We start from the raw sequence: 71,008 nt of genomic DNA on the forward strand, positions 1-71,008 counted from the left end.
AACGCGATAATTCAAAAAGCAGTGACTTAATTATATGATATTGGTATGTGAATTTTTTGGCTACATATATAGCTCTGAGTAAATTTTTGTTCACTTTACATTGCCTATTGGCGAAACCCGTGATAGAAGTCTGCAGCTGCAACCATTAAATATATTTCAAAAATTATATGATATGAATGCTTATCTTTGCTAGACATGTCGCCAATGGTTTTCTACCCCTATCCTCCCCATTTCAAGAAATACTGAAAAATGAAAATTTGATAGAAATTTCAACTTTAACAATTGAACCAATTTTGCCAATTTTCGTTTAAAACTTACCAATTTTGCCAATTTTCGTTTAAAACTTAACAATTTCGCCATTTTGAAGCATAGCTAACCAATCAGAATACTTTATCGTTGTTGTGGAAACATAATCTTTTTCTCTCTATATAAAATTAAATGTTTGTTTGAGTCTTATACTATTCCATATCCCTTGACAGAATCAAACAAAATTTGACACACATGTTCCTTAGCATCTAGAAGGATCAACTACGTTATTGAAAAAATTTAAACGGTCATCTAAAGGGGATGAACTGAAAGTAGAATGATTTTACATTTCTCTTCCAGAACTTTGGAACATATCATTGCTCAAATATTGTTTTCATACATCTTAAAATTTAAGAATTACCGTTTCAGTGACATTGATACTGGCTGGGGAACTTGCTCTTTGGTATTGCCAGTTATTTAGAATATAAAGATTTGGTGCTAACAACTAGTCGCCAAAGGTGGCTCGTATAATAAGAAATTTGATGAATTATAAACCTTAACGCTGAAAAATATATCCATTAGGCGCTTTATAATATTTAATTTTTATTGTTCTAAAAATGTTTAGTAAAATAAATAAATGATAAAAAAAAGCTTTATACTTTTCAAAAAATTACAAATGTTGGTTATAACAAATGTAATGTTTTTTAATTAAAAACATATATTTAATGGGTAAATATTCCTCATCCTAAAATTATTATCATCTCCCAGTTTCCATACGAATTGAAACTGAAAGAATGGTTAAATAAAGTTTATACCATTTTTTTATGAATGAGCCTTGGTTAAAAAAATTTACGCCATTTTTTTATCATTATGAAAAATCTCTAATTAATGACGTAACTCCAGAAAATTAGCATCTCAGTGTAATTTTACATATCTCAAAATGAAAAATTTTAAAAATAATTCATCAAATAATTTGTTAAGAAATTCGCTTACTCAATTGAGTCTTAAAATAAATATTTCTAAAGCAAAAATTTGCATTACATCAAATCTTTTTTGTAAAAAAGGAAAGGGCAAAACCACAAGCATAAATAAAAAATGTAATATGATTGTAAACTGAATTTCCTTATTTTTTTCTCCTCAATCCCAAATATTTACAACACGAAGGTGTTGAATTTTCAAAACAGAAGTGGTAGACTCATTGATTTGATTCCTCCAAGATTTTTTATTTATTTCTCATATTTATGAAAACATGATTGTTCCAACGAATTAGATAACTTCCGCATCATGGGTATAACGAAAAATAACCACGTGACAAGAACTATTTTTTCTTTTCTCTCCTTTGAGATCGGCTCGAAAAAATATTGGAAGTTCTGGTACATTTAAGAAAAAGCGGCAGCGGTTGGAGGAGAAGGGAAATGATTTGGACTTTCAATTCAACTTCTTTGCTAAATAATTTGCATAAAGGAAAACAACAAGGTCACATGAACATAACAAGTTTACTTTCTTATTTAATTAATCTTTTTCCTTCATAACTACCAAATTTTGTGAGAAGGACTAGATTACAAATTCTCAAGATTTCATCAAAATTTCAAAATTCAAACGATTTTTTTGAGAATGGTTTCAATTCTCAAGGTTTAAACAATTTTATTTGACGTCCTTGAATGGCATAATTTCAAATAATTAGGAGATATGTCCGCCTAGACATCCTGTTATCTTGTTAAAAAATCTATTTATGTAGCGTCACAGGTTAACAAACAAAAGCTGTAATAGAAAATCTCATGTACACTGGCAGAGTGCTTAAGAAATGAAAAGAAATAATATTTGTTGTATCGATGCAATGAGGGAGAAGCATTTCAACAGCATGCGAGTACACACTTTAGTTTAGTTATATTAACGTCAAGTTTTAAAGCAACACTAGGGCTATTTCGAGAGGGAAATCGTAATTTTGAACCGTGGTCAGATGACGAGGATGACACCGGAACTGGCAGCCCATTGTCCAAACTTCCCCACTACAACAGTGGGAGGACGTTTGGCCTCGACGGATTTAACGTGCACCAGACCCGCTTACATGACGGCTCTTCGTGGGGATCGGTCTCGAACTTGAAACCTTCCGGTTCCGTAGCCAAGATCACCAGGTTACCGCGACCCATGCGAATACACACATAAGAATAATAAAAACTGCATTTTGTGTCACAGTAAAAAGTTTTGGAGGAGATTTCATTCAGAAAATGAGAATGTAATTGCCGTAGAATCGCATCAACTTTCCAGTGAAAAAAGAGAGATGTTTAAATTGTTACATCGCATCAATTATTATCATCCTAATAAGAAAATAGCTATACGCGTTACAAATTTACTTAACGATAATGCTGCGTCTCATCTTAGCCAAATTTTGAAGGAAATCAAAAACAAATGTATTTAGATAACCTTCTTGTAAAAAAAGCATATATTATAAATAATTAATTACATTAAAATAAATTTTTTAATTTTTTTTTTTCGAAATGGAGCATATTATCTTATTATTTTACATTTATACTATGGGAAAAATTGTTTCGCTTAAAAGGTGTTTTACATATGAGTAAAATTCGGGAACGAATTATGTTCGTTAAGTGAGGTTCCATTGAACTCTATTTAAGAATCATTAATCGTTATTCTTTTACGAACGAAGTAAGAACTAAGAACTGCTGTATTCCATTGATAATCCTGCCTCAATAAAACCTTTTAAGGGTATTAAAGCAATGCAAATCTCGTAGCTTCTACTCCCCCCCCCCCCTTTGGCCACCTGAACATACCAAACCAATTATTTTTATCGACTTTAATTTAATCTCTGTGCAGGTAATTTTTAAGTTGTAAATTTCAACAATCTGGAATAATAAAAAAATTTGATTGATGGGCATTTTCAAGAGAACTGGTTGCCAAAATCACGAATATAAAAAAATTCAGAATTTAAATAAAAAAGTAATTTTAAACAAACTAATAAAAAAAATTTCAAAACGTTTTAAACGCAAGCTAAATAATTTTTAGAATATTAAAACAATATAATATAAAACTAATAAAAAGCAATCTGGAATACCATTAAAATAATATTCTAATATGTGTACTAAGCTTGATTTTAATGTGAACAATTCTGAATACACGTCCCTAATAAAATATGTGGTTATACAAAATTAAATTACCTTCAGAATATTAATTAATTTATCCCCCCTCCAAAAAACCCTCCTTGACTGGCCCCCCAATGCTTTGGAGTTCCTAAGCACTTGCCTATCTTGTCTGCTTGATAATCCAATGTTGCCGGTAATGAGGTCATAAACAAAACATACCAAAAGAAATTGTTATTGCGCTCCCAAATCCTCCCCCCGAGAAAGAATCCAGGGGCCACAAAATCTAGCTACACCCCGAAGGCATATATTGCTTTTTATAGGAGACCAGTTTCTCCCCCTTAAAGGTCCTCCCTGGAATGTGCTCTTATCCCCATTTTATAATTAATTATCTTTGCTTCGACTTACATAGGGGCGTAAATGTAAGCGAGGAAAAAATATGACGCAATAGAACTTGGGCAACAAAGATGACAGAACCACAGTAACAATTCGATATATTCAAACAATTAATTTTAAAGATGAACAAAGCATGGAAAAAGAACAGTTTTCAAACCAAAAATGGCAGCATTTTTTTAAAAAAATAGGCGGCAGTTTTAATAGATATTAATTAAATAAATAGATTATTATTAAATGTTAATAACAGTCATTAATAATTCTTAATAATTTTTTTAAAAATAAGTTCAGTAAATAATAATCCTTCTCTGTGTGATAACCTTTAAAAAGTAGCAAACGATTTTTTATCTCTCTTAAAATTTAAAAAGGAAAAAAATTCAATTCAAAATTTTCTATCAATTATGTATATTAAAAATAATTCTTTTTAATATACATAATTTATATAATACTTTTTAATATACATTTTTCCTTATTTTTCATTTTTTTAAAAAAGTTGTGGTATATGCAGAATTTTATTTTATTTTATTATACTATATATTATTTTAAATAATATGTTCTTTAATATTTTTTAAAAAAATGTCTCATATAAATTTGCAATTTTTTTCATATAATTTATTTAAAAATGGAATTTGAATTCAATTAACCTGGCTTCAACTTGCGCTTTAACTTTTGGAGCACCGTTTTTCAACATAAATTGGCTGTTAAATTTAATTTGACAATAATTAATTTATTGAAGGATACGTTAGTAAGAAAAATATTCTTATTTTCCTTAAACGTAATAAAATTTATCTCTTATATAAAATTTAATTTTAGAATTTAAATCGTTTCTTGTATAATTTTTCTTATTCTTAATGAAATGATTAAGAGGCAAATTACCACAGATCCATCTGCCTCATTTGATCTTCATTAATTCCACAATTTTTGTAAATTATTCTACTAGAAGACACACGAGCATGCGGAAAATCCAAGTTCTGCTTTTCATTTGAGGAAAGTTCTAATTCTACTTTCATCTACGAATAAAGTGTCCATAAAAATTTTGAACTATGGTTCACTTCCTTGAAGGATGTGGTGAAGTAAAATTATAAGATGGTCAGTGTTTAGCAAAGAAATCGTATAAAATAAGAAATATGTCAATGGATTGGCGAAAAAAATATTTGCCCACATAAATTTTCCTTGTTTTTAAGGATTAGTAGTCGCAATGTAGGTTAAGTAGATGCATTTATGAAGAGGTTTTTGGAAGGATAAAATTGGAACATTTCAAAATTAATTACATTATATATCACTTGCAACTAATTTTAATTAGTTTATCTAGCTTAGTAATTGAAAATGTAAACATTACAGATAAGTTTTTATATAAGCTAGCTGTATGCTCGGTGTTGTTTGGGATGAAAATATTTTAAAATCAAATTTTAGCATGGCAATGCACTAAATTCTCTTATGTTGCAACTTTATTTTTATTTAAAATGAAAATATTTATTATAATAAACTGTTTTAAAATATTGTAGCTTCCAAATACAAAACAATTTTTAAAGACCATTGGAAATTAATTTCTTTTAGGAACTAATTTTTAAGAAAGGATGTAAGATTTAATTAAAAATTGAGAATGTAAATTCAGGGCGCAAATAAATACAATGATTTAAAGTATCTGTGATGCTTTCATTCAAAAGGAACGATAATAAAAATAAAATAACCGTTTTTGTTTAAAGAAAAATAGTATTTATTAACAAAAATTATTTAATTAGTTGTTTTAAAATTGTTATTAAAACCTTTCTTATGTTTTATTGTATTACACAGAAGAATTTGAAAAAATATATATTCAGTAATTTGCATCTCTAAGGTATACAAACCATTTATGAAAGTTTACTTTTTTATTTGTTTTTAAAATATTTGTTTTAAACTCTTTCAAATCTGAAACGTATTTCATATTTTATTCAAGTTTTATGGTTCTTTAAAATAAAGGAATTGAATGTTTTATTTTCTAAGCCTACGGGAGAAATTTTTCAAACTGATTATAGTTTTAAATCGTTTGCTTTCTTTAATGTCTGTTTCAATGTGCGTAAAATACTTCTTGAAATTGTTGACATTGTACCGAATATATCTTTAAAGAAATTAAAATAATACGAGTAGAAGTACAAGACGTGAATATGATTTCTTCTTTTCAGCTTTTGTAACTACTATAAAGTGTTTTGAAATTCTCAATTAATATTTACATGCAAGCCATCTTTTGCGACTGGCTTGTTCGTCTGGAATAATTGTTATGCTTCATTTCATTTAAATCTTTTATGCATAAATAGATGTTCCGATTCCATGAACAAAGTATTTTCAGGCATAAAATTCTGACAAACATCAAAACCATGTTAATTTAATTATATGGCGCATCTGTTCTGTCGAATATAAACGTTCCTAATGAAGTCGAATCTCATGGAATCAAAGTGCCATAACAGATATCTCAGTAATCTAATTCAAATTGTCCATTTTTGTTTGTGTTAATATAACTAATTTCAGTTTCGATGCTTCGATAGAAACAGTTTGAATTCCATAATAATAATGAAATCTGCAGTTAAAAATTACAATAAATAAATAAATGAAAATTGCAAAAATTCAAGGAAAAAAATTGCTTGACAACTATATTGGTATCGTTGAAAAGACAATTTTTAAAAATGAAAAAATATTAGTTTAGTGCAGTAATATTTATAGGTGTTATCATAGAAAAATATCGAAATTTCACTTCATTTTTAATTAACCAAACTTATTTTTTAAATCGCTCTTAAAATATGTGCATATTTCTATTCTCCAAAATATGTTATAAATTTGATAGCCCTAAGTCAAATATTCTGTCCTGTGGAAGACTAACACACACATTCTTTTTTATTATTAAAAGAGATAAATAACTTTAATAAATCTCAAATTCAGTTGTAGTGGTAGAACAAAAAATGTACATAAAGTAGCACTCTTTGCATATTGGTATAGTTTCCACTTTCATTAATATCTTCAATATTCTTAAATTGGCAATAATCTTTTATAGAATAGAAACTATATAATTAATATTGTTATAGAAACTGATTCAAATTTAATTATTTTAATCTTACACACGAGTTCTTTTTTGGTAAGAAAATGACTTCAGGGGACTGGAGGTAAAGCTAACACTCATAAACTGGAGTTTTCTAGACTCTAAATCCGACTCTGCCAAAGATCCGACGAGTATATGGATCGGGTGGAGATTAAATCTCCCATAGAAGGTCAAACGTTTTCTTGCTGCTGTGGAATAAAAATTTGGTAATTGAGTGCGGGTCCAGGTGTCAATCATCGTCTTCGAGTTACGGTTCAAACTTCAGTGGCCGGTCTCAAAATAGGTATCGAATTGCTTCCTACCAGTTTATTATTATAATCAAGCTTGGTAAGAAATTATTTTTTTTCTCATATATGAAGTATACAAAAAGAGATCATAGCTTTAGTTTAGTTTAATTATATTAACGTTGCGTTTTAAAGCAACGCTAGGGCTATTTCGAGACGGAAATCGTAATTTTGAACTATGGTCAGATGACGAGGACGACACCTGAGCTGACACCCCTCTTTCCACACCACACCTCACCAACTGGAGGACGTTTGGCCAAGACGTTTAACATGCATCAGACTCGCTTACACGATGGTTCTTCGGTGGAATCGGGTCTCGAACCTGAAATCCTCTGGCTCCGAAGCCAAGACCTTATCAAGACATCATCGCGGTCCAATAGATCATAGAAATCTTTAAAAAATTTCCATGTGTTAGACCTCCCTGGGCTCATAATTCCAAAATCGTTTTTGGAATTATGTCTGACGATTTGTACATCTACGTGTCAATACGATATCACAAAAATACAGTAAAATAGACGAATGAAATTAACTATATAATCATGAATATTAAAGACTTCTGTTCAGTTTTGGACGAAATAGTGAGTTTTATCCGTCGGTATGTGTGTGAACGCTAAAACACAAAAACGCTTGATGCAATCTAGGGCATGGTTTCATCATAAAATTTCAATAACGGGATACAATTTGCAAACGGGTTGACTATCTATCAATCGATGTAAACACGATGATTCAAAATCACAAAAGGCTACATAAATGAAATCCAGCACGTGGTTCTTGACACCTGAAGTGTAGATTTTGAATGTAGTCGGCCAAAGGGTCAAGACAAAGAAGAAGAAGGGAATCCGTCGACCTTGAAAACATTCTAAAACCTTTGAGTGAGTAGGTCGATGCGAGTTACAAAAAAAAAAAAAGAAGGTAAGAAAGAAGAGGGGGAGGGAAAGAAAAGAAAAAAATGGGGGAGGTAGTGTAAATGCCTGTTTTTTCTCTGCGCAACGAAATGTTGCCATATTGTATAACTACATAATAAAGTCAATGAGATAAACCTTACTCTAGTTAAAATTAAAATATAAATCTTTTATGTATTTAAAATCAAATCTCTACTAAAAATAAGTGTGTGTGTGTGTGTGTGTGTGTGTGTGTGTGTGTGTGCCATTTCTCCTAGAGCTAGCTATCAAATTTGGCACAGATATGCGTTGGAAAATAGAAATGTGTACCTAGAATTGTTTTAAAAATGTTTAATTTATTGCACATAAAGTAAAATATTTTGAAGTCTTGCCACCATAACTTCATAAAATATTTCAGCAAAAAATAATTTTTACGCCTTCTGAAAATAAAAAAAAAATGTTTTAATGATACCTATTTATTTCCTGTACAGTCTCTTCCTAAATTTCGACAATAACTTTAAAATATTTTTTTCATACTTTTCAAAAAACATCATTGTTGCAATGAATTCCAAATTGTTTTCATTGTTACACCATATATTTTTCTTTCATTTCTAAAAACTAAGGATGAAAGTTTCTGCTTATTTTCTGTTAAACTTATATGAGGAATTAGAAAATGAAACTTCAATATCGCAAAACAGTTCAATTTGACAAATTACAACACTTTTATTGGATATTATAAAATAAGGAATTTTACATGATGAGGAAGGTCCAATTACATAATAAACAGAATAATAGATTTAATGCAATTAAAATTACACGGTTTTAACGTCTAACACAATGTCAAATAATCAAACCAAAAATTTTTATCATGAGTATCATGAACAACAAACTATATAAAGGAAATTTAATTAAAAATTCTATCAATCATTCATTCCGGCTAACCAACTGGTTACCAAAGATGATAAGTAATAAAAAGTAAAGTTCCAAATGAAACCATGATGTTCCGACATAAGCAAGCTTAAAACGATCATAAAATCTTCACTGGCCATAAACAGTCCAATACAAAAATCCAACTCGTAATACGATGCACAATACTACATTAATAAGTTTAAGTGAAGTTTAGTTAGTTATATTAACGTCCCGTTTGAAGCAACACTAGGGCTATTTTGGGACGGACCTCGTCATTTTGTACCGCGGTCAGATGACGAGGACGACACCTGGGCTGTCACCCCCCTCTCCACACCACACCAGCGGGAGGACGTTAGGTCAGGACGGATTTAACATGCAACAGACCCCCTTACACGACGGTTCTTCGGTGGAATCGGGTCTCGAATCTGAAACCCTTCCGGTTCCGAAGTCGAGACCTTAGCACCAGGCCACCGCGGCCCCCAAGTTTAAGTGAAATAAGTGAATTTTATCTTTACAAAGAATAGATCTACCTCATAATCATTGATAAAATGGTTAAGGAAGTTAGAATACAGCGTAGCTGGTGGTCAGCAACGAAAATAGCTCGGATTTTCAGGAAGTATTCTAAAAAAAATATTTAGGTATTCGAAGAAAACACTCAGCTATAAAGTTTTGTGGCCAATAATTAAACATTTATTAAGGTTTATATCTCTAAAAGTGAAAATGCAATTAATTCAGATTCTTTTTTATGAGTAGGAGAGATATATGGCATTAATCCTTAAATGCTGAGTGTTGCCTTTAAGCAGCGTAAACAATTTTGTATTTCAAATATTACGAGAATGAAGTTGAAGCTCTAATGCTTATTGCATGTATATTATTTCATCTAACAATCGATTTTAAAGAAATCTAATTATTCTAGCAATTAAGTAGTAATATAATTATTATTTAAAATAATCTAACTGGATGAGCTAGAGACTTCAAACCAAACATTGGCCAGAATTGGATTAGTATACAATATTAATTTATGTTCGGTATGAATTTTATCATCGGGAAGTTAGTTTAAAATCTACTGCAAAATTTCACATTCACAAGATTCAAATGATTATGTAAATGAATTTTCTTTTAAAAAAGCTACACTTTTATACAAATTAAAAGGTATAAAATAATTTATCTTAGCCGCATAAAGGCACTATTGTAAATCTGTATGGGGATAGAAGAAATTATTTTATGCTTTTTAACAGTTTTTAAAATGTGTATATTAATTTTCCTTATTTAAATAATTATCTATTTCTTCAAATATTTCTTTGTTGCAAGAATTTAACTTCATTAGCTTATGAAAATTTCATACATTCTATCTCCAGCACACAAATATATAAAAGAAGGAAGGGGGTGATTTTATTGCTTATGTTGTTAGTAAATTACTTATGGTAAATTTATTTAAAAACAGATTAAGTTATATGATTTTTATAGACTAATTTTGTAAAGCTGAAAACAGAAAGTCTAGTGAAACTTCAAATCTGTAATGTCACAGTGTCCGAGACATTTTAATTGTTCTTTTAATTTAAATTTTAAACAAACTTTGTTTTTAATCGTAGTCTGAGTATTCTATGTAAAAAAGTAATAGATCCTATCCAATAGTACATCACTGTAGCATTTATATGCTGGTAGAATCTTTGGAATTTGCTCGCATGCTCTCGATTAAATGTACTAACCGTGCTATTGTCGAAATATAGTTACGAAATAGCTTGTTAGTCAGCGATCATTGGCGATGAATTGCTCGGACGTGGCTAGAAAGTAAATAACCAGAAAACACAATATGTATTCTACGGGCTCAATTCAAATCAAAATTTGAAAAAGAACTACAGTTGTTACCATAAAATTACATACCAAATTTCAATAATTTAAGTCACTGCATTTTTGAATTATTTGATTACGTATTTATAGTTTAGATATTAAATCTGTACCCGAATTTTATCCAACAAACTCTCTTCGCTTCATAGTAGGGGTGGGCATTCAGTCGATCGTGATAGCCCGGTGAACCGCCAAGACATTTTTGGAGTGACAGCCTTTACAAATACTTAAGACGCGCATACAAAAAAAAAAAAATATTTATAGAAAAATTTAAAAATATTTCTTATGAGTTGTTTAAAAACAGAGGTACATTATACAAAGAGAAATATTATGATGAATTAATAAAACTTTACTCTGAATTCGAGGGTTTGGTTTGGTTATATTAACGTCCCGTTTGAAGCAACACTAGGGCGATTTTGGGACGGACCTCGTCATTTTGAACCGCGGTCAGATGACGAGGACGACACCTGAGCTGGCACACCCCTCTCCACACCACACCACACCAGCGGGAGGACGTTTGGTCATGACGGATTTAACGTGCAACAGAGCCCCTGAAACGACGGTTCTTCGGTGGAATCGGGTCACGAACCTGAAACCCTCCGGTTCCGAGGCCGAGACCTTACCACCAGGCCACCGCGGCCTCTGAATTCGAGGGATATTTTCAAGAATTTAATATACAAGAATCAATTTTTAAATTCATCTGCTACCCATTTGGCAATATTGATGTGGCAGAAATTACTGAAAATATAAATTATGTATTCTCTTTATCTCTAGAGGAAAACGAAATTTTTTTCTTTCAAAATGATATAATTTTAAAAGCATATAGCTCAGGACCTAAGAATAACTTTTGGAATCAAATGGAAAAGTAAGTAATTTTAATAAAAATCTTTTAACGTCGTACTTTGGCTCTTCTTACTTTTGTGAATCTGCATACTTAACGATGAATATAATTAAGACAACATATCGTTTCCGTCTCACAGACGACTACTTAGACTCCAGTGCAAGATTAGCAGTTAATAATTATATACTGATATATTCATGATAGGAGACAGTATGCAGATTAAGTCTTTTACTAGCTATAATCACGAGAAGTATTGGGTTGGCGACTAAGTCATTGCGGATTTTATCAACAGATAGTTTTAGCCAGGGCCAGCCATCTGGGGGGGGGGATGCTATGCACCGGGCCCCAACATGATCAAGAATTAAAATATTCTGAACGGTATTAGCGGGATGAAACGAAGGCAGGACGAAATTAAACTGGAAAAATCGATGGGTTTTGAAATATACGAAGTTTACAGATATATTTCAGTTTAGTGCAAGTGTGCAACATATTATAAGCATAAAGTAAGGTCATTTACCTCATCTACTAAATTAAATTGCATACTTTAAAATGTTTATACTTTACATACTTTAAAATGTTTAATATTGTTAGAACTAGTCATGTCTATGCCAAGGAAGTATCCCTCTGGGTGTCAAGACTTGGTTTCACAAAAAAAAAAAAAAAAAGCGGAAAAGAAAAAAGAAGAAAAGATATATTTCAAAAATTTATGATTTCTTGTCAACGAAGTAATTCTGGCAATGAAATTGCTTCGTCTTCAGAAGTTACCATTCAAGCTTCAACTAGCAAAGAAAGCTCCGCTCTAACTACACAATCTTGCAATGAAAGTGTAGAAACTGTGAAAATTATTGAAGAACCATATTTTAATACAAATATGATTGAATCAGAAAGTAATGATAACAAATATGATTAAGTACATATAGGTGAGTCAAGTTATGACCAAGCATTATGAATAAATTTAAAATGTTATTATGTTAAAAATAGACTTGTCAACACAAATGAGTTTTTGCTAAATGCTAAAGGTAGATCATTTTCTACCACTAACTACTTTTTTTTTTTTTTTTTTTTTTTAAGTGCCTATTAGTGAAAAGCAACTTCGCAGCTGACTGATTTATTCAAAAACACAAGATTCGGTATTTTGTTTTAGTTGTAAATTATTTTCCAGAGAAAATGAAAAATCTGCATGATTTATAGATGTTTATAATAACTTGAGAAAGTTATCAATTGTAATTCAAGATCATGAGAGTTCTATCTGTCACTTAATTCATTTATTGCTAGGAAAGAGTTAATGAAACGACTAAATTTATGTTCGACTGTTGATAAAATAAATCAAATTAATATAAATAAGGAAATGGAATGACTTAAATTACTATTTCAAAGAATTGTAGATGTGATTCTATTTTTAGCATATAATAATGTTCGATTTCAATGAAACATAGAATAATAAGAATAACGGAATTTTTTTTAAGTTTATCGAATTATTAAGTAAATACGACTCTGTTCTTATGGATTAAATAAATAGAATAAAAAATTCCAAAAATAGGATTGTATATGATTTAGAACATACACCACAAGAACAAATTATTCCTGCGTTAGGAAATGAAGTTCTTAAAGACGATACAAAAGTAGCCACGTATTACAGTATCCAAATGGATTTTAGTTCTGATATTTCTCATATAAAACAAATTTCGGTCTTTATTAGGCATGTAAATTTTGAAGAGAAAAGATTAAGTATAGATGAATCATTTACAGGGTTTATTGATGCGACGAGAGAAGGACTAGCAAAAGCTCTATTGGAAATATTAAGTGAGCTTGATGTAGGTATTATGGATTGTAGTGGACAGGCTTACAACAACGGTTATATGAAAGGGAAATATAAAGAAGTACAATCTACAATAATTGCTCTAAACGCTCATGCAATTTATGTGCCTAACCTACGACATTCTTTTAAGTTACTAATTTATAATGCTGCTTCCATCAGTAATTTTTTTTGGATATTGTAACGTTTATATTATTTATTTTCTGCATTTACAAAAAGATGGGAAATTCTACAAAAGCGTTTAAACATCACTCTTAAACCATTATGCGACACTCAGTGGAAAGTCAAAATAGCTACGATTAAAGCAGTGTATATACAATTCGAACAAACTTGTAATGCCTCGGAAGAATTTATTGGTGCAAATAATAATATAGCTGAATTCGAAGCTAAAAGTCTATTGGATTCAATACAAGAAATGACATTTATTTTGTTTAATAGTATGGTTTACAATAATGTCTAAAATTAGCACTATCAATAAACTATTTCAAGTAAAAACCATTGTTTTCGACTGCGCTTTTAATTTAGTCAATAAATTTAAAACTGAAATCCAAAATTTAAGAACAGAATTATCTCAATTTTAGACGAAGTTAAAGCGATCGCACGTGATTTGAATCTTTCAGAACATTTTCCTGAAAAACGAATTCGAAAAAAAAGAAAAATTATATTTCTAAACAGCGGAAGATAAAATTATATATAAAAAAAAAAAAACGGTTGTGCAATATAGATGTTAACTCTGTAACTGATACTGTTATCGTACAGACAGACGATAAATTTAAAAGTATTTAAAATTAGTTGCTGATATAAAAACTTCAGACAGACATGGATTTGAAAAATGTTCCCACAACTTTGTAACGTTTTATAATAACGATGAAGATGGAAACCTATTCAAATAATTTCTTTGCTAAGGGATTTGCATTTGAATGAAAGGGATGTAAGTAATGTTTTACACATATTGCAAAATATATTTATTAATAATTATAATGATTTATTTCTAAATGTATTAACTGTGTTAAAACTTTTCTTTACATTGCCAGTTACTATAATAAATGCTGAGTACTCTTTCAACAAATTAAAATTAATGAAGAAATGTCTTCGGTCAAGCAAATGTGCATAATACTTAAATACACTTGCTATACTAAGCATCGAAAAAGAAATTGCAAAAAATTTTAATTTTCCTTAAGTAATTAATAGCATCACACATTAAATAAACATGCAGTAGTAATTTGTTTTCGTACTTGTATATTTTTCGACTTTGCAAAAAATGTAGAATCCCAATTCGTTTCTTGCATCCGGGCACCTTCATAGAGAATGCCGGCTCTGGTTTTAGCACATTCTTTTATTTTGTCAACGTGTTCGAAGCTCTTAATTTATATTGTTTTCTTATTGTTTGGACTTTCACCTTTAATTTAGTAAAAAAATTGTGTTGATTAGTTATTTAGTTTTGCTTTTATCCCAATTTTAAGATAAAAGAATAAGACGTGCATTTCAGACATATTTTATTTTATTATTTCCGCAAAGGTAAGAACCCATCGCAAGCACACAAGAAGTTATGTGCCGTATATGGGAATGAAGACTTGAAAGAAAGGCAGTGTCAAAACTGGTTTGCCAAATTTCGTTCCGGTGATTTTTCACTATAAAATGAGCAAGGATCTGACCGAACAGTTGAAGTTTCTGGTTCTGGTATGAGAGCCATATCAAGCCTATTATCGATTCATATCGTCATAACACAACACGTGAGATTGCAGAAAAGCTCGATGTATTGCACACATGCAGTAAAAAAATATTAAAACAGCTTTACTGGGTCAAGAAACTCGATTTATGGATCCCTCATAAGCTTAAGAAAATTCATTTGACGCAACGCATTAGCATCTGCGATTCGCTTTTGAAACGCAACGAATTTTATCTATTTCTAAAACGACTAGTTACTGGTGACGAAAAGTAGATAGTTTATAACAACGTAAACCAGAAAAGATCATGGAACTAAGATGAACCAACCCAGACGATACCAAATGCTGAGATTCATCAAAAAAAGATTATTGCTGTCAGTTTGGTGGGATTATAAAAGAAATTTTGCACTTTAAACTTCTACCAAGAAACAAAACGAATTAATTCAAATGTTACAATCAACAACTCACCAAACTGAGCGACGCAGTTCAAAAAAAGCGGGTAGAATTGGCAAATCTTAAAGATTTTGTTTTCCAGTATGATAATTGAAAGCCCTACATATCTTTAGTCACTCGCCAATAATTATTGGAACTACTATGTTGGGATGTGCTGTCACATCTACCATATAACCCTCACTTTGGGTCTTCAGATTACTATTTATTTCGTTCCATGCAGAACACCTTAAATGGTGAAATTTTTAATGACGCTCATGATGTAAAATAACATTTAATTCGGTTTTTTGTTTGCAAAAGTCAGAAGTTTTATGAACACGGAATTTGAACACTGCTTGGTCATCGACAAAGACAGATAATGCCTAACTGATTAAAATTATATTTTTAAGCGAAAATTTCGAATTTTCCTTCACATTTAAAATCCGCAATCACTTAGTTGCCAACCCAATAACTTTAGATGAAAATGATTTATTTTCTAATGTATTTTAAATCGTTTGGTATTAAATGCATCATCTGATATTATAATATTTGTGGCTATTATTATTATGTTTGTAGTTATGTATGTAAGTACATATTCCATATTTATTATTAAATTATAATAAATACTATAGACCTTTTTTTTTTTTTTAACTCACCGCACCTTCGCCACTAGATGTATCGCAACACCTTGAGATAATTAGAAGTAGCCCGTACCCTGGGAAAGTCTGCCCACCCATTTTTTATAGTAATCATGTAAACTTATATTTGGACAGCAAAACAGTCAAATTTCCTATGAACAGTTTTTTTTTTATTTGATAGAAATCTATAAATATGGAGTACAGGTTACTCAGCAAATTTCATACTTCTAATTCTACCCATTTTTTGCTGTCGTTTTCCCAAACAGAGAGACATAATTACAAAAATGTATTTTTCGGACTCGGTAGGGTCTGAAACGTGGAAATGTCAAAATCTTAACTTTCAATTTTTTGACAATTATAATATTTTCTATTTTGTATGCTTCGTATAAGAGAAGGTAAAAAAAAAAAAAAAATCACTAAAATAACAAATCAAGAATTTAGTTACCATCGACGATGTGGAAAAAGAACAATAAACCCGAATGATCGTTTTTGCCAACTGTTTAAATATTATTCCAACTATTAAATCCCGACATGCTGTTAATACGACAATGGTTATTTCAGCAAAGCCTCTCTGCATAAGTATGTATAATCAATCTCTCCTCTAGTTAATCTTTTGGCCATACGGATGCATTTCCAAATAAAAAATATTCAACTGGTATTTAATATAAATTCTCATCTGTTTGTCCAGTCGTCCTAATTCTTATCTCTTCTTTCTAAAGGATAAAAACTTTTTTCTTGCATTTGTGGAATTTACTGAAAAATAGGATTAATAATCCTAGATAAATTTGAATTTCGAATCCGTTTTTTCCAATTGATGTTCTGCTATTTCGGAAAAAGGAAATAAATATGCAAATGGACGCTCCCTCGGGATATATAATTTTGTTTTTGTACATTCGTGAATCTCTTCTTGATGTGCTAATCATCAGTAAGTCTACGAATACGGCTGATTATATGTATAAAGATTTCTTAAGATATCGTTATGAAGCCACTCCGAAAGTGAAAATTATCAAGTATAGGTAGTTCATCAAATTTATCGTCATAACAAAAATGATACGCAGTGGAGAACCGTATAACTTAAATCCTACGTAACAATTAAGAGAAATTGAACATTTTCATAGACTTTATTCTCTTATATATGAAATACTAGCTTTTACCCGCGACTTCGTACGCTTGGAAATAGATTGGAATTTATAACATCAATGGCTTTATCTTTTGTTACTCCTGCGCATGCGCGAATTTTCAACGCCAATTGGGGCAACACAAATGTATGAATTTTCTACGCCAGTTGGAGTAACGCAATATAAATTATAAATTTTTAATTTCCTTTATTCTGTTTTATTTTAATTCAAAAGTACTTCAGAATGAATCCGAAAGATCGATTAATTAACAATGTTTATTTTTAAATGTATCGAACACTAAGAAAATAAACAGAATCGTTTAAAATAATTGTCAAAATCATTTTAAGCCTAATCTCATTGGCGTGGGAAAAAAATCCTGAAGTTTTACTCATTTGGCGGGAAAGTTAGTTTTTAATTAATAAACTAACTTTCATGGCGGGATTGACTAACAAACCTCCATCCATCCAAACTTTCACATTTATAATAGTAGTATAGATACAAAAGGAAAGAAAGCATTGAAAGTAAAAAAATTAGAACTCGAGGAGAATTCGACGAATTACGACGTTTCAGACTCTTCAGAACCTCCAAAATGCATTTTTGGAGTTGTGTCTGTCTGTGAACACAATTTAAAAACATTTTAAGCTCAGATGCATAAAATCAAGTATATGGTTTTTGCACAAAGTTTCTATTTAATTTTGGTCAAAGCCCATTAAAGGGAGGATTGTCTATCTGGCTTTCCGAGTACAAGTGAATATGATAAGTACAATATATAAAGAGCTAGATAAATGAGATTTTGAATTAAATCCATCAAAGGTTTTATAGTTTGCATTTTCGCATGCATCTAAACGCAATATTTTGAGTAAATAAATAAAATTTGATAAGTAATTTTTGTTATTACAAATGTAATTTTGTGCAAAATATTGCTTTCAATCAGTTGGAAAAAAAAGCATTTAAAATACAAATTCGAAATTTAAAATAAAAAATTATAATTCAATACTATTCCATAAATATGTCCTCAACTTTCGATTGGAATAAAAAATTGACGAAATCAGATTAATTGGGTTGGAAGGTTAGTTATTTGGATTTTCTAGTTATATTTAAATTACATAAATGAAAATGCTCAACTGTTTTTTCTCAAAAAATGCGAAAAAAAAATCTAGAAATGAGGATTCCAAAAGTTTTGAGGTCCAAACTTTCAGACCTGTGTCACAATTCACAAGTTGAACATTTTAGAATCAGTAAACGAATAAATGTTAGAGAAGCTTTATTTTATGCATAAAAAATGTATGCAATGTCACAGCGGCTCGCCATCCGTCAATTCATTCGACGGATTTTATTAAACAAACGTATCATAAAACTGTTAGGCATTTTATGTCAACAGATATTGCATCTAAAAGGCGCATAGAAACCATTTAAAGAAGGGAAAGGATTTGGAGAATCAGAAAGTTTATAACCACTCGAATTAATGTTTCAATATTTTTTTTCAAACGTGAGTTTCTAGGGCTTGAAAGCAAAATTTCTCGACTTGGAAGACAAAGGCTGAAAATCTCCGTTGCACCTATAATTTCTTTGCTTTCAAATCTATTTAACCTACTAATTAGATGAGACCCATTCTGTTTGGGACATTTCTTTAATTTCCAGTCATTATAATAGCATAAAGGACACCAGATATATCGAGGCTTTAATTAAAGTTTTAAATGACAAAATATTTAAATTTAACTTTAAATACTAAAAATTCAATTATTCGGTGGACGTGTCAGACACGTCTTGATAACGCACGAGGTTAAATCTGATATTAGGAATCAAATACTCACAAGTTGATAAAGTGTGGGAATTTTGAGAGTCAGGTGAGCCGACACTAGGTTCGCTATGTCATTAAATTAGGTATTAAGAGTATGAAATCCATCTGTATCTAAATTCAAAACGGAACATCAATCGACAAATCAAATCAAAACAAAAATTAATTTACAATTAAAGTAACTTTTTAATGTTTAAATTAATTGCATTACGTCTTATTTCAAAGCAACACAAGGGATATTTTGGGGCGAGCCTCGTAATATTGAACCGTGATCAGATGACGGGGACCTATGCTTTCGCTCCATGCTTTCATGCCGCTCCGTGTATGGTGGAGGAAAGGGTATTTGGCACTGGTGTGCGGTTGTCAAAAAATCATTGAATTCGCGAAATTTGAATTGAATTTGAGATTTCGTAGATATAATCTCAAAAATACTATTGAATTTTGATCATCGGATCACTTATAATAAAATTAAAATTTGCAAATTTTAAAATGTTAACTATTTTTAATTTGCAAATTTGTATATAATCTGTATAAATCTGAACTTTCCGTTTTCCGATTCCATTTTTCCTACATATTAATGAAAATTTGGTATGTTCAAAGTAAGATTTATAAAGAATGTTTCAATGATCCAACAACACAAACTTTTTTTTTCACAGACCAACCTTTAAATTTTAAACTTTTCTGATTTTTTTCTTATATTCCCCCCTTTAAATAAAAATTTGTTTTAAGTGGTTTGTTTTAATTTAGAATTATGGTCCGATTTTCTGAATCCTTTTTAAACTTCAAGTTTCAGCAAGAATGGCTCCGAACTCGATATTCACATATATTTTCTATAATGAGACACTTTTCATACTTAACTCCGTTCAGTAGGAAAGGGAATAGACGTTTCGAGACTATTCCCTTTGAATGATTCAATACAAATTTTAATACAGATGTATGACCTTCATATCAAGATTTCATACAAAATTTCGCATCCAAACAACATTCATCAAATTATACAGACAATCCAATACACAGTCAATCAAGAAATGAATTTAATCCAAAATTTAATATTTAACAAAACAAATCTAATAAAAAATCCCATATACCACATTTAATCTATCTAGCTCTGTGCTTTCTAGAGTTATCATACATATATGCATACAAACGGAGAAACAGATAGTCTGTTCACGGATTACGTTAAAAAAAATTATAGAGCTACAATTTTACCACTTACCAATAAACCTCGAGTTTTACAATATTATATATATATATATATATATATATATATATATATATATCAGGAAGTAAGAAAAAACAGTTTGCATTCTTTTGAATAATCGAATACTCAGTTTTATTTCTGTTATCAAAATCCCTTTTTCAATTCCCACTATTAGTTCAAACTCTCGCTATATATATTTATATATCTTCTTCGAATTTTCAATTGTTAATAAAATACTTTTTATTCATCTACTCAAGTTCAAATACATTTATTTAAACTTGTAGTGGATGGCACTTGATGTTAGTACAGTTTTTTCAAATATTAATTAATTAATTAAATTAAATTAATTAATTTTAGTTTTATATGGGAGAGAAAATTTCACTTATATAAGATACTTAGCAGGATATAAATTTAGGAATAAATACCGTCATGGCGAAGCGTGTAGATCGCTGGAAAAAAATTTCTTTTTAAGATTCTTTTTTCATTTACTGAAAAGGTTTCCTGCTATAATGAAGCATTACAAGAGATGGATGGAATGAGAAATCATAGACCACCATCAGCTTCATAAATTAGAAACGAAAACAAATAGAAGGCGAATAAATAGTAACAAACAAAAATAATAGTCCAACACCATATATAGAAAGGAAAATGGGCAATTGCAAGGAAATTCACTTTCTCTTTTGCCACTTAATATTGTGATTTTATCATATGTATATACATATTTATATTAATTATAATTATTTGATAAAAAGTAACTAAAATAAAATTTTTCTTTGTTGACCTAAGTAGGAATTGTCTTTAATTTTTTTTATATTACTTGTTATTGCTTCGTATATGAAATATTTAAAGAAAAGTGATGTAACCGTCAAAAAATTCGAACTCCAAATTTTGACGAATCTCTACGTTTCAGACATCACTGAAAAAAAAAATTTTTTTTAACTTAATTTCGTTTAATTATGTAAAGCGTTTACATAATTGAATTAATAATAGACAATTTATAAGTATCAAAACAAAATGATTGTATTCAAAGTTCGAATTTTTTTCGAAAACACAGAATTCAACAGCGATTTTATTATAAAGATGCAATTTTTCAGTTGTTGAATTAATAACGCATTACATCTATTAAATTATTAACAATTATGTTAACTAGCTTTATGTGCTTTTTAGTAACCTGAAAGCATTGATTATTACAAAAGATAAAATGGAACTGATAACAAAATTTAAAAAAAGAATAAAAAATGGTGCTCAGAAAGTGCATTAGTGTTTGAGCAAAATTTTGATGTACAAGCAGAAAGAATATGTCTTGAATTTTTGAAATTAATGATTTGGACACATTAAAAAGACGTCAAATTGAATGACTGAATCTCTAAATATATGAAATGTAATGAAAGTTAGTTCTGTTTTATTAAAGCATACCTACTATTTAATTACAATTATTACACATTATTGAATAATTACAAAATATGTTTTTAACCCTCATAATACAGAAATTAACATAATCTTTATAGCCAATTATCCTGGAACAAGTAAAGATGAATACAATATTGTAGCTAAAATGTAAATCTAATAAAAATTAAATAAAAACAAGTTTATAACTATTTTAAATTTAGAGCAAAAAGAAAAAGAAAACAGAAAAAAAAAATCGAAGCAACAAAAGTTATTTTGCAACTGCTGCATTTTATTATAAACTACAAATAAGAAAAATATAAATTATTATAATAAGAGCATGCGCCGAAAATTTTAAACTTAGGTATCAAATGTTATTTTAAAGAAATTTCATAAAGATATGATATAATAATTAATTGGATTAAAAGATAATTTGTTCCTATTTCTTTAAAATGACGAGAATTTTTATATAGTTTTTAACAGAGCAAAATCATGTGATTGCAAAGTTTGAAAAGAAAAAAAGAATGGAATTAGTTGAATTTCATAATTATAAAAAGCATTGTTTAAAAATATTTTTGATAGTTAAAATTAGAAAAAAAAATTGCATAATTAAACTAGTGTCATTGCAAAAGAGTTATTGTAAAAATAATTTTTATGCAATAATATTTACACAAGTTACCTTAAAAGGGGGGGGGGACGTACAAAGTTGTGATTAATTTTTAATTAATTAAAATTGCACTTAAAAATCAACTGGTTCTACATTTTACTTTGCAAAGCATGTGTACGGAATTTGAATTATATTCGATTATGTAGAATGCCAATAGATATACACATTCGATTTATTATTAATGCAGAATAAATCTTTTAAAAATTTAGAATTTAAAGCATTAACATACAATTTTCTACATGCATCATTTTTAAATACAATAATGTGATTCGTGCCCAATGGATCAATTGCTGCTGCTGCCCGCTTATGAAATTTTAGCTATTGAAAACACTTAAAAATGTAAATTTGCATCAGTGCGTTTATTTTCTTTTGAATAAGAAAGTTACTTCAGGCATTTGGGAAATTTATGTATATAAAAAAACGTTAAAGTATTATCGAAATTATGCGTTTTAGTTGGAATTTTAAATAATACTTCAGAAATTGTAAACTACATTTGGAACATTTTATTTTCACATTAATGAAAAACATGACAGAATTGAAAAAAAAAAAAAAAAAAAAATCTAAAGAAACACGAAGAATGACCGCTAAACCAGAAGCAAAGCATTCACTCCAAAACTAGAGTTTTCAACAGTAAACAAAACCGTCGAATTTTGATAAGACTTAAAAAAAAGCAGTAACTGCTATTATATGATCATCGAATAAAACGTTTGATAGCTGCAGAATTCCAAAATGTATGAATGAAAAAAAGAAGTAACCGCTATTATATGATCATCGAATAAAGCGTTTGACAGCTGCAGAATTCCAAAATGAATGAAAATCAGAGTACGGCAGGTAACTATTTTTCCTTATGCCAGGATGTGTGACCTCGCGAAGAAGAAAACCCGAAGTAACTCTACTTCCGGCTTTGTTGCCAGAGTAACATAAGAGATGCTAGACCTGTGGAATCTCGCTACTAGTAAACAGAAGAGAATGGCGAGTGTCGATCAGTTTTCGTTCTTATTCCAAGGGATTCATAGAAATTTAAGGGCGTATGAAGATATATTAGCCGTTATTGGACTACTATATGTGGGCAAAACTGCTTTTGCATTGACATGGAATTTCTTGCAAGGATTTCGAACTCATGTGCTGGCTCGCTTCAGGCGTTTGGACTTGAAAAAGTACGGAAGTTGGGCAGGTAAGTGTGGGCATGGAATAGAAATTCAATTTTATTTTCGAAGATTATTAGTTTTCTTGTGACAGGAATAAATATTTTTTTATCAGCTCTTCATTAAATTTTGATCATTAGTACTATTTTTATATTTGACAGTTCTATTAATTTTTGCGGCATTATTATTCTTTTTCATATAAAATTATAATGTTAATAATCAAATTTTGGTGCGTTTTTTTAATTTATCAAAATGTAGCTGCAATTGTAAATATAACTGCCGAATTTTATAAAAATTGCAAATGGGGGTTAAAATCATTTATAAATAAAAATTTCGAGAATTGTAAAACGTGTCTTAATTAACTCATTCATGGTGCGAATTTATTAATAAATGTTTATATTAAACATTTATTAATAATAGCATTAACAATAAATAGTATCATTCTATTTATTGTTAATACTACTCATGAACTGGCTATTGTATGTATTGTGAATTTTTATTTAAAGAAATTAAAATATGTATGCTAATTGAACATTAATGTATAGTAGTTAAAATAAATACTTGATATAATATTTCAATTTAAAAAAATTAAATTTGTATACTGGAATGTATAAGAATTTTATATATCATGATATTTTCGAAAATATTTTCCCTTCAGTAGTTTGAAGCAAAGCAGTTGTTTAGCAGTTTTATGATGATGGCTCTTAATGTAAATAATGTCAGAAATGTTAAATTATATAGAATTTTTTAAATATATAATGCTTGCATATAGTTTAATTATTGCTTAAGGAATGGAGATTTTTAGGTAATTGCCTGATGAATATTAGTGTTGAAATTTTGTTATTGTTGTAATATTATATATCATGGTTTATTATGTTAAAATAAGAATGATGAAATACTAATTTTTTGCTTTTAAGATGTCAGTTTTAATGTCCCCTCTGTATCTTATTTCGAATATGGAATAAATTTTAAGTATAGGTGATTGTTTATATATAAGTTATATTCATTGAGATTTTAAAAGAATTTTTCTAAGCAGTATCTGTGAATTCCTGAAATATTCTGCAAATCGTTATTCATTAAAATGATTATTGCATGTATTGCTTATAAATACCATAAAAATTAAATACAGAAACACAAGGAAATGATTTATGTTAGAAAGAAATAATATTGTTTTATGTGTATGACTGGAATTTCATCTTTTCTACTATATTGTTTTTGTTGTAGTCAGTTATTTCACTTTAAATATTTCAACGTATGCAATTTTCATTTGATTAAAAGAATTTATTCTGATAAAATTTGAGAAAAATAATTGAATTACATTTGAAAGTCATACTCCTTATTTAATATTTTCTGTCTTGGATATTTGTTCTCTAATTTATAGCTTGTAATTGAATTTTTCTCTTAATGTTATGTAGAATGGCATTTTTGGTTTTGGATCTTTATATAAGACCAGATCTGTGTTATTTGAAATATATTCTGATTAAGTATCAATTTTTTTTCAATTTTAAGAACTTTTTCTAATAACTTTACTATTTTTTAAATGTAAATATTCCAAGAGAATAGTTGTGGTTTGAAATTTGTTACTATTTGGAATAAATCTGATTATGTTTTGATTAATTTGAAAGTTCTTAATTTTATAAGTTCAAACCTAATTATTATTCAGAACTCCTTTTCATTCTTATTAATATAATTTTTTAATGAATTCATTCAGCTGATGAAATTATTGGCATTACTTTTAATGATTAGTATCGTGTAATTTATTCCAATGCATGTAATGATTTTTTACAATAAATTTATTTCCCATTTTATGGCATACATTTCAAATTTTCCCAAATTATAATTTATTCCAATTCATAACATTGCAATACCTAATTAGAATTGGAAATGTAGAATATTTTAACTAAATAAGTGACAATAAAGACCTTTTTATTTTGTTCACTCAGTGTAACTTGGGTATTGCAAGGCAATTATAACATTATTAGAAGCAGGAAATTGATAATTTTCTTATAAAAGAATAGAAATTGGAAGTAGGAGTTTCTTGTTTAAGAATAAAAATTAAATTTTATATAAAATTAATTTTTATTTTTATTTTTTTATTTCTTGATTATTTGTATCACTTTTTGAATGCATTACTAATAATCCTTAAATCATTGATTCAGCTATTAGACTATTCTTAAATTTTTTTAAAAAAATTACATTAATTATGATTAATTTAGTGAGGAATGTGTTTAAGTAAAATAAAATAAAATGTTTCTGTGCAAAAGTGCTTGATAAGGGAGGGAGGAACCCACATAGTGCATTTTTTTTTTATAAGGCATTTGGTTACTTTTCATATTATATTCTTTACAGCTTTTTTTTTTTTTTTTTCCTCTAATATTTAGGGCATCTCTAAAACCTGGTTATCATTGTTCTTATCACTTATTTGTTATTGCTCTTATTACTGGTTACCATTGTTCTTTTAATTAATTTTTAGAAATAGTTTGCTATGAAATTCTTTTCATGTATTTTGTTGCAGAATTGGTATTTTTAACAAATGTGATTAGCTATTTCAAGAAACTTTTAAACAAGGGGAAATTTTCCAGTATAACAATGATTAAAAAGCTAGTTAATACATTGTTTAATGAGATTTTTGGTAGATATATCTTCTGATGTCTATATATTTTTAATACATATTTAAATATGATATTGGTTAGATAATTATTACTGATTCACAAGAATGCAATAATCTAATATTTTTGAAATAAACAAATTAAAGGGAGATAAAATTATTACAATTTGTGAAGATAATTTTTTTTTCAGTTGTGACTGGTGGAACAGATGGAATTGGAAAAGCTTATGCTCGAGAACTTGCAAGTCGAGGTTTGAATATCATTATAATTAGTAGAAACAAAGATAAATTAGAACATACAGCTCGAGAAATAGGTAATAATTTGCATCATTTTTCTAATTTGGAAAATCTATTTTTCTTATTTATTTGAGAGAAATTGTAGGTTTTATCAAAATAATGTATATTTTATTTTACTTAAATTTTATTTGTATTAAATTCAATTGTGAATGATCTTCCTTTAAGTATTGAATGTTTTCTAACACTTTCTGGTTTGTTTGTTTTTTTATTAGAAAAGGACTTCAAAGTTCAAACTTTCACCATTCAAGCTGATTTTTCTGTGGGGAAGGAGATCTACAGTAATATTCAAAAGCAATTGGAAGATAAAGAGATTGGCATATTGAGTGAGTCATTTTCTCGTATTGTGGGTCATTCAGGGTTTCGGTAAAAAGTCCAAATTAGTGCAACATTTATTTATTGCAGATTATGTTACACACAGACAATTTACATATAAAAGTCTTGAATAACTTTAAGATATATAAGACCATAGATTAAAGCTTGCAGCCCATGCCATCGCTAGATCAGAACTGAGTCATTGTGCCATAAGGCATCAGAGGGCACTGTTTCTGCCATCGTCACAGTCGGATATGGTTAGTGTTACAAGAGCAGATACCATAGGAATATTTTATTTCATTTATTATTGGTATTTTTTAGTTATGAAGAATGTATTAAAGTTATTAAATTATAATATTATAAAAGTTCTAGAATAATAATTTTTTATACCTTTCTTGCGTCTTTTTAATTGCAACTTTTAACACAAAATTTATATTTTTATGCCACATCAAGATCGAAAGGAATAAATTATTGCCCTATTCCAATATATATAATATTTTTCTTAGAAGAAAAGTTAAGCCTGTAATCTGTTGATCATGAGATACGATTATATTAAACATAGCAAGGAATTAAAATTTTTATGAATTTTATATTTAGGATTGTAAAAGATGACATTAATACTTTTCAAGTCCTTATTTAAAGCACTTTTTAAAAGGTCTGTTTTTATTTATTTTTAATAAATCTTTAGCATGTAGTGAAACTGAAACATTAAATTTTAGTAACATTGGAAAACCTTGCAGCAATTTGCATTATAATATTAGTTTTTGTGTTTTCTTACTATTTCGTTCTTAAGTTGCATAGGTTTTGCAAAATTGTTAAATTAAAAATTAATTTAACAATTAGGTTTTGTAAATAATTTTAATTAAATTTCTAGTCCCCCCCCCTTTCCTTCCTTGATATAGAAACACAAATTTTCAACCATAGAGAAAAAAAAAATGAATTAGAACCATAGAGAAATATAAATTTTATTTCCTTAACATTTTAAGGACAGAGAATTAATCTTTTTTATGAAAGGAATATATTTCAGTTACTCGAATTCAATTTGCGATAGTTGATTACTTCCTTTTAATTATATTTGAAATATGAACTTTATTCTAGTTGATGTAACATGGATATAAAGCAAGTCTCAGCTGTAAGATTGAAGAATTGCAGGTTCAAGATCACATTTCACAAAATTCCTCTTTGTGACATGGTGAATATTAAAGGAAGAATCCAGCATACACTTCAGAGTTGGGGGGGGACATTTATTTCAAGTCAGATGTACAAAATTAAATTTAAAGAAAAAAAGAAAAAAACCCCGTTATGTTAGGAACTGCTATTTTACTGGAACTTCTATTAAAAAAGATTTAGAAATAATAAATTAACAAATATTTACATTATTTTTTAGTTACAATCATCAATAATATAGAAGAGCAGTTGAATTTGCTTAGCATTCTTAAGATTATAACATTTTTATGAAATGTATTATATTAATAATCTGCCTACCATCTTTTTTTAAAAAGTATTTCCTTGTCAATATGAGTGCTAATGATCATTTATTTTTATATGAAGAATGTTGGTAAAACTTTGTATAAAATGTTTATGTGGAATATCTACATACTTGTTTTGCTATAAACCTAGAAATTACATACCTTAATATAATGTTAATTTTCTCTGTGTAATTTGACATACACACAAATGTTATCCAACTCTTTTTTTGTAAGGTGTCATTCTCATTTTGCCAATATTTCAAAAGTACCTTGATGAATCAATATTGTCATCAAATCACGAGTCAAATATCGTTTGATCATTGTTTAAAATTGCTGCCCATACTTTGTAGTCAGTGTGTAGTTTTTTAATGTGATATCAATATAATTAGTGCATAAAGTAGTCTCCCTTAATCTGTTGGTTTTTTTTTTTTATTGGATGCACTTTATTTAAATAAATTATTCTATTTTTTTATAATTTTAATTGGGATGACTTAAATTGCCAGTATAAACAATATAAATGCATATCATTATTATGAATAGTTAAATAGCCCTAGGTATATCTGGATGAATTTAATAATTTTTGTCTTGTATAATCGTAAAGAATTTAATTTTGAAACCAGTAATTCATATTTTGTGTTGCTAAACTTTTATTATTTTAAAACAAAGTTTTTAATTTTGACATTCTTTCTTTCTATATACTCATAAGATAGGTAAAGCATGCATATCATTTGCTGGTAATATAGTCTGTTGTAACTTGATATTACACAATCAGGTTAAGATAACTTTGAGTTTTTTTCCCCTTATTTTATTCTTCAAAAGAATTTAAGTGTATTCTCTCAAATTTTATCAAGAGGAAATCTGTTTTATATTTTAAATCTCTTTTTCAGTTAATAATGTTGGTGTCATGTATGATTATCCTGAAGTTTTTGCAAATGTTCCTGAAAAAGTGAGTCTTGGTTCCTGCACATTTTACGAATTGTATTCCTGATTTGCTTGGGATAAAAATTGTTTTAATTTATTTAATTGTACTTATTTGTAGATCAGTTTGAAGTAATAAAATATTATTAAACTTTCAGAAAACGTTTTTTCAAATTTGCTGCTATATTGAATAATATTTATTTGTTTATTTTTTTACTTCTGAACCTTTTACATATTGGTTTCTTGAAGTGAATTTTTATAGAAAAGTTTTTGTGCCTTTTATAATTAGAAAATAAAATATTAAGTGAATAAAAATTATAAATTGAAAACCTTATTCATATATTTTATATAAAATATTTACTGTTTTCCTTTTCAGAAACTCTGGGAGTTGATAAATATCAACATTGCATCAGTAACAATGATGACTTACATTATCATTCCACAAATGGTTCAAAGGTAAAAAGTTCAATTTGGTTGTTTTCTTGTTTCAAAATTGAAATAAAATGAATATGAGATCAAGGTCCTAGCTATTTATAACATTAGTAATTACTTAATATTCCATGGTTCAATCTAAAAAAAATTCCATATTCAGTTCAATGAAAGTTGTAATCTTTCATCAGGAATGCAATTATATAATAAGAAACCATTTCCAAGATATGTATTTTCAGACTTTGCTTTTTGAAAACGCTTATTAGATAGATTACCCCAAGAAACAATGCCGCATTTTTCTAAAAATTATTACATATGTGCCTTGCTATGCAAATATTAAAATTAATTAAAAAATGCATTATAAATATACATAATGGTAAAACAAAAGAACTAAAATCATTTTTTGTTATTTTATCCATTCTATTTTGTTTTTGTTTATGACACTGAAATTATAAGAGATCTCAAATCTCATTGACTTATTTATGTACTGCTTTTTGTTAATAATAGTTTCATTTTAACCTGGTATTTGCAGAAAAGATTCACTATTTTATGGTTTTATTATTTTTCTTAGAGTACTATTTTTGAAAGGAATATTTTAGTGCACAGTATATTAATCAATTGTTCTGTCATTCTCTTTAGGAAGAAAGGCATAATAGTTAATATGTCATCGATCTCCTCTTTCTATCCTCTGCCTTTGTTAGCTGTGTATTCTGCATCTAAGGTAATTAAACTAGGATAGTTTTTTAAAAATTAGATCGTTATTAGTATTATGCTAGATACCAACATATTTAATGGACTATGTGAAAATAGTTTTTCTAAGTATGTATTTTGTAAATGTAGCTTATAGAGATTTGTTATTCATTTTTTTATTTGAAATAAATTTTTTTTTATTTGAATAAATTGAATTGTCATTTCAAAAGTTATATAAATTCTTGAATATAAAAGTTATATAAAAGTTTTCAGTTATATAAATTCTTAAAGCTCTTGGATGATATGATTTTTTTTATTATTTTATTCTTTTCTAGAACATTCTATATGTTAATCTTATTGATTTTTACTACTTATCTTTTAAACTTTTAGTTTTCAGTATTTAAGTCTTTTCAATGCTTTAAAAAAATCTCAAATATAATATTAATATTTTGGATGTCAAAAACATGTGGATATGTTTAGTTACTAGTAATTATTTTCAAATTTTTTCTTCAATCCTTATAATTTTAGATTTTTTTTTTCTTTCTAGGTATTTGTAGATTGGTTTTCAAGAGCCTTAAATTATGAATATAAAGATCAAGGCATAATAGTACAGAGCTTGATTCCATCCTACATATCTACCAGTCTGGTGAAATTCAGTAGCTTCTTACAGCGTCCAAGTTTTGTTGTTCCTGATCCTAAGCGTTTTGTGAATAGTGCCATACAGACCATTGGTATTTCTAACCGCACCACTGGCTTTTGGTCTCATGGATTGCAGGTATATAAATACATATGTCGCATAGGTTTAGAAATATCTATAGCTGATGTGCGAGATTTACTAATTGAATTATTCTTCAAGTACAGTGATTGATATATTTTTCCTTCTTAAGAGAAACTCGTGATTGTCTCTTAAAATCAACATTCTATTGGGGAAGTGAGAAAGAATTTTTTTTCTTCTCTTCTCAGATTATTAGAAGATGAATATTTGTGGTACCTTTGCATTGTCTATGGGCAGGACTGTATTATAAAATAGACAAAGTAATCAGTTGCCTATGATATTTTTATTTTCACAATAATCAAATTTTATGCTTTCATTTGTTTTACAAGTGCCATCATTCAGGGATATTTAAATTAAAATCAAGTACCATTTAAATTTTAGTACATTATTCTTGAAACTTCTTTTGTTTTCCCATAATTGTCTTTTGTAGTTGGCTGATTGTCTTGCAAATAAATAACTCTGGCAAACATTTTGAATCTTTAAAATGCATCAAAAAATTTTCCTTTTCTACTGTATTTACATTTTTTTTTATTTTTTTATTTAAGCATATTATTTTTATGTAAATACTGAAACAAACTCTTACTTCTGTAATATTAGCTGCTTAAACACTACTTGTATATTAAATTATAATTGATATTAAGCTAAATCAAACTGAACAAGCAGTGTTGAAGGGATTAAGTATTTAGTTCCCTAATTAATAATTTAATCTGTTGAGTTACTGAATTGATATTTTTTCAAAATTCTTCTGTATTATTTATTATTTGGACATGAGCAATTTAGATCAGAATTAGTTATGGCTGCTTTTAATCAAAAGAATTTATTTTATTTTGAATGAAATATTATGTTTTATCTGTATTCATGATAATTAAAGACTCAAAAAATTTAAGCATTAGGGTTAGATGCCATTTCAGTCATTTAATGTGATAAATATGTTGAATGTATCCGAGCTGCTCTCTGATAATTTTTTTTTTTTTTCAATACAGGATTGTTTTATCATTATTGATTATTTATAATTTAAGTAAATATTTCATTCTTTTACTGTAAAAGTATTGGTGTTAAACATTTTTGCATTAAACTTTGTGTACATTGCTTGTGCATATTTTGATAGCATTGATTTTTTTTTTTCCAGTATTGTACATATGAATGGACCCCGGTTTGGCTATGGTATCCTATATCTTGGTACATGCATAAATCGATTGATAATCATGAGCGTTATGAGAAGAAGGAATAGATGCCCATCCATTGTTTTCATATTCTTGGTTTAAAGTTTTACTGTCATATTCCACCAGTATCTTTTTTTTTTTTACATTAATTTTTCCTGTGATAGTAGTTTTTGTTGCTGAAGTTTACTTAATTTTTCCATTTTTTATTTTGGCTGTAGTTGTATTTTTTTAATGTATGGTTTGTGGTGCAATAAATCATTTTATATTTATTTTTGAAATTTTGAATTTTCCTTGATTTTATAAAAAAACGCACATTTAACCTTTTGCACTCGGATGGTGACTCTCGCTCACCATTCAATTCCATGCATCATTTTGATATTTTATTTATTTTATTTTAAAAATGGATGGATTATATATATATATTTATTTTTCAGAGTAATAAATAAGTCTTGTATTACGTGAATAATTATACATCGAATTACTCTTCTGAGTACAAAGAGTTAATAATAATTCAGAGAAAGTAAAACCATTTTGCTTTCATAAATAAATTCTTTGCAGAATTTTTATAATTTTAAAATTTCTTAATTTCTGAATAATTAAAAAAAATTAATGTACTGTACTATACTATACTCTTAGGGATAATTATTTCATAATTATCTAGGAAATCATATATAGATTAATTTTTAACAAGATACATTTGAAATGGGGAGAAAGGCTAAAGACATAATTTCATTTAATAAGTAAAGGACTTATAAAGAAGAAATTACAGAAATGTCTTGACAAATTTGCCTGAGCTCTGAATTATATTTTTACACTTTCAAATTAAAATTAGTTATTATTACATTATTTTAAAGGAAGGCAGAACCATTTTATGTTTATCATCATTGCTTAAATTAAAAGAGTCAACAAAGGAAATAACATTTATTTCTTTTTTTATCTTGATAATCTTCGCTCTCACCCATAGTAGATACTAAGAAATAGAGAGGCAGAACATTTAAAAATGAAAAAACGATGTATAATTGAAACTTCCTGTTGTATTAACGAAATATATCATTACAATGATTCCAAATGAATCTGAACTTCGGTGAAATTATGTATAAATGGGAGAAGTATATACTTTGATTTACTGTACTGTAATTCATTCTTTTATACTAAACATATTATTAAAACAAATTCGTTTCAAAAATATCAATTATAAATTCTATTTATTGTTTTTTAGCATTCCTCAATTTTCTTTGTAAGAAAGTAACCATTTCCTTTTTCACTTGTTTTGTAAATATAAAATTGTACGAGGGGAAAATGTGTGGGAAATTGTTCTGATGATTGTCCTACGATAAATAGATGCAAATATAACTCGTAATTTTTCTTTGGCAACTCTGTAAGAAAACAAGTGGTTATATGCAGAAAGAAATTAATAGTAAATCGTTTTGTGTATGTGATATAATGAAAGTTATTATAATACAAGAACAAAATGAAACGAACAAAATGAATGTACTCGGTTACCTTCTGTAAATTTTGCAGTTTCCTTAAAAATCGAAGACTTTCAAAGGAAAGCAAGTAGGCTTCATTGGTATGACAATTTTATGATTTTGGTATGTAGGTCTGTCGGGGAAAAAACTTCCATTTTGAAAGATATTCGAATTTTACTTAAAAAGAATTGAACAATTGCAAATCCAATAATTCAACAAAATTCAGTTTAAACACATCAGTGAAACACATGGTGACCAATGATCAATATATGGCTATTTCAGTATCGCCATAGAGATCTAAAATGACCTGCAAAGTAGACTGATCTTTGAGCTATCATTCCATATAAAGTGAGAGATATGAGCCTTTTACATATTTCTATAATTTGGTCTCAGAATATTATTATAAAAAATATAATTAAAGTTTAATAATAATAAAATAATTTTTCTAATTATTAGTAAAAATTTTTGCCTGTAGTGACTTCGTTTCAAGGTGAAAAAAAAAAAAAAATAATAACTTAAAACTTTATTAAAAAATACACAAAGATAAAACTAATTATGTTAATCACTATGTTAAAAGTATTTGTTTATATATTCTCGCAGAATAAGTCTGAAAAACAATTGGCATTTTTCAACCGATTTATGAAATAATTTTATGGAGATCAATGCATTCATAGAATTAGACATATGACTCCCCCTCCTCCCTCATAGAAATGAGACAAAACAACCACATTTGTGTAAAGATTTTTTTTTATGCGTGTGTGAATTTGTTATAATCTTGCTTGCATTAATAGATATTTACCAAAAAAAATGAATTATTTTAATAAATTCACATCTTATGAATTGAAAATTTATTGCCTGTATATTCTCAAAGTGAATCGGGTTTTAAGTTACACGTTTCAGTTCATATGTCATTTATCACAGGAGTGAATATTTTTCTTAAATGGTTGCTAAATAGAACTATGTAAAATAACTTTCTATTTAGTCTTAATTAATTGCTTTTGTTCGCCGGAAATATTAGTTATATTAAATTTCAATTTTCAGTTTTTTTAAATATAGCTTCATGTCCATAATTCCAACTTTTCAGATATTAAAATCGTGTTATTTTCATTTTCTCTTATAGGTTTTGTTCATTGTCCACAACAATATAAAACTATTAAGAACGTAATTGTGTTATTCGATAAAAAATCTACTAAATTTTGCGGCATTATAACTTCACTTTTTTTATTTGTCTTCATTTCGTAAATTATTCAGATTTTAAAAAGAAACCTTCTTTAAATTTTAGCAATGGAACACGATAATGCATTTGATGAAACGATGAAAACATTTGAATTTCAGGGTAACGATGTAATCTATCGATGGAAATTAGGTAAAGCATATATTTAAAAAAAAATTGCCAAAATGCAGGAAAATTTGTACGATAATTAAATTTGTATCATTAAAAAGGCAAATTTTAAAATTTTGGAAAAGTGCAGAATTTATTTTTGTGAAACGGTATTTTCAGAAGTTATTATGGGACAAAATCAAAATTCAACTAAATTTTTAAATAATTAAAATCTCAAATGAAATCTTAATTATTTCATTTTTCCGAAATGCATATTTTCACTTTTAAAAATATACAGTGGCTCAAAAAATTGAGAGTACACCTTACTTTTACTTGATAAATGCGACTTTCAATATAAATAACACATTACCGGGAAGTGCAAACATGTTTTTATTTTTACACATAACAAATAGCTTAATTTGGAGTAAAAATAAAGAAAAATCAACGAAAAACTTCTAAATTGAAAAGTTTCAGAAGCATTTTAAATAAATATACACAGAATTTTGCCTCAAAAAATTGAGAATACACAAATAAATTTTTTTCAATATCACGCAAAGAAACGAAGTGTCACTATTAAATTGCATGTTTTTTGGCTCTTATAATGGCCTCTAAACGTCATGTTACCGATTCGACCAATTTTGATGGTATCTGAAGATATTTTACCCCATTCTTCTTGCACTACTTGTTTTAAATGGGCATGTTTCTAATTTTGTATTTTTGAACCACTTTTTCAGGTATGGACCACGAATATTCAATAGCATTGATGGCGGGATACTGTGGTGATGTGTGTAACTGTTGTTTACAATGAAAAAGACACCATATTTTGACGTTACGTGCATTCTGTTTGGGGTCTTTGTCCGGCTGGAAAATGGAATATCCATCTGAACCCAAATTTTTAACACTTTCCTTTAGATTGCTGCGACCATATGGTTCATTCAACTTGGTGCAGAATCTTTTCAAATCATACGCAGAAGTGTAAGTGCTGAATCTGTGCTAAATGTCATCAGACAAGCTGGATATAAAAGTCGCATTGTTAGAGAGAAACCGTTCATCAGCTTGAAGTTTGCAAAAACTCATCAATTGAAGACCAATAACCTTTGGAATAAAACTATATTTAGTAATGAAAGAAAACTCAGCATTTTTGGCGGTGACAGCCATCGTACAGTATGGAGAAAGCCTAATACTGCTTTGGATCCAAAACATTTACGTCCTACAGTTAAACATGATGGTGACTCCGTCATGATTAGAGGTTACATGGCTTCATCCGGGGTAGGAAATTTAATTTTTATAGATGGCATTATAAACGGTATGGTTTACTTGGATATACTTCGCAGCAATCTAAAGGAAAGTGCTAAAAATTTGGGTTTAGATGGAAATTTCATTTTCCAGTAGGACCAAACAGAATATACGACCCCAAACAGAATACGCGTAACTTCAAAATATGGTGCCATTTTCGTTGTAAATATGAGTTATACACACCACCACAGTACCCCAACATCAATGTCATTGAATATTTGTGGACCATACACAAAAAAGTGGTTCAAAAACACAAAATTAGAAACAAAACCCATTTAAAACAAGTGGTGCAAGAAGAATGGGGTAAAATATCTTCAGATACCGCCAAAAATTGATCGAATCGGTACTATGATGTTTAGAGGCCATTATAAGAGCCAAAAAACATGCAATTTAATAGTGACACTTTGTTTCTATGCGTGAAATTGCAAAAATTCAATTGGTGTATTCTCAATTTTGTGAGGCAAAATTCTGCGTATATTTATTTAAAATGCTTCTGAAACTTTTCAATTTAGAAATTTTTCGTTGATTTTTCTTTATTTTTACTCTAAATTAAACCATTTGTTATGTGTAAAAATAAAAATTTGTTTGCACTTCCCAGTAATGTGTTATTTATATTGAAAGTCGCATTTATCAAGTAAAAGTAAGGTGTACTCTCAATTTTTTGAGCCACTGTATATGTGCCATCTTGGTATCTGTATATCAAATGGTTTGGCTTGTAGAATGCCAACATACGCATTCATTTTTATAATTATTAGAGATTTTCAGTTTTTTTTTTTTAATTTAAGTAAATGTTCTGACAAAAAATAATTTTTAGTGTACAAATAATTGCAAATTGATATTAATTTTATTAAAAGGAAATCGATAACATAATTCAGATCCTATAAAAACAGTTCATACTATTTATTCAAAATATTATTCTATGAATTGCAACTTTTTAGAGATATTTCTATACTGAATGTAAAAATACGCTATAATATTTTTTTTATCATAATTATTTAATGAAATAAATTTCTAACATAAATCGATTATAATAATTTCTGCATTTATTTTCATATATTTTATTGCCACTGCAGAAAATTTTAGTATCCAATATGTTTGGGCTCAGTATGTTAGATGTCCTACATAGATGCTATTCAAAAATTGTTTCGGGACGGACATAGTAGTTTTTAATCATCTGCATATGATAAAATCCACATTTAAATGAAATAATCCTGTCTTCATATTCACACCGCAAGCTCAAAATTTAGCCAATCCTGCCATTTTCGCAAGCTCAAAAATTCTCAGTTTTATCCATTTTCGCTAAATAAAATCATTCTTTCGACTATTTTCGCTATCGCCACAATCGCATTTCCTCCAAATAATAATAAAATGCCAAAGAACAAGATATAGCGCCAGGAATTTCGGCCCCCAAGCTGATGGATGCAAATTTGACGGGATCTGCGAAAGTACTTAAAATCGTATTAATATCCATACTCAGCTGTTTTAAAATAGAATCGAATTCCGAAACCATGGCTTTCTGCTTCTGAACTCAGATTCTGGCACGAGGCCATCACACAAGCCGAAAACGTCAGTATGAAACAACTGAAATCGGTACAAATGGTTTTAAAATAACTTTCCTTCGAACCGAACCAAGATTTAGAAATTTTGATTATTGCAAGAAAAAATGTTAAATTCTGCTAGCTGCATGTAGTTTTATAACAGCAGTATGTAATAAAGTTTTAATTTATGTATTATTTCCTTCGTCCGACGTCTTTTTGTCGTCATGTATCTTGCTGATCAGTAATGTAAGGAACACCAGTTGGGGCATAGTATTATTTTATCACTCCCTTAACATATTTAATTATGAAACCCTGTTGCACACATGTATTATACAATATTGTATGACACTAAACAACGTTCACAATTGCATAATATTGTTGAATATTGAATAATATAATGCTCAATATTGGTGCTGTTGAATTCAATAAAACAATACGCACTAGCTTAGCTCCGAGGCGTCTCCTGAGACTGTTACTAGTAGCATCTCTACCCTTCCAATCCAACTCACTATCATTAACCCTTCTTCAACTATCTATTTTTGCTTTTTATATTAAAATTAATATAGATAATAATTTTGTCTGTATAAATTCCGCATTTTTATCTACTGATACTGAATATTACGAAAGATACTACTTTTAATACAGAGTATAGGCTATTTCAACACACACACACATCACTTTTTTCTTTTCAATTTATACGACATCGGCAATATTTGTTAATGTCAATTATTATACAATTGTGAACGCTCTTTAGTGTCACACAATCTGGGGATATTATTAGGTAGGAAGCAAGAATTGAAGTATTTAATCAACAGATGGCGACACGATCAGTCTCCATTCATCATTTATTTTTGACATCATTAATTTAATTTGATAAATATATAAAAATTTCTGGAACTTTTCGGAAGTAATATAATTGCAGTAGTAGTAATAAATACGATTAATAAAGCTGGTCGTTATTTTTATTAATAAATGACTTCTTAAACAATATTAACTAGATTCCGTTTCTTTTAGCTTATTATTAAAAAAAAAAAATCTGGTAAATAAAGGCTGAAACAGGAAAGCAAACGAGAAAATAAAAGAATATAATTTTTTTTTCGACTGCAAACGATTTTCTTGTAGATTATTGTTGTATGAAGACCTATAGTGAGAACTGCAAACTAAAATCGTTTGTATATATTTTCATCCAGTGCAAGTGAAATCAGTTTCTATTGGTTGTTATTATTTTTAAAAGAAAAATACCTGGCTAGCGAATTGTTAGGATCAATTGCTTCAACATTTAGTTTTTTAATCTTCTATTTTACAGTGGTTCTGTTTGAAAATAATTGTTCAGTTATCTTTGTTTCTTTCCTTTGAAATATTTGTCAAAAAGATGATTATACAAAAACTGTCTCTTTTGCTGTTTCAGGTCCAAAATGGTAATATTATCCAAAATTAATTTTTTTTATATGAAAATTTATTTTTTCTCTCTCGAATAATGATTGCTTGTAGAAATAATAATTGTTTTCTTTTTATTTTTACAAGCAGTTATAAGAACGAATAATAATTGATGAATGTCCAATATATCGTAATTATCCGAAATTTATCGTGAAGCTATTGGTATTCTTAGTAAGATTATTTTTTTTTAAATTTGAGACAAAATAACATTTATAATATTAAGTAATTATAATTATTGCGTTATTAATTAAGAAAAAGCTTTATTCATAGATATTTATGTTTGTTAAAAATCATAAAAAAAGTCACCAGATCATTTTATAATCAAATTGTTTTGGTGACTAAGTCAGAATATCACCTCCTTCCAACTTCTTTTACGGCGAAAAAAATTATTATTAAGCATAAAAAAATATATTATAAAGAAAAGGAAAATACTGTAATATAATGGAATCAATAAAGTCTTTTTTCTGATCACTTTTTTTTTTTTTTTGCTACTAATAGAAATTTTTGACTTAGTCACTGTTAACAATATATTGACGGGATCAGAGACGCTGCGAGAATACTGCTAGATAAATTTACACTAAGCATTGTAATTATTACAAACTAGCCGCATTTGGTGACCAGTTGATTCACCAGGATTAATAATTGTTTAAATTTTTTTAAATTTCAATTTTTTTTCAGCAGATTATTTTTAAACTACTATATATATATATATGTGTGTGTGTGTGTGTGTGTGTGTGTGTGTGTGTGTGTGTGTAATGATATTTTAAAATCTAATTTAAACTTAATTAATTTCCTAACAGAAAAGTATCTTCAAATTTTGATTACAATAATGAGGAAAAAGCCAAAATGAAATATCAATAGTCACAATGCGAACCATTTGAGTTTCATTTTAACGATGAAATGTATTGCTCTAAAGTATGCTTAAAATATTTATTAAAAATTAATTGGAAATAGAAAGAAAAATTTAATACAATTCAAAAGATAATTTTTTGAATTTTAAGATGGAAAATCTATTTTCCTATTGAATTATTTTGGGAAGTTATCGCAAAGAACCGCCAAATTTTCACTTGATTTTTAATTAATTAAAATTTCAAGAAGAATTGCTCCGAAATTCACCATCCCATTTTCCAATTATATGTGCCAAATTTGATAACTGTCGATCAAACGGTCTAACCTGTAGAGAGCCAACACACACGCACATTCAGCTTTATTACTCGTAGAGATTATTGGAAAACGCTGAACGATGGAACTAAAAAAATTAAATTGATACGTATTGAAAATTTTTGTGTGTTTGAATCTTTTATTTTGTTTATTTCATCCGACTTAGACAAATCTAACTAAATATTGTTACCAATCTGTAATGTTGCTTCTCAGCAGGGTTAGTTCAATCACTGGAAAGACCGTTTTACGATCAGCCATTTTGGATGCTGATCGGGTCCCAAGTCAGTGATCAGAGCGTGGCGACTATTTGACGACTTGGCTACGAATTTGGCGACAAAATAGATAATAATGGAAACATCAAGAATTTAAAGATATGCCTGATTGTTTCAGAACTTTCTACGCACATCTCCGGGAACTATAAAAGACCGGCAGTCTGAAGCACCAGTCAGTTGTGAAACGAATCGTAATCGTTGGAAAGAGTCAACTGCGAATCAGCCCAGCGATGTGCAAGCGTTGTATGGAGGTGAAGCATTTGCTTAATTGAGCTGTGTGCCGAGTTGTTTATTGTAGAAGCAGCACCGAGTCGTGTGTGGAATAATCAGTCGTGTAGTAGTGGGACGGCAGTTGGATACAACTAAAGCGAAGAGACAGTGGAGAATTGCAGACGTTTGGAGAGACCGTAGAGTGAAGTTACGAAGATTTCCTCCTTCTGCTGAATTCTGTCCGTCCACTTTGTTTGCTGTGGTTGTTATAACTACCGATTACTACTTGTGGACTGCTGTTGTTGTAGTGTGCTGCTGTATATTAAGTGTGTTCGTCTCGGCTGTATATTTGTCGGCTTTGTACTTTGCCGTCTTCGTGTTAATAAACGTCGCCGTTTGTTATGGAAGGACTGTTTATTTCATTGACCAACAAATCGGCAAAGAACCTTGGAAGTATCCCATAACAATATACATTTTTAAAAAATTATGATTCTTCTTTTTCAACTGCTTTAAGAGAATTTTTGTCACCTTCCCACGGTTATTCTGTTCATATGTATAAGGAAGGGGAAATAAATAAATTTAAGAAGGGGAAAATCCTCTCTTCAAATTAATATAATGAAATACAATCAGAGTTTTCATTCTTATAAAAAATCAATATGGAATTTCGATATTGCTTTTGCTACCAGCTTCACCTAAAATTCTGTAGCAGGGCAATTGCTCTTGTATATTCAAGATAATGAGACCTCCACCTCAAGTACTACTTAGGTTCACTTTCATCAACAGACGATATTATACTTTTCTTTTCACGTCATTGTTTCTTTTGTGAAAAAATATGGCTGTATATGCTAGAGTTAATAACATTAAAACCGTAATTATCACAGAATTTTATAAGCGAAAAATGAAACTTGATAAGATCTAAAATATTCCATACTATCACAAGCATATTTTTTTTTTTACCATATCACGTCAAATGAATGTCGAAGCAGTGTTCCAACCCTTATTTAGTTGACGTATTTTCTTTGTCAAAGTTTGTTGAAAAATACAGTAAAAAAATCATCATGTTAAGCAGTCATTCGTGGCATACTGAAGAAGACTGAGTAAACAAACGAACAGAATCACATTGTGAAGTAAAATAATGAACAATATTGAAACCAAATTTATATTTTATTATGTATAGTTTTACATAACTTTGAAATTCATCAACAAATTGTCAGGAGTATAACATAAATTTAGATATAATTGCATGCTGAACTAACTGTGCTTGATAGAGAATAAAAGTAAATTTATCAACTATTTTAGCTCATTAAAACTTAGTTATAAATCCCAGCTCTTTTCTGATATAAAGGAAGATTGCGTTTCTAAATTTTTATTATATACTTTAAGTAGATCAACATAATCTAACAGGTAAGTTATATTGGAAGATATTGTACAAAAAGTTTTCCAGAAGATAAAATTTAAAATCATAATTATAGAAAAATTCCTGTCCATAGATGAATCTGTTAATCATAGCTTTCGCTTTTGTCAAGAGGAATGTTCTAATCTGGATCTTCTAGTATACTTGACATAATATGACAGGTTTAGAATTTGTTTCGCAATTATAAACCAGTATGCATTTTGGATTTCTTTCCATTAACTTATCGACTCCAAAATTTCACATATTTTTCCATTTTTAGTGTTGTAAAGACCATATACAAAATTTCATTTATTTTATTGTTTGTTCATTTGAGTTATTATCTTCATATATATATTAATAGACAAGTACTTGGGAAACCGAGCTTCACTCGTAGTTTTTTTTTCTTCTAAAATTGTAAATAAAATCCCACCTACGGCTCATTTAAAGTTATAAGAGAAATTTAATTCAATTGCAAATGATGGATCTAATATGAGAAAAATGTATGGGATTTCGAAGCCCTGAGCACCACAATCTCTGTTGTTGTTTCTTATGGCACTTGCCATGGACAAGTCCGCTGTTACATAGGCAGCGATTTTAAGCCGGTGGGGGGGGGTCTCATGTTTTTTCAGTAGTGCCGACTAGGACCAAGAGCACGGCTTTGCTACTCACGCATCACTCATTCGCTTGTACAACCCCTTTTTACAGGAGGGCACATTCACACATCTCACAGATAGAACAACGGAAGAACAACCATGCCCAAACCAGGATTCGAACCCGGGATTCACGGGGAAGACGCGCTACCCCTATTCCAGGACGCCGGCACCACAATCTCTGATACGCTTATGCGCATCATATACAGCCATATATCAATATTTAATAATAATTTTTTTGTGTAAAATTCGCGTTGTTTCAGGAAAGACACCTATATAGATACACTTGAAGGCAAAACCTTATTTAAATGTAAAATTTGATCCAAATCGTTAAAGCCGTACCCAAGATATACGAAGTAAATATATATATATATGTAAAATATTTTTGGTTAAAGTAGAATGCAGGTTCGAAGCAGTGAAGAGACTTGGTATTTTTATTCTGTTTTATTCTTTCTCGGGAGGCAAACATGATTATTTACAAAAAGGCAAAGCGCAACACAAAAACAGAAGGCAAAAAGGGGCGAATAAATGATAACTATATAGTCTTATATACATAGGATTTCTGACCAGGCGCCAATTCAATACACGTGTGACCTTTGACACCTTTTTGAAGGGTACAGAAGATATCACTTTCATTTGATACGTAATACTGATGACGCATTATTTTTACAAAGGAATTAATTAGACCGAAAGTGGAATTGGATCAAGAAATAAGAGAGTATTTTAGAATGAAGTTACGATGGGCTATAAATTTAGATAAAGTTTTGGAAATTAATTTGGATTAAATTAAGAGTTTAAAATATCATTACATATATATATATATACAAGAACAGCTCATTTAAAGTTATAAGATATAAAGGTAGACTCTTTTTAAAACATTATTTTAAAATTAAGCATAGGTCTACTATTTTGATGTAAAAATCATATATTAAAATGCACTCATACAGCTAGATGCATTTTAGGTTATAGTCTTTGCACTTTCACCCATAGATTTGGTCTAAAATTCGAAATATTTATAGTAATAAATTCATTTTCCATATTTCATCTATCTAGCTTTTGGCACTTTTGATTTATCCGCATGTACACGGGCGGAGAGATCGATAGGCTCTTCGTAGATAGATTTATCTCAAAATTTAATGGAAAACTACAATTTTGGTATTGAAAAAACTGTCAAATTCATTTGTCTCCCTCTTTGCGTTTATGAACTCGTGTTTGCCAATTCAACAACCGACAGATAGACAAACATTCCATAATTTTAAAAATATTTATTCTGGACTTCGAAGAGATATCAAAATTTCGATATCGAATTTCTTGCGGATTACACTCTATTATCCTTGTATCTTTGCAAAGAAAAAAAAATAAAAATAGTATCAACCGAAATATAAAATCAATAACTTAATTGTCAAATAAAAGAACACAAAGAAAAGCTTGGTTGATAAGTAAATTTCAGAGACACTAAAAAAAAGAATTTAAAATTTAAACTCTCCTACCATTACCAACTTTCATTCTTATCAACATGAAGGCATCTTATCCTTAGAGAATAAGGGCATTGGGACTATTGCCCTTTTATCAACTTCGAGAAAGTTTCATGATAAAATTTTTATGAAGTAAACATATACTTTACAAACTTTTTTCATGTTTATTGGCATATCTGTTTTCATCCAGGTTTAGGAAGTAATTTTCGCTTGATTGAACTGAATAACCATCTAAATTACAGAATTCAAATATTCAAGCTAAAAATCCAACATTTTCTGTTCTTTAAAAAATATTAAAATCGTATGAAACATCGAAAACATCGAAGCAAAATAGAGATTTAATAAAAATAAGATATCAAGCCAGTCATGCATGAGGAGATAAAAGTACCACTTTAATAAATTCGAATAAAAATGAAGAATTACATAGAGGTAATTCTTTATTAACATTATTGCGTTTTTAAATAAAAAAAATATATAAACGGCCTTCAGTTTTAAAGTCTAATTTGCTTATTTTTACAGCTATAAATTTATCTGAAATGTGTTTCCACAATAAGCAGACGATAATTTTGTATACTTTTCCTCAATCATTTTTAAGGATTTGTGGTTCGATTTTGCAAAAGTTGAATCAGCTTCAATCTATTCAGTAAAATACAATTTATGGAGTAAAATTTGATTTTGCAGGGGAATAATATTTCTATAAATGTTATTAGCTGCTAGCAGAAGCTGACATCATATTTAAAGTTGGAGCAAGTCATTATTATGCCTTTCTCTGTAGAAGGAAAATGCTTTTTATGTAATTAAATTGCAAGTTAGAAGTTTCGTTAATCTTTTTAATGTACAGTTGGAAATTTTTGTAAATATTTCTAATATTTAGTCAATAAGCAAAGATATCAAATAAAAGAATATATTGGGCACTTAGAAGATTATTGTGTTGCATCATTATGGTCTTTGATATGCTGAAATTGCAAGACATGTGGGTGGTTCAGTGACAGCACCTGGAGTCCAAAAATTTTGTTTGCGATATCAGGAGGCAAATCCAATAAAAGATAAGGCAGCAAATGGCTTTAAAAAGTGCACCACATCTGTTGGTGATAGAAAAACTTAAAAAACTATGTCTCCAAGATAGAAAAATGTCATCAGTGGCCATTAGAACCACGATTTCGAGCTTCAACCTCTCCCCCCTAACCAAAACAACATCATGTTCTCACATGATAAAAATTCATGGGTTATCATTTTTGCAATTAATTAAACAATTGATTTTATTTAATTATTATTGTAACTAATTTTGTTTATAAATAAATTTCCTTAAAAAATTAGGTGAGTTCTGATCGAAATTAATCTTAATTATTCATTGTCAGCAATATTTTTATTTTTAATATATTCTTATAAGTTTTACGAATGGCAAAAATTTTAGAGATGATGCTTTGAATGAAAAAGAAGGGGCAATTTTTCATCAGTTTTATATATTTATAAACTTAACTGCCATTTTAAGCTAATATTATAAAATCGTCTGAAGAAAAGAAAACGAACGATTTTTTTTCTTCTAAATATTCGTATAAAATTTTCGTTTAGATTCAAGGTTGATTTAAATGAATTAAATATTTTGCTTCTGTTATTTTTTCACAAGCAAGTGTAACTTAAGTAAAATAGTGATCATTTTTATAATTATTTTTCTGAAAAGTTTTGTAATGAATATAATTTTTTTAAGTATCCATTCGTAGAAATGCTTGGTTCATTCCAATGGTGTTAACGGAGGAATGACAAAAATATATAATTTCGCACTTTGTTGTAAATTAACTATGCTTCTTTGTATCATAATTTGACCTTCAATTTTGTTCCATTTCTCAGGAATATCAATTACAAATTTCGAGCTTGATGGATAGCCGCTGCTTTGAAATTAAATTTCTCCTCTTTTTTCCGTTTCTCCCCTGTGATATTTTTCATTTTATTGCACTCAATAGATTTCGCATGGTTTCGGTTTCGTGACCAAGGTCAAAACAAAATCGTTAAAAATTTGATTTCGAAATTTATACCACAGTTTTGTTAGATGAAAATACGAATTGTAATTTTTATTCTTTACGTATTTCGTGCCTTATTGTGCTAAAAATGTTAATAATTTTTCATCACGTCTTGAAAATGCAAAAAAAAAAAAGAAAAAAAAAGATTTCGATATTGTTTACACGTTGACATTTTCTAGATGTTTTCTAAGTTTCATATTTGCATTTCTATTATATTTCAATAGAATTATTATTTTTTACGTTTTTTTTAATTATTACACGTTAAAAAATACATGTGATTACTCCTCCTTGTACGCTAAGAAATTTTGAAATTTATTTCACTTAGATGACTCATTACTAATAAATAACTAGATCAAAGCAGATAAAATTTCCTTTTTTTTTCATACGATGAGTAATATATTGCAATACTAGCTGTCTTTGGCGACTAGCTGGTTAAATGGGAGCATTGATTATATTTATTTTCAATTATATCTCATATGTACAGCTTTATGTTCTTGATTTTTTCAAAAAAAAATTTTTGAATATCAAGTTGCGATAGATATTAAATTCGTGTTGTTTTATTGGCCTTCTGTAAATTGTATATATAAACTATTTTAATTGAATCGGGCCCAACGACATTATATCTCTATTAAAAACATAACTGATAGCATTGTATATCTTCTACATTTCATGCTATTGAAACTTCATTTTCTTATTTCACGTAGTAGCCTTTGGCGATCAACGAGTTTGTTGGGATATTGGTTGAATTTAATTTTAATCAAAGTTCTTAAGCATAACTTCATATTCATGTTTCCGTCAACAAACTATTTATAAACATCAAATTATCAGACACTAAAGCTTTTTTTAATTTGTTCATTTTGTACAGTCGTCAACAAAAAAAAAGGGACACCTATGTAATTCTTTTATTTATTGTAGCATCTTCACAAAATTGATGTTGAGGGGACAGATTTATTTTAACCGACAAGCTGATTAACTGAGTTAATTAACATGATTAATTAACTACTATGCCAAAAATTTTTCTTTATGGAAATTGAGATTTTTAACTGAATCGATTGATCAGCTTGTAATTGACTTCTAAATAAAATTTTATGAAATTCCGATGATCACTTCGAAAGTTATAGAATTTTGAAAAATGACGCTTCCAATGTTAAATGAAATTTATGCACTTACGACGATATCTTGGAAACTATTATATATTTCTCCAAGCTTTTTCCGCTCACTAAAAGAAAATTATCATTATTCATTAAATCCCAAAATAAATGCATAAATAAAACAAAATAAATATTTTTTATGAATTTTTAAACAGGAAGTTGGAAAAAAGTGAATAGTAAAATAGTAAAATTTTTACCTGGGTGCAAAGCTGACGTGCTAAAATGTCTGAATTTAAAAAATTGTGCGCAATCTCGAATGGTTTTTAAAATATAGACAAAAATTGTAAAATTCTCGCAGTCGATTTGCAACGCCCGCTTTTTAAGAGACCGTACATTAAATTTATTTACATTTATAGAACTAATCTTTATGGAGAGCAAGCTTCAACGGCAGTTATAATATCGTAATTAGATAAATAATAAATTTATTTTCAGATCAGACGATTTTAATTTAATATGAATTTTGTTTTCTTCTTTTAAATGAATAAAATAAATGCTTTTTTTTTTTTTTTACTCAGACGATATAAAATTTGATTGCCGAACAGATTGGCTGTAGGAATGTTTAATTAAGTTTTTCTCTTTACCGGCGTTATTAAAAAGCTGATAGTTTCGGTGTGTTTGTCTCTTTTTGGGCGGAGTTTTCGGAAAACAAAGGTAAGTTTATCTCAAGAATTACTATGAATTTTGGAAAGAGCATACTTAAAATACTTATATACATACTTAAAAAGGCCTGCTGAATCAAATTATTAAAAAATCTTTTAATCCGTAATGGAAAAATTTCGAGATAGTATTAGCATAGTTAATTAACTGTACTAATTAATTTGGTTAATCAATTTGTCTATCTCAATAAACCTATGCTATCAATCCATTTCTATCGACGCCAATTTTGCGAAGATGCGACAATTAATAAAAAAAAGTTACAAAGGTGTCCCATTTTTTTTGTACATGAAACATTCTAATGGAAAATAGTCCTATGAGATCATAGCACTATTAAAAACGTTTTTTTTTTTTCGCGGTATTGTGACTTTACTTTTTTTATTCGTTCTGAAATCGTATTCCTTAAAACAATTCAGATTTTATTTAACCTGTTCCTAAATATCCTAATTAAATACCATACATGTTAATTTGCAAAAGGGATAAGTTTTATCTTTCTTTCTTCATATTCAAATTAAGTATATTTTTCTCTGAATTCCTCTTCAAATTATATATAGAGTATTGGGACATTTTTTTGATATTCCTTTTCTTGAATTTTTTGGGATCATTTATTTTAAGGCTGTAAAATTTAAAACTTGTAAAAAATTAATTACAAATATTTATTGGAATTTTACAGTCGTAACTTTAAAGCAAGTGTCATATTAAATCGTTCTAAACTACGAGTTTGAAAAAGTCATACTACTTTTTCTTAATTTTATCTTTTCCCATTTTTTAAATGCATCGAGTTCCATATTCTTGGAAACTTTATGCAAATCAGTAATGAATGTACACTCCATTGAATACCTTTTCTTTCCATTTGCCATATAATCGTTATGTAAATAATTACCTTTCAATCAAAATGTCGCTTTTTTAAAAAAATGGCATGCGCTTAACGATGCGAAAACTTTTCTAAAGAAAAGAAAATATCAGTATCATTCTATTCCAGTTTGACAATTTTCTAAGAATCTTTTTGAATTAGTTAAATTGACCGAAGATTAATTAAATCAATCGACCATTTTGTGATATTTTGAATGTCAAGGGCCACTGTTCTTATTTAAAATGTAGAATGTTATCAGCGGAACTCAGAGCAGAAAAAAAAATGACCTTGTAAACTAAACTGTGAAGATAATTTATTATTTCAATGCTGCTACTATTTGATAGTAGCTACAATATAAAAATAAAAAGACGATTTTTTTTTACTGTGCAAAATTGTAAATATGGAATAATTTTTCTCTTATCTCATGCTAATCTTCCAAATGGCAGATGAAATTCAATGAACTCTTATATTACGGTCATATTTTTGTCTTTTCATGCAAATGTAAACAAATGTTAATGCACGATAGATTTTGTATTAAAAACTTTTAATTTTATCGTATACGTAGTATAGAGAATGTATAGTAGTCGTCAAATATTCGAACACGAGATTTTTACGAACCTCCATGCTTTAGACTTCTCTCTGTTCGTAAAACACATTTCTACCTGTTTGTAACAAATATAACTTAAATACGCTTTGAGCTAGACGGCCAAAATTTGGTACGCGGTCTTTACACCAAATTTGCAGAATTCTTTCAAAATTTGTGTAAAATCTGTTCAGAGAAAGTTCGTCTGTCCGGGTGTTCGAATGTAAATTAACACGACAATTACAAAATGAAGAGAGCTAGGTAGATAAAATTTGGCACACACATTTAGCATCTATAGTGTAGAAGCCTGTTAAATTTTGAGCCAAATCCAATGAGGAGTTGACTGTCTGTCGATTTACACTTTTAAATACACTTTCGATAACTCAAAAATGCATTGAGTTAAATATATTAAATTTTGTATGGGATTTTGGGACTACAAATGAAGCTTTTTTAAAAAAAAAATTTATTTCAATCGGTTGGGAAAAAATTGATTGAGAATGTCATGTAAGGCGTTCTCTGGTATAACACCTTTATTAGAGAGTATGAGAGAAAGTTTTGAGGGAATTATTCTCGTTGGTTTAATTCTCTCTTTATAATAAACATGAAAATGTTTATAACCTAGTATATTATTTGTAAATTCGTCATGCATTGATAAAAAAAAAAGTTTTGAAACAACTTATAACTTAGGCTGGAGTTAGAGCAATCAGAGTTTTTGTGTGTGCGTGTGTAAAATTGCGTTTTTTCAGCAAATACACCTACATAGTTAAACTTAAAAAGCAAAAATATTAAATATAAATGCACAAGTCAAAAAATACTGAATAATACTGAAATAAAAATGAAACGAAAAGCGTGAAGCGAACCGAGAACTCGCAACACACGCGTCGTTTATGCTGTTCTGACCACCGTCCTGCATTGAGTATACTTATTCTAATAGCTACTTATAATTTTTTATTTTTTTATTTTGCGCCCTTGTGTGTAAAATAGCTTTTTCTCACGCTTATATAGATGAACTTAAAAACCAAAATCTTATCTAAATATGAAATTGGATCCAAATCGTTGGAATTGCTTTCTAAATACACGAAATAAATCATTTTACATATATATGCAAGTGTTGCTTTTTTAAAGTTATAAGATAACAATGTTTTAGTTCAACTGTGATTTTGATAATAAGACAAGCAATTTTGTTAATGTACAAGTTAATTTAATCTCCTCTCTTCCTGAAATAATAATAATAATAATCTAAAAACTGTATAAGATATAACAAATACAATTTATTAATATTTTAAAATATACAACCTATAATAACACTTATCAATAAAGTTTCATGAAGATCTTGTAAATGCATTTAAATTAATTTATATTTCTTGACCATAAGGCACTCGCATATCACCTTAAATCTTAATAATAATAATTTTTAATATTGAAAATTGGGGATATGGTGCATTAAATTAATGAAATATACAATGATTAGAGTGTAAAATTTGGAAATCTTCCATATATTTATTGAATATTTTTATAACAAAATAGCATTATATGGACCAAATTACATCTCTTCTAATAATAAAGGAAGATGTATAGATAGATGGTGTGCAATTCAAACTTTTTGATCTAAAATTACCAAATTCAGTAAAAAGGTACTTTCAAGAGTTAGAATATGTATATTAGAATGCTTTTTAAAAAATTTTTATAAGAATTTTAATCGATTTAAAATCACAAGAGACTTTGTGGTTTTCCTACGAAAATTTCCGAAGTATTAATTCATAAAAATGACCTTTATACTATTTTAAAATGTAAAAGTTATCTTTTCAATTACATAAATTTATTTACCGTGAAATTTTTTCCTGTATTTCGACAAATTTTTTTTCCTGTATTTTATTTTGTTGTATAATTTTAACAGTAGAATTCATTTTTGCAATTAAATATATATGATGTTTTTATCAAGTATTTAATCGTCTGATCTTCTTTAATTGTGAAAACTAAAGAAGAAAAATCATGCTTATGATCTGAACAGCTTAAATAATGAATCAAATTTAAAATTACATTCTACAAAAAGCAGCCTTCAATTTGAAATATATTATTCAAATACTGAGATATTAAAGTCATTATGTTGTTAAGGGACTCGATTCTAAGGGAAGCTCAAGTGCACATAAGAAAACAAGAGTATAGTTATTAAAACGTAAAGACTTTGATGTATGTCACAATTTGATTCTAAAAAATAATTTATTGAGGAAATAATAAACATCAAGTTTTTCATAAGATTTAATGGTAATTAAACGCAATAAATTTCCAGACAAACAAGCTAGCTGCCAAAATTAGTATTATTAGTAAAATAATAAACATCAAGTTTTTCAATTAGTAATAAATAAGCATATTAATTTTAATTTTTATCTGTATGCCTTCTCTTAACCACCTGCTCGTTTTATAACTCTTCCTTTCTTAATTGACGATGAGTAATCCCCTAACATTACTGAGCTCTATTTTCCTTCAGAAATTTTCTCTATGACAGTAATATCTGGTGACTAGGGTTATTATCCTCTAATTACTAAAGAATTTGCTCCTCCCAGGGGAGAAACCTAGGAAGATACGGAGAAAATGATACTTAAGCTTGTTGTAGCACATGAATATCTCATCTATCTGCGATTTGTCATTGGACACTCGTTTGTTTCAAAAAAAATCGAGACTGATTAACATCATGAAACTGTTTACCCTTGAGAAAAGTTCTCTAGCATATAAGCCAGCATATTAAGGAATATATATAATTTATGACCCCCTTCTAGGAAATATTTATATATAATAATATGTCATATATAATTTGTGACCAAAAGGCGCCTTCCTTCAACTTTACATTACTTAATCTAAGAAATTTTATTGTCAAATACATGAAACTTTCATTTTCTTGATGCATACTATTAACAAAATTTTTCATTAGGTCAGATTTAATGTGCAGTGGAGGAAATAATTTTTTAAAAATTCAAAATAAATAAATATTTGATTCAATATATTTGAGGCAATAGAATTTTCAGCAATCAGCACTTGTAATTATCAATATTATTAATTATCATTTCGATTAGTTTCATCTTTATTAGCATCAAATCTATATGAATCAGCTAGAATTTTTCAGTTCACAATTTCAGTGTTTCATGATGTTACTAGGAATACCAGACGTTGCGATCGACTCTATAATACTGAAAGACTACGATAACCCTATTTGTAAATTATGGAATCTTCCCACCCTGAACCTTTGTTATTATGGAGAAAGCTCAGCTATTGGTAAAACTCATATTTTTTTTTTTTTATTGAAATGACGGTTTACAGCAGAGGTTCCCAAACCTTTTTTCTCGTGGACCACTTTCAAAGCTTTACTATTTTCTGTAGGCCCCTTGCTGCTACATTTCTACTGTATTCCTAAAACTCCTAAAAAATATCACTCTAAATTGGGGCTGTTAAGAAGGAAAAAAAGAAGCACATTTTCTTGTGTCCTATTTATTCAAATAATACTTATGGTTATACAAAATTATAAACATTTATCATTACAAACAATCAACAATTGACAAAAAAATCCACAATGAACTCTGAAATGTAAATCAACAATAAAAAATAGTCATACTTTTAATGAGACAGATGTACTTGATGAATTGACAGCAAATTATCAATATTTGGCTTCAGTTTTGTAAGAAGTAATCTCAAATCTCCTCGTTCTGTGATGTTCAATCTGCACCTTTTTTTTTTTTGTTAACAGGTTGGTAACGGCACTAAAACTTCTTTTGACAAGTTATGACGAGGGAAACGCTATCAAAAATTTTCTCGCAATTTCCCACTATTCCCCACTTGTACTATTATCTATTGTTCTATTCAATTCTGTGTTTGAACTGAGTCTCGAATATTTTTGAGTACCTACCTAGTGAATGATGCTACCTGCCTACGTTGATAGGTAAATCCAAGCCAAAATTTTTGTTCTTTATTATGAAAACCAGAAAATTTTTCGTGGACCCCCACTTACAACGTGTGAACCCCTGTTTTCTTTTCACGTCTACGTGGACCCCCGTGTGGTCTTCTATGGACCCCTGGGGGTCCACTTGGACCACTTTAGGAACCAATGGTTTACAGTTTGGTTTCCATTAGTGGTTTCAACTTTTTTTCTCACAAATAAGCTGAGAGAAGCAGTGTCACAGTATTTTCCCCCCTTCTTGGTAATGTTACGTTTAAAACATTAAATGTTTTAAGATGCTTAAAAAAATAGATAAATAACAAAAGAAGAAACAATAATCCATGATAAAGTTTATTCATAATATTTTTGTTTTAAATATTTGTAAACTAATTTTTGAAAAATAAAAAATATATTATATAAAAGTAAAATTATTATTGTGGCAATTATTATTTGTCTTGGCGTTTCGCATATAATTTATGATGAAATATGAAGCAATAAACAATGAAGTGGGCCAAATTTTTGCTTCTATTATTTCATTACGGTTCAGAAAATTATATTTATTATACCAAAAGCTTACAGAAAATAATTTTTTACTTTTATTTTTTCCACAGAATTTTTTTTTTTTTTTTCTTTTTTCTACAATGAAATTGTGAATGTGTGTGCATGTATGTTTACACCTTTCTTTTTATTTCATGCTTTTATACGTTGACAGACTATCTATAAACTGCGACAAATGAAGGAAAATAATCATTTCAAAACAATATCACCAGATAGTTTTGGAATACTATATACTAACTAAAAAAAAGTTTTTAAAATTTTTAATTAAAATTATTAAAAATTTAAATGTTTTTTTTTCTTTATAACTTTGGAGCATATTTTTCATTTACCACTTTGAAATTCAAGGAATTAACTTTTCAGCTTCATCAATCTTATATCCGTGCAATTTTTTTCTCTAATTTTAATAAATTAAAAAAATAATTTTTAAGTATAATTTCCAAGAATAATTTTTATTGTTCTATTTATTAGATTTATTACTACGGCGGAATTAAATACATTTTTGTGCCTTGAAGCATTTTTGTAAATCCATGTTTTAGACAAAAAAAATTCAACTTTTTTTAACACTCATCTTTTATTTTAACGCCATTTCTTTCTTTTTTTTCTTTCTTTTTTTGTATTAGTGACAAAATCGGATTAATATATGAATTTATTTTCGTATTTATTTTTTCTGCCAAGAACAAGAAATTCAAATGGAATTAATTCCCTTATCTATTCTAAATGTAACACTGGCTAACGAAAAAACAAAAACAAAGTGTTATGTTACTTTTTTTTAAAAAAGATGTTTATATGATAAAGGACTTTATTTTATTTTTTTAGCTTAAAGTTCCATTTTTTTATCAAAATAATTATTCAATTTCTTTCGAAATTATTATTAAAAAAAAGAAAAAAGAAAAAAAAGTTGAATAACCATTCATTTCTATGATCAATCAACGGGAACGAAATGACCTTGCTTGGGTGGCCTTGAACAGGCGTTGGGTGAAGCAGGGTTTATCGAACATTTCAAATAACACGCCGGACACTTATCTTTTTTTCCCCCACTTCAAATGCTCCATGGCACACAGCTATCTGAGAAATGAATTAGAGAAGATTAATTCTGTAGTACAAATTGCATGCGTTCCATGTTATAAGCATTACATGTTTCTTATCTAAAATTAAACTTTGCTGATTTTACAAAACAGTTTTGAATCAAAAAATTTCTTAGCGAGGTTTATTAATGATTTATAATATTTAGAACAGAATATTATATCTTTATATTATATCTTATTATTACAGAATATTATATCTTATATCTAGTATCTCGGAAACGGCTCTAAAGATTTGGATAAAATTTTATATTCAGATAATGTTTTGCTTTTTAAATTTCTCTATACAGTCGTCTTTTCTGGAGGGAAAAAAAAAAAAAAAAACCGCGATTTTGCACCCAAAAAAATTATAACTATCTATTAGAATAGGTATATTCCTCTTCCGCTTCGAAGCATGGGCAGCGAAATATATTAATCAGAACAACGTCAATGACGCTTGTATTGCGGATCCACGGTTCGTGTCGCGCCTTTTGCTTTATTTTTTATTTATTTATTTATGCATTTATATTTAATATTTCTGCTTTTTAAGTTTATCTGTATAGATGTCTTTCCTAAAAAAGTTCAAAAGTTTATTTATTCCAGATATTTATTAAAATTATTTTATCTCAATTACAAAGGCCGTTCATCCGAACTTATTCTAACTAGAATAAATATCTTTTAAGTTTTGAAACTTTATTCTTACAATATTCTTAGTTAATTTTTTTTAATTATTATTCTGAAAATAAATGTTGCTTTATAATTTAACGAACCTTCAATTTTAAAATTAAATATGATTTAGATTATATTAAAAAATGTTTGTCTTTTTTCTTAATCTTGCATAAAATTATTTTTAAATTTAAACTTTGATTTTTTCTTATATTTGTGAGATATTGAAACCCCTCCCCTGATAGTGGATCATTAATAAGTAATAGTTTTTTAATTTTAAATGTCAAAATTTGCTTTTTTAAAGTGCTTATACAAAGGTTAAATTAATTTTTAAAAAAAAATCTCGCTTTGGAAATAAAAAGAAAATATGGGCTCCAAGACATGGAGCGCAAGAGCCCCGAAAGAGCTTATTCCGGCCCTGTATTATGGTATGATAACATTACAAGGTTGATTTATCTTTACTCATATTATTTTCAAAAATCTACTCTTAATTATTATACTCTTATTAGCGAAAATAATATACGGACAAAAGATACACTTAATATAATAGTAAGGAGCATGGTATAAATCCAATGACTAAAACAATTAAAAGTATTATTTTAAGATGTAAAAATATTTTTAAATAATTATTAAAATACGAATAATAGTTGTGTGTAAGTAAAATGAGTATTGCCAAAAAGCTAATTTCTTAAATTATAAAATGGTGTATAAATGGTTCTTGTGCAATAAAATGCTCCCAAAATTTTCAAGGAAAAACATTAAAATTTCGATTAATTGTTATTTAAAAATCCAATTAACTTTTTCAAAAAAATTTTCTTACTAAGCAACGGCGGCTACCCAAGAAATAATTTTGTTCGTAAAGCATTTTAAACGATTTTTGTATCATCATATCACAATTTATATATCAATCTTGTCTGTAAACATCATCATAGTCAAAAAAGTTTATTTATTTATTTATTTGGAAAAGAATTAAATTTTAGCAGTTGAATTTGTCACACCACGTCTTTTACTATTATGGCCAGCTAATCCAACTTAACTATTACTAACATTATTTTTCCATAAAATTGCAAAGCTGAAAATGAGTATGACTTGTGATAAATATCGTGAATTTTTTTTCTTTTTTGAAACAATTAAGTGAAAAAAATTCTGGTGCTATAAACAAAAAATTAACTAACATTATATTTTAAGAGTATTATGGGCGAAATATTGCTGTAAATATATATTTGCACATCGCATCTAAATTTTTGAAAGAGCTATTTTCAATATTTTTAAAAAATCGTATTTCTAAAAGCCTTAAAAATTGCAAAGAAATTTTTTTTGGGGGTGGGGGGATAATTTAACTTGTTATATTTCACCTTCCTTTTAATTAAATGAAAACTTAAAATTTACGTGATATTTATTACTGTGCCGTATAGAGTTGTTTGAGATTTCCCTTCCTTATAGAAATATTAATTTTTATAGTTATGATTTGTATAGAATATATATTTTTGATCAATAGTTTTTAAAATGTTTGATTATAGGCTTTTAAATGAGTAAAATTCATAAGCATTCTGCTTTTAAGCAAAATTCTTTTGCATGTAAAAACGATAAGAATTTTTTATAATAGGTGGAAATTCTGAACCAATGAAGATAATCAGTAAAGCAAATGCATCAATCAGTACCCATTTATAAAAAAAGTTTTTAAAAAATCAATTTCTTTTGTATTATTTGAAAGTATTTAAAATTACTGCTGGTAGATTTAAATTTTGAAAAAAAAAACTGTTGAAATTAATTATAATTTTGAAAAAAAAACTTTAAAAATTAATTATTCTAGTCTGACATATTGTAGCATGATAGCATTTAGGGTTGATTCGTCTACTTTTTATTAACTTTTAAATTTAAAATATCTAAATTATGTAGCGAAACGTAGTGCACACATAAAAATTATTTAATATCGTCTCAAAGCATATAAATTCAAGGATAAAAACAACGAAAATATTGCTGTTCAATATACGTAAAAAATTTTGAAAACTTTTTTCAAAATTAGAGAAAAATTGTACGAAAATAATATTTTGCATAATCGGAAAGCTAATTTCTGGAATTTTAAATAGTATAAAAATATCTTTGAATAATATTAGATTGTGAAACTACTGGAAAACAATTTACAATTTTGACTCATTTTTGTTTTTAAATCTAACTAAAAAAAGAAAAAAAAACTTTATTAGCATGAAAACACTTGCTATTGGAGAAAATATCAACGTTCTTAATTCGATAGCTATATCTCCATTGATATGCCTTGTAAAGCGTTTTGAATGATATTTTTCATTTTATATGTCACTTCATGCCATATGACTTAATTTACAGGTAGTATGTCTGTCTTCTGTCATAGTTGAAAGGAAACTGTTATAGTTGGTTAAATGTGTTTGTTTATAGTTTTGTTTGTTTGATATACAGTTTATCAAAGTTTGTTTATATCTTTTGTCGCTAAGAAATCAGCTTTCAGATGATTGCACCCATAATGACGCATAAAATTATGATGACATTGCATGGATGAATATAGCAGAGAAAACGCATACTTAAGACTCACCCACAATGTTAATAAAATCCTTTTGTACATCCGTCAATGAGCAATCGGATATATACAATCACAAATATATCCGCTTTCAGATTCATATTTCATCAACTATGGGCAATAATTTATTTCCTCAATGATGTTCGAAATCATCTTCATTTCATAGTTTCCCCATCAGGTGTGGATGTAGACTAACATTTGAGGGGCGGGGGTAATGCTCAAAAATTTAGTCTTGGATAGGAAAATTTTCTGAAGAAGTTTTGTGGGGTCTATAAAAAGTACCAAATCGGCAGGGAATAAGGAAGCCATTATATGCAGCATGACTTTGTTTTAAACACAAAATTAGAATTGACACTTTCAAACTTTATTTAATTAATTTCGTAGCAAATAAAAGGCAGTATTAGAACAAATCTTTACTTAAACTTCCGTGATTGTTAATTACAAACATTAAATTTATCCCAACCATGTAGTGCTCTATATAGAGTATATTATAACTTCTTTGTTAATATATATATCTATACATAGTATAAAATGAAGTCTCCTGAAAGCGTCTATATGTTTGAACTCGAAAAACTCGAGAAATATTTAACTGATATTGGAGATATCTGTACCATTTTGTACGACATTTATTGGAAAACGTTTTAATATATTGAAATCATATCAAAATTAAAAAAGGAATTTTATAATTGCGATTTTAATTATTTTCCCACTACGATTCGCGCATGTGTAAAACACTTATCCGCGCATGTGCGAAAACTTCATCGCCAAATGAGTAAGGCTTCAGTCTTTTTTCCTACGCTAAAGAGGTTAGGCTTAACATGTTTTCGACCGATTATTTCAAACGATTCTGTTTATTTTTTTAGTGTTTGATGCATTTAAAATTAAACATCGTTAATGAATCGATCTTTTGGATTCATTATGAAGTATTTTTAAATTAAAATGAAACAGAATAAAGGAAATTAAAAATTTCTATTCTGCACTGCGTTACCCCAACTGGCGTAGAAAATTCACGCATTTGCGTTACACCAATTGGCGTAGAAAATTCATACATTTGCGTCACACCAATTGGCGTTGAAAATTCAAGCATGCGCAGTTTATACTTATTGTTGACAACTGTATTTTCATTTTAAGTAAAAGTTTAAAAAAATATGTGTATTATACTGTTGTAGCTATTTCAATCTCTGTCGATAAATAAAATAGATTTGATTTTTAAAAAATACGAACTTGATTTGAATCTTCTGCTAGCCCAATTCCGCAAGGACCGCAATATAGCTCTGGCTGTTACTTCTTTGGGCATTGCTTTAACTTTGCTTAACGGTGGCCAGGATTGTTGAGAGCGGGATTACGGCTCATTGGGGCCGCAGGCCCCACCATCCGTAAATCTAGCAAGAAGTAAAACTTAGCGGTGAATAAAAATGTTCTTATTAGTTCAAGGTACTGATAGATGATGAAAGATTATTAAGATGACACCACAGGAGTGAGGCCAGGAGAAGGGGGCACTGGTTTTCGGGGTTCAGATTAGTAGCCAGGAGCCAATGAGGTGCAGGATAATGGGAGAAACTTGTCAGGACCAATCAGGAGACGGCGAGGTCAACGGTGGCCGGACGGCAGATTCCGTTTTCAAATTGCCACTTCAAGCATAGATACCCCAACATGCAAAATCACCAAAAACAGCGGCCGAGAAGTCCTTTTGCAGCAGCGTAAGTTAATATTATGGGACGAGTGCACAATGTCACACAAGCATGCATTAGAGGCGTTAAACCGCAGCCTGCAAGATATCTACGGCAACCAGGCGGTGACGGGCGGCGTTGTCGTTTTGCTCACAATCCCCTGTTTGCAATTTTAGTGAGCACTTGCGGACTATGAAACCCCTCCAGCTGTGGGATAAATACAAGGACGTTATCAGAAGATATCGTGCACAGGCTGGATGGCACTCACAATGACCTAACCATTAACGGAGCTTAAGTATTGATAGAGGCGCAAGATGTCTAGTTCAGTTCTCATGCATATACATCAAAATTTCCATGCGAACGAAGTCCAGGATAATAGCTAGTAACATATAATACTCTTTTATAGACATGCCGTCTTGATTCGTCTGTATAGAAAAAGTATGACTGCATCCTAGTGTTCCTAACAGTGACTTTACATTAGACTCCACAATGGCGAATTGGTTGCTCATCAACAAAGTGTGTTTTTTTAAGAAGAAAATATTGGATATGTAAGCCTACAAAAAGAATAAACCAAAACAAATACAAAAAAAAAAAAATTGCCAAATTGGTTTCCATCCCCCCCCCCTTTTTTTTATCAAACAAGCATGTATAGTTTGATCGACTGTTCAAATGCCTAAAGCATGTCTAACACACTACAAAATGATATCTAAGGTTTGGCAGGGGTCATGATCCCTGTGACCTCCTTTGTATCCACTTCTGTTATCTATATATTTTATAGTTGTCGGATAAGCGTTTCAACCTCAATGATCACGAATATTCTTCCATTAAGACGCTGCATTATAGTATGTTACTTTTAGTTTGTATATTAAGTAAATTGAATTTTCTGTTATCGTCTATTTATCCTAATTTCGATATAGACATCCGTAGTTTTGATGTCAATGTCATCTACCAAATTTCATTTAGAAGGCCTTTTTACAAGCATACTTTTATTTAACTTGACCTGTTTCATGCCAATAAACATTTGCACCCGTTTCATGTCGATTGAAAAATATTCTAGACAAAATTCAAAATGCAAAGCATTTGATAACAATTACGAAATGAAAAATGCTTAAAATTAAACCTTCAAATAAGGTTCGACTTCATTAATTTTCAATAAAACATTTAATAATATAATGTTTCTAAATAACTCATCTGAAACGTAACTAAAGAAAAAAAAATTAAGAAAAAGAACTTAAGTCAAGTGAAAAGCTTTAAGTCTGATAATCCCTATGATTATTAAACGCGGCGACATTGAAAAAGCAGTAAAATGCATTAACGATCATGTCAACACGTTACAGTCCTCTGTGACTTCAACGCTCTTCAAGTAGCCTTGTCGCGTCATTGCTTTTTATTTTATTACTGATTTTATGCAAATCTATTCAAATCCATGCAAAGTCATATGAACCCCAATTCAAGAACGGAAAAAATATTTTCTGATATACAGTATTACCCCACTTTAATACATTTCAAGGGATCAACCAAATGGTGATGCAAACGGTGGGAAAGTGTAAAGGAAACAATACCACTTTCATCGCTAAAAATATTTAGAAAAACAAATAGGATTGATTTGTCGGAAATTTTCTTGCATACCCTCTAATCAAAGCGTTATTCCTCTTCATCAGCATAAAATTGTGGATCTTGGGCACCTCCGTGAACTCCACGAGTGCTCAAAATTTATTTTTGCACATAAACAAATTTATAAATAAATTTTTATAATTTATTTTTGCACGTGTGCTTCGTTGTATCAAAAAGAAAACCGATAATTGTGAATTAACTGCGTGCCATTGTCGGAAGTAGTTACATATGAATGTTTAACTTGAATTTTGAAGCCTTTGGCGATTAATCGTTGGCATGTTTAATATACAATAAAATCGAGCATACTTTTGGATGCCTTTCTTCTGACTGATTAAAAATCAAAATTGTCGTAAAACTACAATTATATCACTAGATAACATAATAAATTAAAATTATTTGTCATTTCGTTTTTGAGTTAGTTTGAAATTTCACATTTTAACTTAAATTCAAACGACCAGACGAACAGACTTCTGGTATACATTATGGTATTAGAATAAAAATAAATGTTGACATTTTCCCGTAGATCTTTCTCAATCAGTTACAAGTTTCTTCATTATATCATATCAGATTCTGCTTTCAACAGCACTGTAATGATACGGTTTAATAACATTTTACATTTTGATAAGATCGTCAGTTTTTATAGATATACAACACAATTTCTAATAATAACTAGTAATAACTAGTTTCTCATAAATAAAGCTTATCTAGAGGAAGTATTGTAACTCGGAAAAATTCTAACTCTTTTAAAGAATCTCAATATTTCGAACCTTTACGTCCAAAAAACCTATTTTTAAAATTATGTCTGTCTGCGAACACGATAACTCAAAAACGCTTAGAGCTAGATATATAAAATTTGGTATGTAATTTTTATACCCTCCCCCAAAAAAACATGTAGATTTCTATCAAATTTTGCTTGAAATCTGTTCAGAGGAAGCCTGCCTACCTGTCTGTCGAATATAAATTAACACGATGAATGCAAAAAAAAAAAAAAAAAAAAAAAAACGCTAAATGGATATATTTAGTACCCAAATTTAAAATCTACTGAATTTTTAAATCAAATTCATCGAGAGGTTGTCTATCTGTCGGTCTGTACTTTCACGGGCATATAAACTAGATAATCAAAAATGCAGTGACTTAAATATATGAATTGTGATCTTGTAATATCAATTGTAATTTTATATTTAATAAAAATTAATTGTTGGAAAATACACTTAAAATATTTTTAATTAATTAAAAAAGGAACTTTATTTATATGCTAAAAACTGATATCTTTGATATTTATTTTTTAATTTTTTGATGTAAAAATCGTTTTAGTAGATACTATAATATTTTCGAATTTTATCGCGGAAAAATTCCAAAATTTCGTTTAATTTTCAATTAATTAAAATCGTAATTATAGTTTTTAAAAAAATAGCCCCGAGGTGCACATTCCCACCTCCCAAAGTATATATGTGCCAAGTTTAGTAGCACTAGGTCAAACGTCTAGCCAGTAGAGCGCCAACACATACACAGACACATATTTATTTTTATTATACGTAAAGATGCGACCTTCGTATGCATATAAGAAGCATTCCAGATTTTTTTCCCCTTGCTCTTTGCTTTGTATGGCAAGAGATATTTTTTGGAACCTAACAATTTCAATATATGTGGGTTTCTTGTATTAGTTCCAGATTTGATGAACGATATCTAAATTTTTCAAGATATTCGGCATTGAGCTTTAATTTATTAGCGCATTCTTTGTGACTACATTGCTTTTGTTGACATTTTCCTTCGCTATTACATAATATTTATTTGTTATCACATACGAACTGCAATCTTCATAAACTATAAGGGAATATTTCTGGCGAATTTTGATCTTAGCGGCGATTATATTAATCAGATGTTTTTCTAAGCTAGAAATTCATTTATAATTTATTCTTCTAGCTGCAGAATTCAGTCATGTCTTATCTCGCTTTCATCCATTTATTTTCATTGGCGTTTGTTTGGCACGTCAGAATATATTTTTATGCAGGATATCATTAAAGAATATCTATGAATTATATACCATGTTTCAACAAAAGCTACTGATATGAGTATACAGTGGAACCATGCTTAATAAGCATAATTCGCTCCCGAATTTTATTCGGAATACGGAACACTCATAAAATGAAACAATTTTTTTTTCCATAGAAATCCATGTAAAATAACACAGTGCATTTAATTCTGAAAAAAGTACTCAAATAAATTCATAATTCGCTCATGTAATGTATTATTTATAATGTTTGTTTTCTTTTTACAAGAAAGTTGTCTAAAGATATTTATCTCTCTCTAGGTTTCAAAATTTGGTGAAAATGAGATATAGCATCACCTTTAAAGGAATTTGTAGCGCGCATAGCTACTCTTTATCAGGATGATGCTTCTAGTGTCTCACAAACAATTATGGCTCAAAATTTGAAAAGGGTAATTTTTTTTTTATTAAAATCACACATTAATTTCATCCGAGTCGCTTATTGCATTTATGAGTGATTGTGCGCATATACATGCAGAAAGACGTGAAAGAAAAATCATTGAAAGAGAAATAAATATTTCATTAAATTTTGACCAGTTAGATTTATCTCAATCTATAAAAATAAAAATAATAAAAAATTATGACTGTACTTGAAAACAGTAATTCAAATAAATAAATAAATAATAATATCGGTTCATTCGAAGAGTGAAGTATAGTTGTTGTTTCTTATGGCACTTGTCAAAGACAAGCCCGCTGATAAAGCCGAAATTTTTGTCTCTTGTTTTTCAGTAGCGCCATCTAGGGCCAAGAGTACGACTTAGCTACACATGCGTCACAACCCTTTCCATTCACTCATCCACAGATCGTAATTTAGACCTGAATCAGAGAACAAACACCTCTGAACCCATACCCCCAGTGGCATTGTCTCGATACGGAGAACTCTGTAACCACGACAGATTTATGCGTGCACCAGCCGCCACATACACAGGGAGTCACCTGCCGGGTGATATGCGAATTCAACGCCCTATCAACCAGGTTATCCAAACCCTGTGAAATATAGTTTAATAGCTCATAAAAAAGTTCTAGATTTAATTACCATTTTAGACAGAATTAGTTACTAAAATTACCATTTTAAATTAAATTTACTAAAATTACCATTTTAGACAACAAAAAAAAAAGACAGAAAAGCATTTTCTTTCTACATACTCAATATAATTCATTGCTCAATGAAACTGTGAAAAATTAAGCTACAATTACAAATATTTTTACTTTCACGTATACATACATAATGACTGTTTTCTCTTTTGCTATGCCCGTTTTTAGCTTTTTTCGGATTATCCGCGATTTTTGTTATCCGCGGCGGCCGCGCCACCCAATTCCGCGGATAATCGGGAGTGTACTGTATATATAAACTGACGTTTGCTTCAATAATATTGTGTACAAACATATATATGGGCAACTTTGAAGTATAATAAATTAACGGGAAAAAATTCACTTTCTGAATGTAAAAATAAAAAAAATAACCTGAAATAATTCATCAATATATTGGTTAAATTGAAAGTATGCTGAATTGTAAAACCAAATTGACCAGTTTGTTAGAGTAAGGGTATCATAATATGCATCGCCTTTGGTGTCAAAATGTCGAAATCTCCTAGTGATGCTTGTCATAGCTGTTTATAATTGCCAAAGAAGCAGATACCTGTCATATATATTTCTACCACTTACAGTATATATCATTTATTTGCGTTTGCAATTTTTAGGCCCAGTTTAGCTATATTAACGTCCCATTTTTTAAAGTAACATTAAAGCTAATTTGGAACGGACCTGTTAATTTTGAATAGTGATAAGATGATGATGACAATATTTCAGCTGGCACCGTATCTCCGAACTAATGCACTGCACCAAAGGAAGGATATTCAGCTCTGACGCACTTAATGTCCTCCACAAGCGTTTATGCAGAGTTTCTTCGTTGAAATTGGATTTCGAACATAGAGCCTTCTGAGCTCTAAGTCAAAACCTTATCATTAGGCCAATTCGGTTTCACAAGTATTACGATATGGTATATTTATTAGAAGATGACTATTGCGCTTGTTGAGAAGTCGGCGTTCCCATCCATTTTGCAACATCATGCCCTTTTACTCTTTCATGGCGCTACATCATTTACTCTTTCAAAACCCTCATCATCGCTAGAAAGTCTTTGGTACAAAAAGAGTCCTTAATAATGCATCTTCCAAAAGAAGAATCACAAACATGATTAGATTCCTAATTGATCACGGAGAATTATTCCAATTAAATGAACCCTATCAATATTCCCGTGCATTATTTAATACACCTTGAATTTTATTTATTATATATCCATACGCCTCCTCAAGTACCTAATTTTATAAATGCGTCATTCTTTCACTCATACTGTTCATTGTGATGTTCATTCATCGAGTTTTATTGTACTCCAGGTATTTTTCATTCTAGTTTTTATCATTTTTATTATGCTATGTATTCGTATTTTGTCATTTGTACGTTTCTTTCCGATTGATTGCAATGAAATTTTCCTGGTTTTTTTTTTTTTTTCTTCTTTTTTTTAAAATAAAGTCCACCTACATCGATACCAAACCGGAAAGTGGCCATATGGAGAAATGGAGGTGGCGTGGTGTTAAGTGTTAAATACACTCATGTCCATAAATTAAGGATAATGCAAGTTCAGGAAAAGAAAGCGTCAGAAGCAAAACAAATGTGACTTATTTGTAAAGTCTATTTATTAAACAAAAGGCAAAGAGCAAAAAGGATGCTATATGTGTGATATCATTAATAAAAATTGCAATTTTTTGCTCCCTAGACAAATTACAAAAAAAAAAACCCCTATTTACAAAAACTAATAATACATGGTTAATATGGTGATATATAGTATATATAGTATGTCTCCCAGACGATGCAATACAGTTCATACAACGCCTGAATATCAAATTATCGATCTGATCTTGGGGAATATTACACCACTCATCAAGCAATGCTCTCCGAAGTTCCGGTAGACATGTACAAGGTGGTTGACGAGCTGCAACTCGTCGGCCAAGCATGTCCCACACATGCTCTACTGGGTTCAAGTCTGGTGAGAATGCTGGTCAGTCCAAACCGGTGATATCCTCCCATCGAAGGCATTCGTTTACGATGTTTGCAGGCTGAGGACTGACATTGTCATCCATAAACACGAGTTCTACACCCATGGCGCCCTGAAACAAATGTACATGTTGTTCCAGAATGACGTCCCGATAGATTTGGCCTGTCATGGTTCCAATTTGAACACACAGTTCAGTTCTGAGACCCAGAATAATTGCTCCCAAAACGAGCAATCCTGCACCACCGTAACGGTGTCGTTCAATGATGTTCTCTTGGTGGTAACGGATACCTGACGCTCACCATATGAAAGTCCAGCGAGAATCAGACTGCAAGCTAAACCTTGACTCGTCGGAAAATATCACACAAGCCCACTGTTGTGGTGTCCACAATGCATGCTCTCTACTCCAGGCTAACCGCAGGCGACAGTGAGTTGCAGTAAGTGGAACACCTCTTACAGGCCTACGAACATATAGACCTATCTGCCCTAAGCGTCTGTACACGATCTGCCTTGAAACTGTTGTACCAGTGGTTGAAGAGAGATGACGAGACAGGTCCGATGCTGTGCTCCGTCTGTTTTTTTGTTTTTTTGGCAGTAACTGCCAAATACTGGTCCTCATTCGGTGTTGTAACTCGAGGGTGACCTGTGCTGTAAAGTCTACTCACATTACCATGATCTTGGAATAGTTGCCAAAGCCTGGAGATGACACTCTGGGCGATTCCAAGTTTCTCGGACACTTCCAGCTGGGTACGTCCACATTCCAGACAGTGGTAGACATAATTCTACCACGTAAAAAATCATCCCAATGCGTCCTTTGTGTCGAAACTGAGCGGTTATTGCACTGAAAGGCTTATAAAGCGCTTGCGAACAATTTTACTTCTTTGCCTGTATTCCTTATACATCACTTTCTTATACTCTCGTCATTCTGAGATACTATCGGTGTCATCTGGTGGCTTCCTGCAATTTGCATATGATTTTTGAAGATGTGTGTAATCATTTTATGGGTGATATATGTATTTTAGAGTTCGATTTCCGCGATACTCTGAATTTTCCTTAATTTATGAACATGAGTGCATTACGATACATTCATTTATTAACTTTTTAGTTGGTTAGCTCTCTTTCGCAAAACTGCTGGTCCAATAATAAATTGTTCTTTTTAAAGGTTTTTGGCATAACATTTATGATCTTCAGTACTTCTGCATTAACTTTGTAGCTATATTTATAACTCTTTAAAAAAAAAAAAAAGGCAAATTTTCTTATCAATCTCACGAGTACGTATCAGAATCGTTATTCTACACGTGTGTACTTCGCTCCTCTTGTCAGCAAACAAACTAGCATTCATTGCCGTCTAACAGTTGATAATTGAGACTTGGCGTCGACAGCTAACTTTCTTAACCCATCTGTTTCATCAGAGATATCACTGATTTCGCTTACGTTGTCGGAAATGCAACTACTTTTGAAGATAAACACGGGTGTATAAATTTCCACGTAATGCCATGTTCCCAGAATGTGCGCGTGCGAATTCAGCATGTTTCAACTTTTGGAAAAACCGACTTTCAAGTGTTGGTGTTGAAACGATTGAAGCCTCGAAGTGTGTACGATGAGTCGGAAAAAATAAACAAACAGCACTGAAATGTAATACTTGTCGCATTTCCTAAAATTCACTTATGTCGGGGGCAGCGACATAAATATATTTCTACTTATTCATAAGTGAAATAAGTCACCACTCAAAAAAATCGATTTTCAAATGCTTTTTTTTTAATGTTTTAAAAGTATGTCTGTCGATCTGTCGATCTGTGAAAACAATAAATTGAAAATAAAAGCAACTTGGTGAATGAAATGTGGTATATGATATAAAGTGATTGAAGTTCAGTCTTTCTAGATTATTACATAAGAATGGGATAGGATGGACAATCAATTGTTCTCTGTTAAGGAATATGAAAAAACGGAAAATGAATATAGGAACTTTCACTTAAGGGAACCACTGGGAATGGACCCCAGAAACTTTCTCGCATATTCTCTAACGAAAATGTATCTTTCTTCCCTCGTATAGGATTGTGAACCTTGAGTAAAGCCTCGAATGCTTTGCATGGCATTGGTTAACAGTAATTACAAAATATTGATCTTCAGCTTGAATCTAGCATTTTTATTAAATCTATTATGCGATTTCTTTCAACGATTGCAGTCTCAACATCTGTGATCGTATCCTCCGATACCGGTTTCTGCACTCTACCAGGCCGAGTTGTGAGAGAACCTGTTTCTTTCAAAATTTTTTAATCATTGCTTTCATTGCCTTAATTGATAGAGGTCCTTTACGTAAATTGTTTCGACTTCTAAATTCGCTAAGATTGGCCGTAATGTACGCTATGTTAAAGTGAGACACATTTTGCAAATCAACTGATGCTTGAAAGGATTTTCACTGCCCCGCTTCGTTTTTATAATTCAAAATACTGGCGCAGGTGTCGACTACGTAATCGGGATTTTGCATTTTGTAATTTTCCCCCGTGTTTTATGCAAAATTTTAGCTGTCCTAAAATGCACTACAATTTCCTCTATCGGCAATTTTTGGAACTAAGTTTTTTTTTTTTTTTTCCGCGGATTCCTTTTTCCCATGTTGTTAATAGTCCTCGTACAAAATTTCGTGGCTTTGCGTCTGATAATTCAAGCTACAGAGGTCTCTGATTACCGTCAATTAAAAATAAACACCCTGTATATATACATACATACATATATATATATTATTTATGACAAATTTAAGAAGACCTCATTCACTGCAAGATCGATGAAATAGCCTAGTTATTTTGTTAAACAGATACCACATGATCTTTTGCATTAAAATTGTCCATTTGTATCAAATTTTAGAGGAAAGGCTTCATTGAGTTGATTATTTTAGAGACGTGAATGCGGTAAAACTCAAGAAACTAGATAAACAGATTTTAGTATACGATCATAATTTTATAAATAATTTTGTCAGAGCATAGATTGTGTATTTATCTGTCTGTGAATATCAGAATTCGGTAATTCGATTTTTGCAGAAAATATGAAATTTAATGCGTAATTTTAGTTGTAAAATTACGAATCTTTATCAAATCTGTTAAAAGAAAGAAATCTAATATACATATATTTTTCTCGATACTAGAAAGATAAATCGGAAATTGCGCTATACTTTGCAAATTAAATTAATATTACAAGCAATGTGACAAACAAGTTCAAAAATATGCATGTACTTTAATCGTAACCTCCCTCCCTCCCCCCCCCCAGTTAATTTCTACACCGTTATTGGGAGGTATACATTTTCAATAAAAATGTTTTAAAAGAAGTTTCTTATCATATTTATTTGAGTGAATAAATGTACTTCTGAAAAATAATGATATTTTTATAATATTTTCCATTTTGATTAATCATATTTAGCAAAATATTCTTGATATATTAGCATTTTAAATAATAAAAGAAGCAATTTTCTGCAACCAAAATTGGACGAGTTGTAAGGCTTCGAATTTCATCATTTCATATCAGTCTACGAATAAATGCCTTCCCTTGGTATATATACATCCCTTGATTCAAGTCGGTTCAGTGGCTGAGAGAGCATAACTGGCGCTTAAGGCATAATACGACTTTTTTTTTCCTCTCACTAAGACAATATTTTGCTGCCAGGATATTCCTTTTTTAAAAAAATTTCATTCAAAGACCTTCGCTTCGACCGTCTTTATCTTTCTTACCCTCCGAGTAGTTTTGTCACTAGTCGGTTGTTGAATTAGTCTAATGTCGTATAAAATAGTTATAATCAAAACTTCATTAATGGGTTCAGTTTCAGTCTCAAAAAATTAAAAAAAAATTTGTTTAAATTATTAATATTTGTTAAATTAATAATAATTTTGTTTAAATTATTATTGGTAAGAGTGGTTATTAAATATGAGTATTGACTATTATTATTGGCTATTAAATATGAGTAACAGAACCGAGGGAAATGTATGAAAATTCAGGCTTCGTTATCTCCTTAGTTGTATTATTTATTTATTTATTGACACGTCATATAATTTACGTATTTAAGTGATTTTTAACAGTTTTCCATTTGCATGTATATACCTATCTCTAAAGGTTTAGTAATTAGCCATTGGGCCAAGAATATACAGGAAATATCTTTAATATTTCTGAATAAGAATGATATCATACGCAATTCTTTCAATTAATAAGATTGAAAGAATTATTTACTTTAAGATAATTATTTACGTCTATCTCATTTTTAACGACATTATCAATAAATTCCTTGTCTCTATCAAAACAATCATT

At 29.3% G+C, this 71,008-nt stretch overlaps 1 protein-coding gene across 1 annotated transcript; it reads left to right on the forward strand.

The window, feature by feature from the left end:
- Nucleotides 1–23,168: 23,168 nt before the first annotated feature.
- LOC129976650 (inactive hydroxysteroid dehydrogenase-like protein 1) lies at nucleotides 23,169–32,371 on the forward strand. The gene is made up of 8 exons (XM_056090331.1): nucleotides 23,169–23,461; nucleotides 26,232–26,354; nucleotides 26,550–26,660; nucleotides 29,006–29,064; nucleotides 29,413–29,492; nucleotides 30,105–30,186; nucleotides 30,703–30,930; nucleotides 32,060–32,371. The coding sequence occupies exons 1-8, from the start codon at nucleotides 23,215–23,217 to the stop codon at nucleotides 32,159–32,161; spliced, it is 1,032 nt and encodes a 343-aa protein (XP_055946306.1). The 5' UTR covers nucleotides 23,169–23,214; the 3' UTR covers nucleotides 32,162–32,371.
- The last annotated feature ends 38,637 nt before the right edge of the window (nucleotides 32,372–71,008 follow it).

Source organism: Argiope bruennichi, chromosome 7, assembly GCF_947563725.1.
Source record: "Argiope bruennichi chromosome 7, qqArgBrue1.1, whole genome shotgun sequence".
Lineage (NCBI taxonomy): Eukaryota > Metazoa > Arthropoda > Arachnida > Araneae > Araneidae > Argiope > Argiope bruennichi.

Bases quoted from the DNA above. Each gene is read 5' to 3' on its own strand.
- LOC129976650 (XM_056090331.1), top strand. From the start codon at position 23,215: ATGCTAGACCTGTGGAATCTCGCTACTAGTAAACAGAAGAGAATGGCG. The intron at 23,462-26,231 runs GTAAGTGTGGGC...TTTTTTTTTCAG, and splicing joins AAAGTACGGAAGTTGGGCAG to TTGTGACTGGTGGAACAGAT. The intron at 30,931-32,059 runs GTATATAAATAC...TTTTTTTTCCAG, and splicing joins TTTGGTCTCATGGATTGCAG to TATTGTACATATGAATGGAC.